Genomic DNA, 72,089 nt, shown 5'->3' with positions numbered 1-72,089 from the left:
ATAGAGCACAGGAGGGGGCGCTGCAGTTGTCTGCGGGCTCATGGGATCGTGCTGAGCACGATAGTACAATGTTCTCCCCCTCTCTTGTGGAGAACTATTCCATGTAATCTTCTTTTTGCGGTGTGTTTGTTGAGACCGATGAATTGTGGGTTTATGATCAAGTCTATCTATGAACAATATTTGAATCTTCTCTTAATTCTTTTATGTATGATTGGTTATCTTTGCAAGTCTCTTCGAATTTTAAGTTTGGTTTGGCCTACTAGATTGATCTTTCTTGCAATGGGAGAAGTGCTTAGCTTTGGGTTCAATCTTGCGGTGTCCTTTCCCAGTGACAGTAGGGGCAGCAAGGCACGTATTGTATTGTTGCCATCGAGGATAACCAGATGGGGTTTTCATCATATTGCATGAGTTTATCCCTCTACATCATGTCATCTTGCTTAAGGCATTACTCTGTTTTCATTAACTTAATACTCTAGATGCATGCTAGATAGCTGTCGATGAGTGGAGTAATAGTAGTAGATGCAGGTAGGAGTCGGTCTACTTGTCTCAGACGTGCTTCCTATATACATGATCATACCTAGATATTCTCATAACTAGCTCAATTCTGTCAATTGCTCAACAGTAATTCACTCACCCACCGTAAAATACTTATGCTCTTGAGAGAAGCCACTAGTGAAACCTATGCCCCCCGGGTCTATCTTCATCATATTAATCTTCCAATACTTAGTCATTTCCTTTTATTTTTTACTTTGCTTTACTTTGCATATTTATCATAAAAATACCAAAAATATTATCTTATTATATCTATCAGATCTCACTCTCGTAAGTGGCTGTGTAGAGATTGCCAACCCCTTATCGCGTTGGTTGCGACGATTTATTTGTTTTGTGCCGGTACGAGGGACTCGCGCATAGCCTCCTACTGGATTGATACCTTGGTTCTCAAAAACTGAGGGAAATACTTACTCTACTTTTCTGCATCATCCCTTCCTCTTCAGAGAAAAACCAACCCAATGCTCAAGAGGTAGCATAATGCAGCACTACGACCTGAAGGGGCGACGCAGCGACAGCATGCAGGTCGAGGCAACGGCAGGTAAGACCTCAGGGCGGCAGCAGGGACCGCATGCCATGCTCGCTATGGCCCGAAGGGGTGACGCAGTGGTGATGCGAGGACCGGTGCAACCACGGGGACGACCTCGGGGCGGCGATGTGGACTGTGTGTCGCAGCACTACGACCTGAAGGACGACGCAATGACAACACGTGAGTCGATACAGCCACAGGAAGAACCACGTGGTGACGGCGCTGCGGCCTGACGGGGCGATGCATCGACAGCCAGTTGCTCGATCAGTGTTAGGGTGTGCTATACTCGAGACGGTCTTCATGGGACATGCGGAGGTGCGCGCCATCGACAAGCCAAATCGGTCGCACGACATAGATGAGGTGGATTGTAGGCGGGCGGGTGAACAATCTGATCGTGCACGAGGTCTGGGACACCGTGATGGAAATATGCCCTAGAGGCAATAATAAAGTTGTTATTGTTATATTTCCTTATTCATGATAAAGGTTTATTATTCATGCTAGAATTGTATTGATAGGAAACTTAAATACATGTGTGGATACATAAACTAATACCGTGTCCTAGTGAACCTCTACTAGACTAGCTCATTGATCAAATATGGTTAAGGCTTCCTAAACATGGTAATGTGTTGTCACTTGATAACAGGATCACATGATTAGGAGAATGATGTGATGGACAAGACCCATCAGTTAGCTTAGCATATGATCGTTCAGTTTATTGCTACTGCTTTCTTAATGTCAAATACATATTCCTTCGACCATGAGATCATGCAACTCTCGGATACCAGAGGAATACCTTGTGTGCTATCAAACATCACAACATAACTGGGTGATCATAAAGATGATCTACAGGTATCTCTGAAAGTGTCTGTTGAGTTGGCACTGATCGATATTGGGATTTTTCACTCCGTGTATCAGAGACGTATCTCTAGACCCTCTCGGTAATACACATCACAAGAAGCTTGCAAGAAAAGTGACTAAGGAGTTATTTAGGAGATTATGTATTACAGAACGAGTAAAGAGACTTGCCGGTAATGAGATTGAACTAGGTATGAAGATACCGATGATGAAATCTCGGCCAAGTAACAAACTGACAGACAAATGGAATTACGTATATTGTCATAAAGGTTCGACCAATAAAGATCTTCGTAGAATATGTAGGAACCAATATGGGCATCCTGGTCCCGCTGTTGGTTATTGACCAGAGAGGTGTCTCGGTCCTGTCTACATCATTCTCGAACCCATAGGGTCCGCACGCTTAACGTTCGTTGACGATATAGTATTATATGAGTTGATGACTGAATGTTGTTCTGAGTCCATAATGAGATCACAGGCATGACAAGGAGCTCCGGAATGGTCCAGAGGTAAATATTGCTATATAGGACGATAGTATTTGGTCACCGCAAAGATTTCGGAATAACCGGCTATTTATCAGAGTGCCGAAAGGGGTTCTGGGATGCCACTGGTAAGCAGTGGGCCATATGGGCCAAGGGGGGAGGCACACCAGCCCGCAAGGGGGCTGGCGCACCCCTCCACCCCTGCCCACGCGCCAAGGAGGGAGGTAAAGGAAGGGGAGGCGCCCTAAGGCAGCCAAATATGGAAGGGGGGCGCGACTAGGCAGGACTCTAGGGCAGCCCCCAACCACTTGGGGGAGCCCTAGGGTTGCCTCCTCCCCTCTCCACCTATATATATGAGGGTAGTGACAGGGGCAACACACATGACGATTTCCTAGCCGTGTGCAATGCCCTCTCCCTCCAGTTAATCCTCGATCTGTTTTCGTAGTGCTCGGCGAAGCCCTGCGGAGATAGTTGCATCACCACCGTCACCACGCCGTCCCGCTGCCGAAACTCATCTACTACTTCGCCCATGTCTTGCTGGATCAAGAAGGCGAGGACGTCATTGAGCTGAACTTGTGCTGAACGCAGAGGTGTCATACTTTCGGTACTTCATCGGGCGGATCGTGAAGGTGTACGATTACATCAACCGCGTTGATAAATGCTTTCGCTTAACGGTCTATGAGGGTACATAGACACACTCTTCCCTCTCGTAGCTATGCATCTCCATGGATGGATCTTGCGTGTGCGTAGATTTTTTTTGTTTTCCATGCAACGTTCCCCAACAGTGACATCATGAGCTAGGTCTATGCGTAGATGATATGCATGACTAGAACACAAAGAAGTTGTGGGCGGTGATGGTCATACTGCTTACCACCAACGTCTTATTTTGATTCGACAATACTGTGGGATGAAGCGACCCGGACCAACCTTACATGTCCACGCACATGAGACCGGTTCCATCGACTGACATGCAACTTGTTTTGCATAAATGTGGCCGGCGGGTGTCTGTTTCTCCTACTTTAGTTGAACGAATTTGACTACGACCAGTCCTTGAAGAAGGCTAAAACAGCAAACTTGATAATCACCGTTGTGGTTTTGCGTAGTTAAGAACGGTTCTTAGTAGTTGCCTGTAGCAGCCATGTAAAACTTGCAACAACAAAGTAGAGAACGTCCAGTTTTTGCAGGGTATGTTGTGATGTGATATGGTCAAGACATGATGTGATATACGTTGTTGTATGAGATGATCATGTTTTGTAATATCGACAACCGGCAGGAGCCTTAGGGTTGTCTCTTAATTATTGTATGAAATACAGGCACCATGTAATTGTTTTACTTTATCGCTATGTGTTAGCAATAGTTGTATGAGTAATAGTTGGTGAGATGACCCCAACACAATGATGGAGATCAAGGTGTCGAGTTGGTGACGATGGAGATCAGGCCGATGCTTTGGAGATGGAGATCAAAAGCACAGGATGATGATGGGCACATCATGTCACATATTTTTGATTGCATGTGATGTTTATCCTTTTTGCATCATATTCTGCTTAGAACAATAGTAGAATTATAAGATAATCCCTTCACCAAATTTCAAGATAAAAGTGTTCTCCTTGAGTATGCACCATGGCTAAAGTTCGTCGTTTCGAAGCACCTCGTGATGATTGTTGGGAAACGTAGTAATTCAAAAAACATCCTACGTTCACGCAAGATCTATCTAGGAGATGCATAGCAACGAGAGGGGAAGAGCGTGTCCACATACCCTTGTAGACCGAAAGCGGAAGCGTTTAGTAACGCGGTTGATGTAGTCGAACATCTTCACGATCCAACCGATTCAAGTACAGAATGTACGGCACCTTCGTGTTCAGCACACGTTCAGCACGATGACGTCCCTCGAGCTCTTGATCCAGTTGAGGACGAGGGAGAGTTCCGTCGGCACGATGGCATGACGACGGTGATGATAAATTTACCGGCGTAGGGTTTCGCCTAAGCACTACGGCGATATGACCGAGGTGTTGAAGTGTGGAGGGGGGCACCACACACGGCTAAGAGATTGTTTGTTGTGCCTTTTGGGTACCCCCTGCCCACGTATATAAAGGAGGGGGAGAGAGGCTGGCGGCCACGAGGGGTGCGCCATGGGGGAGTCCTACTTGGACTACTAGTCCAAGTAGGATTCGGCCTCCCTCTTTTCCTTTCTTCCACCGGAGGGAATAGGAAGGAGAGGGAGAGGGAAAGGGAAGGGGGCGGCGCCCCCTCCTCCTTGTCCTATTCGGACTCCCAAGGAGGGGGGCATGCGGCCACCTCCCGCCGGCTTCCCTCTCCCCCCTTAGGCCCATGTTGGCCCAATACTTCCCCGGGGGGGTTCCAGTAACCCCTCGGTACTCCGGAAAAATACCTGAATGACTCGGAACCATTCCGATGTCCGAATATAACCTTCCAATATATGAATATTTACCTCTCGACCATTTCAGGACTCCTCATCATCTCATTCGGGACTCTGAACAAACTTCGGTCATCAAATCACATAATTCATAGTACAAATCGTCATCGAACGTTAAGCATGCGGACCTTACGGGTTCGAGAACTATGTAGACATGACCGAGACACATCTCCGGTCAATAACCAATAGCGGAACCTAGATGCTCATATTGGCTCCTACATATTCTTCGAAGATCTTTATTGGTCAAACCGCATAACAACATACGTTATTCCCTTTGTCATCAGTATGTTACTTGCCCGAGATTTGATCATCGGTATCATCATATCTAGTTCAATATCGTTACAGGAAAGTCTCTTTACTCGTTCCATAATGCATCATCCCGCAACAAACTCATTAGTCACATTGCTTGCAAGGCTTATAGTGATGTGCATTACCAAGAGGGCCAAGTGATACCTCTCCGATACACGGAGTGACAAATCCTAATCTTGATCTATGCCAACTCAACAAACACCTTTGGAGACACCTGTAGAGCATATTTATAATCACCCAGTTACGTTGTGATGTTTGATACCACACAAGGTGTTCCTCCGGTATTCGGGAGTGGCATAATCTCATAGTCATAGGAATATGTATAAGTCATGAAGAAAACAATAGAAATAAAACTAAACGATCATAATGCTAAACTAACGGATGGGTCTTGTCCATCACATCATTCTCTAATGTTGTGATCCCGTTCATCAAATGACAACACATGTCTATGGTCAGGAAACTTAACCATCTTTGATTAATGAGCTAGTCAAGTAGAGGCATACTAGGGACATTCTATTTGTCTATGTATTCACACATGTACTAAGTTTCCGGTTAATACAATTCTAGCATGAATAATAAACATTTATCATGATATAAGGAAATATAAATAACAACTTTATTATTGCCTCTAGGGCATATTATCTTCAGTCTCTCACTTGCACTAGAGTTAATAATCTAGATTACATAGTAATGATTCTAACACCCATGGAGTCTTGGTGCTGATCATGTTTTGCTCGTGAGAGAGGCTTAGTCAACGGGTCTGCAACATTCAGATCTGTATGTATTTTGCAAATCTCTATGTCTCCCTCCTTGACTTGATCATGGATGGAATTAAAGCATCTCTTCATATGTTTGGTTCTCTTGTGAAATCTGGATTCCTTCGCCAAGGCAATTGCTCCAGTATTGTCACAAAATATTTTCATTGGACCCAATGCACTAGGTATTACACCTAGATCGGATATGAACTCCTTCATCCAGACTCCTTCATTTGCTGCTTCCGAAACAGTTATGTACTCCGCTTCAGACGTAGATCCCGCCATGACGCTCTGCTTGGAACTGCACCAACTGACAGCTCCACCATTCAATATAAATATGTATCCGTTTTGTGACTTAGAGTCATCCAAATCAGTGTCAAAGCTTGCATCGATGTAACCATTTATGACAAGCTCTTTGTCACCTCCATAAACGAGAAACATATCCTTAGTCCTTTTCAGGTATTTTAGGACGTTCTTGACCGTTGTCTAGTGATCCACTCCTGGATTACTTTGGTACCTCCCTGCTAAACTAATAGCAAGGCACACATCAGGTCTGGAACACATCATTGCATACATGATAGAACCTATGGTTGAGGCATAGGGAATGACTTCCATTTTCTCTCTATCTTCTGTAGTGGTCGGGCATTGAGTTTGACTCAACTTCACACCTTGTAACACAGGCAAGAGCCCTTTCTTTGACTGATCCATTTTGAACTTCTTCAAAACTTTATCAAGGTATGTGCTTTGTGAAACTCCAACTAATCATCTTGATCTATCTCTATAGATCTTGATGCCCAATATATAAGAAGCTTCACCGAGGTCTTTCATTAAAAAATTCTTATTCAAGTATCCTTTTATGCTATCCATAAATTCTGTACTATTTCCAATCAACAATATGCCATCCACATATAATATTGGAAATTCTACAAGGCTCCCACTCACTTTCTTGTAAATACAGGCTTCTCCAAAAGTCTGTATAAAACCATATGCTTTGATCACACTATCAAAGCGTATATTCCAACTCCGAGAGGCTTGCACCAGTCCATAAATGGGTCGCTAGAGCTTGCACACTTTGTTAGAACCTTTAGGATCGACAAAACGTTCTGGTTGCATCATATACAACTCTTCTTTAAGATATCCATTAAGGAATGCAGTTTTGACATCCATTTGCCAAATTTCATAATCATAAAATGCGGCAATTGCTAACATGATTCGGACAGACTTAAGCATCGCTACGGGTGAGAAGGTCTCATTGTAGTCAACTCCTTGAACTTGTCGAAAACCTTTCGCAGCAAGTCGAGCTTTGTAGATAGTAACATTACCATCAGCGTCAGTCTTCTTCTTGAAGATCTATTTATTCTCTATTGCATGCCGATCATCGGGCAAGTCAACCAAAGTCCACACTTCATTCTCATACATGGATCCCATCTCAGATTTCATGGCCTCAAGCATTTTACGGAATCTGGGCTCATCATCTCTTCCTCATAGTTTGTAGGTTCGTAATGGTTAGGTAACATGTGTTGGGGGACGTAGTAATTTAAAAAAAAATCCTACGCACACGCAAGATCTATCATGGTGATGCATAGCAATGAGAGGGGAAGAGGGTTGTCCACGTACCCTCGTAGACCGTAAGCGGAATCGCTATGACAACGCGGGTGATGTAGTCGTACGTCTTCACTATCCAACCAATCCTAGCACCGAAGGTACGGCACCTCCGTGATCTGCACACGTTCAGCTCGGTGACGTCCTGCAAACTCTAGATCCAGCTGAGTGTCGAGGGAGAGTTTCGTCAGCACAATGGTGTGATGATGGTGATGATGAAGCTACCGACACATGGCTTCTCCGAAGCACTGCAATGATATGACCGAGGTGGATTATGGTGGAGGGGGGCACCGCACATGGCTAAACAATGTCAACTTGTCTGTTCTAGGGTGCCCCTGCCCCGTATATAAAGGAGCAAGGAGGGAGGCCGGCCGGCCCTAGGGCGCGCCAAGGAGGGGAGGAATCCTCCTCCTAGTAGGAGTAGGATTCCTCCTTTCCTAGTCCTACTAGGAGGGGGAATGAAGGAGTGGGAGAGGGGAAGGAAAGGGGGCACCACCACCCTCCTAGTCCAATTCAGACTCAAGGGGGAGGGGCACGCGGCCTGCCCTGGCAGCCCCTCTCTCTCCCTCCACTAAGGTCCATCTAGGCCCACTAGTTCCCCGGGGGGTTCCGATAACCCTCCGGCAGTCCGGTTCTATACGAAACCACCCGGAACACTTCCGGTGTCCGAATATAGTCGTCCAATATGTCAATCTTTATGTTTTGACCATTTCGAGACTCCTCGTCATGTCCGTGATCACATCCGGGACTCCGAACAACCTTCGGTACATCAAAACACATAAACTCATAATATCGATCGTCACCAAACGTTAAGCGCGCGGACCCTACGGGTTCGAGAACTATGTAGACATGACCGAGACTCATCTCCGGTCAATAACCAATAGCAGAACATGGATGCTCATATTGGTTCCTACATATTCTACGAAGATCTTTATCGGTCAAACCACATAACAACATACGAGGGGATCTATCATAGTCCTTTCGATAAGTAAGAGTGTCGAACCCAACGAGGAGCAGAAGAAAATGATAAGTAGTTTTCAGTACAGTATTCTCTGCAAGCACTGAAATTAGCAGTAATAGATAGTTTTTGTGGTAAGGTAATTTGTAACGGGTAACAAGTAATAAAGTAAATAAGGTGCAGCAAGATGGCCCAATCCTTTTTGTAGCAAAGGACAAGCCTGGACAAACTCTTATATAAAGGAAAGCGCTCTCGAGGACACATGGGAATTATCGTCAAGCTAGTTTTCATCACACTCATATGATTCGCATTCGTGACTTTGATAATTTGATATGTGGGTGGACTGGTGATTGGGTACTGCCCTTCCTTGGACAAGCATCCCACTTATGATTAACCCCTATTGCAAGCATCCGCAACTACAACAGAAGTATTAAGGTAAACCTAACCATAGCATGAAACATATGGGTCCAAATCAGGCCCTTACGAAGCAATGCATGAACAAGGGTTTAAGCTTCTGTCACTCTAGCAACCCATCATCTACTTATTACTTCCCAATGCCTTCCTCTAGGCCCAAGCAATGGTGAAGTGTCATGTAGTCGACGTTCACATGACACCACTAGAGGAGAGACAACATACATCTCATCAAAATATCGAATGAATACCAAATTCACATGACTACTTATAGCAAGACTTCTCCCATGTCCTCAGGAACAAACGTAACTACTCACAAATCATATTCATGTTCATAATCGGAGGGGTATTAATATGCATAAGGTATCTGAACATATGATCTTCCACCAAGTAAACCAACTAGCATCGACTACAAGGAGTAAACAACACTACTAGCAACCCACAGGTACCACTCTGAGGTTTGGAGACAAAGATAGGATACAAGAGACGAACTAGGGTTTGAGATGAGATGGTGCTGGTGAAGATGTTGATTGAGATTGACCCCCTCCTGATGAGAGGATCGACGGTGATGACGATGGTGATGATTTCCCCCTCCCGATGAGGGATGTTTCCCCGGCAGAACAGCTCCGCCAGAACCCTAGATTGGTGCCGCCAAGGTTCCGCCTCGTGGCGGCGGAGTTTCGTCCCGAGAGCTTGGTTATGATTTTTTGCAGGGCAAAAGACTTCATATAGCTAGAGATGGGCACCGGAGACCAGCCAGGGGCCCACGAGATAGGGGGCGCGCCTAGGGGGTAGGGCGCGCCCCACCCTCATGGATGGTGGGTGGCCCCCCTCCGGTGCTTTCTTCGCCCAATATTTTTTATATATTCTGAAACTGACTTCCGTGGAGTTTCAGGACTTTTGGAGTTGTGCAGAATAGGTCTTTAATATTTGCTCCTTTTCCAGCCCAGAATTCCAGCTGCCGGCATTCTCCCTCTTCATGTAAACCTAGTAAAATAAGAGAGAATAGGCATAAGTATTGTGACATAATGTGTAATAACAGCCCATAATGCAATAAATATCGATATAAAAGCATGATGCAAAATGGACGTATCAACTCCCCCAAGCTTAGACCTCGCTTGTCCTCAAGCGGAAGCTGATATCAAAAAATATGTCCACAAGTTTAGAGATAGAGGTGTCGATAAAATAAAATATGGACATGAGAGCATCATGATCATTCTTAGAACAACAATATATATATATTGTCATATGATTTCTTATGCTAAAGTAACAATTTATTTACAATTTCAAGTATGAATCAGAAACTTCATTGAAAACTAACAAACTATAATCTCAGTCGTTGAAGCAATTGCAATTTATCATAACATCGGAAAGAGTCAATATAAGAGCTTTTCAGCAAGTCCACATACTCAACTATCATTTAGTCGTTCACAATTGCTTAAAATCATGCAATATTTATGGGTATGAAGTTTTAATCGGACACACAGAAAGATAGGGGCTTATAGTTTTGCCTCCCAGTCGTTTACCTCAAGGGTAATGTCAACAATAATAGTTCATGAAAACTCACATCCAATTAGCTATATATATCAGGATCTTTCCAACACATTGTGCTTGCCAAAGGATAAAATGTAAAAATGAAAGGTGAAGGTTGTCGGATCACGAGTTCCGACAAACCCTTGAGGTTCGAACACTGGGGTGCGAGCGAAGGTTTTCTCCCTATCGATCCACGCCCTAGCTCTCTAAGATCTTGTGAATGAACTCAATGAACTCACAACACAGAAAGACACAAGATTTATACTGGTTCAGGCCACCGTTGTGGAGTAATACCCTACTCCGGTGTTGTCGTGGAATTGTCACGGCAGATGTCCTTAGTGTCAGGACTTAGTTGCGAGGCCAACGCATCTATGTGGTAGCTTGAGAGGGGTTGAGCGGGACGAGAGACGCGATGTTTTACCCAGGTTCGGCCCCTCATGGTGGAGGTAAAAGCCTACATCCTGCTTCATTGATATTGATGATGATGACCACGGTTACAAAAGTGCTCTTATCTCAAGAGCTATTGTCTAAACCTACTTGTCCAACTTGTGGAACTTGTGAATCTTGTCCCTCTTGGGGTGCCCTGCCCCTCCTTATATATGTTGAAGGGGCAGGTTACATGTGGATTCCTATTAGGATTAGGACTAGTCTACCTTCTAATACAACCCGGATACAAGTCCGGGTATTAACTCCTTGTAAGGTAAATATTCCTCACGCCTTTCCTCTTAAACCAGCCCACCATTAACATAAACCGGCCTTCTGGGCCTTGGGCCTTGTCATTCATCTGACCCGTCCGCCGGGTCACAAGTGTGTCATAATGTTCCGGCGGGTTGCTTGTAAACCGCCAGGTCAGGGCGGGTCTCCAGTGAATCGCCAAGTGTAAACCGGGTCTCAAGTAAACCACCAAGTCCAGCCGGGTTATACTTCCGGCCGGTTTACACTGTGAGGTATATCCCCGACATTAGCCCCCAGTTTAATTTGGATTTATCCATGTTAAACTGATCCTGTAAAACAAACACAAGAGCAAATTTGACAGATTATGCTCCGGGTTAAGAATTCTTGTAAACCGGCATCTGATGATCCTTAAGTCCTTGTCATTTCCTCCTTCTAGAAAATCCGGGTTAACAAGCCAGCTTCATACTCAATTTGTTGACATTGGTTTCTCACAGAGAAATATTGTGAAGAATAATCCACTTGAGTCGGCTTCCAAAGCGCCGGTTTAAGAAATATGGGTCTTGAAATACTTATCTGATATTCAGCCGGTTTGAAGATGTAAGACTTGCCGGTTTAATATTACCAAAATGGGCGGTTTATAAATATTGATGGCACCGGGTCATAATTGTTGTCAACACCGGGTCATGTAATTGATCTTCCTGATTTGCTCAAAACTGATAAAATGAAGATGTTCCTCCTTTATATGCATAATACCTGTAGCCCCCAAGTCTTAAGAGGAGAACATAGTGATAACTTAAAACTTGCTCCAATAAGTGTTTCAACCTTGAAGAAATCCGGTTTGTTCATCTCAATCATATAAACTGAATACTCCATATATGTAGCCCCCAAGTGCCGGGTTGTCATGCTTGCAGCAACCTGGGACTTGTAATTGCTTATAAAAACTTCAATCAGTCTAACCCCCAAGGGCTGGGTCATTATGCAATAATGAGCAGGGACTTTGTAAATATAATCATGTAGATTTTAGCAGTGATGTGTAGCCCCCAAGGGCCGGCTCATTATAATATGATGAGTCGGGTCTTCAATAAGACTAGTAAAAATGACTTTGCATTAGCCCCCAAGTTTCATGATGCATGCTTGCAGCGACATGAGACTTGCATGTAATCTCAATTTGAATAATGTAGCCCCCAAGTGCCGGGTTGTAAGCCTGCAGCGACTCGGGACTATTCCTTCCATTGTAGAATAAATCATATCCTTTGATAAAATAATAGCCGTTGCGCTAAAGCGACTTTGAAAACTCAATAATACCGGTTATTAATAGCCATAAAAATCCAGCCATGTTGGCTATTCAAGATAATATAATTCGGTGAAAACCTTATTCATTCAATATCATAATGAAAATTCAGCCAAGTTTGGTTATTTGAATAATATAACCCAATGATGTATAAGCGCATGATTCCAATGGTGCAATCCAAATATATATATACTGGCGACTTATAGTCCAAATCCAGGCCGGTTTTAACAAACCTGTTTCTGCATACAACAAGTTTAAAGTGTCCTGGCGATTTACCGCAGGACGGGTCATAATGCCCAACATATAACCCGGGTTTATAACCAAGGATGCACTTAAGAATAATCAAATATGAAATAGACCATACCTGTGACATTGAATCACATCGTTGGTTTACCAACTTTTTTTAGTAAGGGTGATAACCCAAATCTTGAGTATGATAACTCCCTTCATATTGTGTCGGTTTATGATAAAACCGTACCGGGTTGTGATAAACACCGGTTTAACCATATATAATACTGGCGACTCGTAGTCAAACCAGACCGGGCTGATAGTCTCCGGATTATAATTTGATCGTGTACTGACAACTTGTAGTTGAATGCCGAGCCGGGTTGATAAACACCGGTTTACTCCATAATAGGATGGTAACAGAAAATCAAACCGGGCAGATAGTCTCCGGATTAAGATTTGACCGTGTTCCATAAATTTGTAATTGACAGTCGAAACGGTTTAAGAATTTTTCGATTTTCAAAACACAACAAAAGAAATATATGTCTAAATGAAACAAAATTTCAAAGGCAATGATAAAACAATTGGCAAAAAAGAAGCAATTGAGGTCATCAAATGGCATTACCATGGTCGGACACGACCAAGCCCCCAATAGGCGTAGCTATGGTTCAAGTCAGCCAGGTCCCCAAATGATGTAGTGGCATTATGCCGATCAAGAGGCGTAGCGATGGTTCGGGTTCGACCAAAGCCCCCAAGTGATTCTGTGGCCTAGGCCGATCAAGAGGCGTGACTGGTTCAGACGTGACCAAGTCCCCAAGTGATCTGGCGGCTTTCGCCAATCAAAATGTGTTGCATTGGTTTAGACATGACCAGGCCCCCAAGTGATGTTGTGGCACTAGGCCGATCAAGAGGCGTGACTATGGTTCAGACGTGACCACAAGTCCCCAAGTGATCAATAACATGATAAGCCAATAAGGCATGATACCCATGTTTGAACCGCGCATCATGGTAGGAGGTCCTCTTTGGCACCTTTTAACTTTTTGCAAGAGATAAATCCTTCTTGAACCGGATGTTAAACCGGATATTGAGAGCTTCAAAGCTTTGTGGGAGACATCTTTCCCTTGAACTGAATTTTAAACCGGAATCTTCATTTTCAGCCGGAAATTTTCTGACGGCCTTTAAAATTTGCATCAGTATGATGGTTTAGGGTCCTGCATTTAGATAACTTTGCAAGCCGGAGTAATTCCTCTTTCAAAGAAAGCAATATATAATATAAAAATATATTGGATGGATTTCACCTGATATGTCAGTCCAATTCATATCCATCGCGGGGTTATACGCTAGTACGGACAAAGGAGTCGGCCGCGGCATTGCTGATGTAGTCCGGGCTGCGGGGGCGGCGGTCTGTGTTCCGGTTCACCAGTGTGATATGCACAAATGCCGGCGAAGAACAGCTATCGCGCGTCGTCCGTAGTAGGGCATCACTTTTATAGTGAGCACTTGTCCTATATAGAAAGATATAGGCCAGAGTAATCGTTCTTGGAAAAACAATATGTATAAAAAAGAAACAGATGGAAAAGATAGCACCTGGAAATTTAATTGGCCGTGCTACCAGCGAGTAGTAGCATGCTTTTTGTCTACACGTACCGACTGCTCCACAGTAAACCGGCCAGAACACATGCCATGGCCTGGTGACTGTTAGCACCAGGATTTGACCCTCAAGTCGCCGGTTCAACTCCCACGGCCTGCTGCTTTACCTTCAGGTACTACTTGCTGGATTGATGCTATGTGCTTTCCTGCTTAGGCTTCAGAGAGCCTGGCAGTGGCAGGATGAGCCCAAGGCAGCTCAAAAAACTAGGGGCGGCACTGACGCGGTGAACTAGAAGCCAAACCGGCGGGAGTAGCACGGGATCTTGCAGGGGCGGCCAAGGCGGCTCAGTGGCAACACAGGCCGAGTCAAGATGGGTCCTCGGCGAGACATGGCGACGAGGCCTTGGCTGGTTCAACGCGGGAGTGCTTGTAACAGGGGTTTGACCCGGTGGCGGTTCCGCAACTGTGAGGCGACGGTTTGAGATAAAGCTGCGATGTCAGACGCAGCTCGGGGCCGCGGCAGCGATTCGGGTTAGGTGTAATACGCCAGAGGTGTCCCGGCAGGGCTATGGTTTAAAGCGAGACAACCGGCTCAAGGTGAGGCCGGCTTGGCCCGGTTCAAAGCAGATGTCACGACGGCGACCCAAGGGTGTGATTGTGGACTTTGGTAGCATCCAACAGTTCAACACGAGGCCGAGGGGACGCGATTATGGATGCCTCAAGGCCAGTTCAGTAGAAGCAGATTGCAGCGGCGGCAGCGGAACTGGAGCGGAGGTTCGCAGGTGTAGCCTCGTGCAGCGGTGAACCAGACCGGGTCGGCTGCTGGGGTAGACGGAGCCGGCAAGGGCGCTCGTGGCTGAGCGGAGCTAGCGATGCGATCAAGGTGAGGCGCGGTAGTTTGCAGCAGAGGCAAGGCCGGCTCAACGCATGGACGGGCCGAGGCCATGACGGCGGCACAGGCAGAACCCCAACATGGGCGAAGATGATCCTTTGATACTTGGTGGCTCGACGGTAGTGGAGTTGAGGAGGCTTGAGGTGGATCAAGGCGAGGCCATCTTGGCACAGTGGCCGCCGCGGGTCGACGTAGCAGCTTGGAGGTGAAGGCGAGGCTGGCTCGGTGTAGCTGTTATCGCCAGCAGCTTGCCGCAAAGGCATAGGCGAGCCAACGGCGGAACCCGAGTCAACGGAGACGTCCGCTTCCGGGTCGTGGCTGGATCCATTGTCTCACGTCCGTGTTCCCTTTAGGGTGGTGGCCCTTTTTCTTACTTTGACTTTTCTTCCATCTAAATCTTTCAAGCCCAACGAATCGTGGCTCTGGCCATTGAGAAATAATAAACCATCCTAGTCTTTTGCTTGATATGACCAGTAGTACTTGTTTGATTAATACGTGTGCCTGCAGCGGCGGTGGCTCAAAGCGAGGTGGATGCGGTCGCGGTCTGGTAGCCAGGCATGGCGCAGAGGCAGCTGCTCGAAGCGAGTTCGCCCGAGTCGTTCTTTGTTTGACTTGTCCTCCACGCCCAAAGTAGCAGTAGGAGCTACTACAATTGATTCCATCGGGGCTTGTAGCCTGGGACATCTCTTCATGGAACGGAAATAGCTGGGCCGATTGGATCACTGCTTGTGGATGTACTAGTAAACATTGGATTCAATCACCAAACCTACAGTGGAAATTGCTGACAGATTCGGTTGATTGCCGCATTACGTTTGGCTTCGTCTCGATCTCGGCGAGTTGTACTGCCAACTCGTGGCTATGAACAAATCATAACCCTAATTTATTTTGTATCTGAATTTTGTATATGCCACCGCTGAAAACTTCTTTTGATCTTGATGGATGAACTTGTAGTTGATGCGATTTTTTTTCATGCCGGCTCTTGCTGATCCGGCAGGTCGTAGCTTCTCGGTCCCTGACAGAGATCCCTTCAAGAACTCAATACCACTGTGCGCAGGCCCCACGGTGGGCGCCAACTGTCGTGGAATTGTCACAGCAGATGTCCTTAGTGTCAGGACTTAGTCGCGAGGCCAATGCATCTATGTGGTAGCTTGAGAGGGGCCGAACCTGGGTAAAACATCGCATCTCTCGTCCCGCTCAACCCCTCTCAAGCTACCACATAGATGCGTTGGCCACGCGACTAAGTCCTGACACTAAGGACATCTGCCGTGACAATTCCACGACAAGTGTGGTGGTGGTGGATTGCCTCTTGGGCTGATGATGAACAGTACAAGGGGAAGGACAGCCTCCGGAGGTTGAGGTGTTCTTGTGCTTGGTGAACATGTGTGGGCGAGTTGATCTTGGATCCGCTCTCGACTTGTGATGAGGTCGATCCCCTCTCACTGTGGTGGTTAGTTCTACGTATATAGGACCTGGTACTCTCCCCAAATATTGAGGGGGAAGGGAGCCAACAATGGCCATTTCGAAAGGGGACAGCTAGTACAAGTTATCCTGACAAAAGGTGGTTTTTGCCTGCCAAAGGTTCTGGTGATGACGCCGTCTTGGGCTCCATGGTGACCTCCGTCCTGCTGTCCTTCTAGTTTTGGTCTCGTTGCACCAATATGGAAACCTTTGCTAAATGCCTCGGTACTCCGCGCCTGTGCTTGCCCCCTTGGCACCAAAGAGGAAACGAGGACACTATGGTCTCGATCATCATGGCTTACGTCACGAGGACCTCGCAAGGTTTGCCCAGCCTTGATCTCTCCGCCCCTCGCGAGCCTGCCTAGCGAGGCCGCTCCTGAGGAGGTCTTGCGTCATCCACCTCGCGAGGCTTGGCCCCTCGCGAGGGTCTTGAATGACTTGTCGATGAAGATGGGCCGTACAGACCTGCCAGCCCAGCCACGCCGTGGGCCGCAGGCAGGCAAGTCTGGGGACCCCCGTTCCTAGGATGCCACCAGTAGAGCCCGGGCCCAAGGCGCGCTCGGGCTTGGCTTCGAGGCGAAGCCAAAGGATGAAGCACGGAGCGCTGTGGGCACTAAAAGCCTGCAGCCTCGATTGACGCGTGGCGGTTGATTGGACGTGGGCGTCTCCGCTTCCCCATGCTGCCTTGGCAACTGCCCGACTTGCAAGTCCCTGCGCAAGGAAAACCATCATTACTTGTGATCGTGGGGGTGCTGGTTGGCCTTCTCCTGCTATAAATGGGGAGGGGGCAGAGCCCTCGTCGCTCATCTCTTGCCATTCCACTTGCTTCTTCTTCCTCTGCCCCACTGCTAGCAGCAACTTCAATGGCGCCAATCCGTAGGTTTTCAGCTGACGAGAAGGGAAAGGTTCCCCTCGACGTGCCGGCGTTGCTTCCGCCGAAGAAGAGGTCGGCCCACCGCCGTGACTCCATGGAGATATAGGTGGTGACGAGGCCTTGCTGTGAGCGGCCTCCTCCTGGGTATCCATTGCCCTTGTACGCCCAAGCCGGGGGCTCGGGAGGAAGGAACGACGAGCATCGACGTGTGCACCACGGCCAAGGTCGACGCGCCGCGACGACGAGTGCCGTCGCTCCTAGAGTCCATGCCTCAGACTCCTCACGTGAGTTCGTGATGTGGGCGGCGATGCCCCCAAGCTCCTGGATCCGCTTCTCGCGCTTCTTCTCTAACGTGATGCCACCGAGGGGGCCTCTCGAGCTCTGGTTGCAGCATGCTGACTACGACGCTCCGGCGACCGGAGCAGAGGTTGAAACAGTCTCGACCGACAAGATCTTCATGACCTACGGCTGGGGCGAGGTCGCGCGGGTTTGCCGTGCGGAGGGCGCCCTCGCCGATCCACTTCGAGTACGATGGCGCCTCGACATTGTTCTTCAAGGTCTTCGACGTGGAGGGTCACCACTTGGGGTGTTGCCCCGAAGGGGAGCGCCAGGATGAGGCGCGCCCCACGCACGGCTGCTCCAGCAGCAGTGACTCTTGGGAGTCCAGCAGCTCTCCTGAGCTCTGCGAGACTCCGGAGACGAGCGACGACAGCTACGTGCCCTCGAGCTCTCGCCGCGCTCGGAGCAAGGCAGCAACGTCCGGCCACCGCCATTGCTGATCTGGTTGGGGTTGGCGCCGGCCTCCCGTGGCCCACTGTTGATGATGGCGTCGGCCGCGGGGGTGTGTAGATAGGATTCTCCTAGGTTCTCGTCTTTTGTTCCCTGCGAGGAATCAAGAAGTACCCCGTCACTACAAAAAAAATACACTTCCGTGATGATACGTGTTTGTCACAGTAGGTCGCTTTTTTGTCATGCATGTACATCCATGACAAATTTATGACAGAATCAAGATAGTCATACCTGTGCTGTCGTAGAAGTGTTCCATGACATTACCAAAATTATCATCACGGAAGTGTCCACTTCCATGACGATAAATCGCGCGTCACAGAAGTGCTTTCGTCAAGGGTGACTGACACATGGCATCCACCATAACGGAACGCCGTTAAGCTATCGGGTCGGGTTTTGGATCTGATAACCCGTTAACAGCCCCGAACATGGGAAATTTCCACGTGTAAAATTCTTATTGGCCGGACGAAACATGTGTCAGCTCGTCAGTGGGTCAGATAGGCGCCTATGATACGTCGACACGTGGCACAGCCCAACAGAGGCCCATTCCTGTGTAAAGGCCGGCCCGTTTGACTTGGTCAAAAGCTGGCGGGCCGACCCATGGAAAGCCTGTTAACGGCCTGTTCGAATATAGCCCATTTACAGCCCGCTAACCCAAGGCCCGTTACGCCCTATCCGAATTAGGCCCAGTAGCGTCATCTGGGCCATCCAATATGATTCTAGCCCATTTTCACTTCTGGCCCATGTATGGCCCATGACGTCTTTCGGCCCATATGAGGCCCTATGTAACTCTTGGCCTACTAACGGCCCATGGTGAAACTGGCCCGTAATGAACAGTGTATCACTTTACACCCATTAACGGCCCGTGGTGAAACTGGCCCGTGATGAACAGTGTATCACTTTATACCCATTAACGGCCCGTTATTCCGTTGGGCCGTTTCCAGCCCATGTTATCTTTCGGCCTTCTCAGAGCCCATTTATTCTTGGGCTCATTTCCAGCATTCGTTTACTTACGGCCCATTACTGTCATTTTCTGCTTGTGGGCCAAATTCAGCCCATGGTTACAACCGGCCCGTTTGTGGTTCGTTAATACGTTGGGCCATTTTCATAGCGTCATCAAATACGGCCTAGTAACGATGGCCCGTTATGGTCGGCCCATGAACGGATGATTCCAACTCTAGCCCGTTTACGGCCATAATGCGGCCTGTTATTGGCCCATGTTTGGTCATCGATCATACTGCCCGTATAAGGCCCATTGATGATACGGCCCATAGACGGCCCATTGTTTCTACGGCCCGTAGAAGGCTCATTGTTTCTACGGCCCGTAGAGGGCCCACTGTTTCTACGGCCCGTAGGAGGCCCAGTGTCAGTACAGTAAATATTAGCTCATGGTTATTGTGGCCTAGTTTTAAAAAATAGGTTAATGCAGCCACTAGCAAACCGCGGAAAAAGAACTGCAATGACTAGAAGCAAACAAATAAACAAGACAACAAGGAAATAAATAAGCAAGCAACTTACGCTAGGCTATCACGGCTATCACACATATTAAATCCACTGGGCATCAAAGTTCACCACCAGTGCAAATAAACGCGCCGACAAAAGAATATACAAAACTGAGAGCACTTCAGAAGGCACAAGGCCTGGCCAGGTCGGGCCCCCCCAAACAGCTGAAGAAGCTGAGTAGACCTCAGTTGTGTCAACGATAGATGCATCAACACTAGATTTAAGGAATGATGGTGCGCACAGCAGTCCTCTGACATCTTCATTGCATCTTTGACTTCAAGTCGGAGCTGAGCTGAAGCAAGCCTTTCCGCTTTAAGTTGAGACTGAAGAAGTCGAACTGATTGAGGCAGCGACTGCACAGAGGTTGTCTCACACCTGCTGGTGAGTAGCTTCAACTCACTGTCTTCATTAAGACAGGACCTTGGGGTCATCTCGCTATCCTCAAAATGGTTTGGCTCACTATCTTCCCTAAAGTTCTGCCTGGCGTAAGAGATACGAGTCTGAAAGAGAAACAAGGAGACACGTAACAGGTTTCACAATTATATTGTAGCGACCAGACCTCAAACAGTCTGATCTCTGTGCTCCGGTGTCATCCCTGGATCAGTAATGCTAACACCACACAGTACTCGGAGGATTTATAACAGAGTAGCAATCACACACTTATTACATCGAGTGTCTCAAAAGAGAACTTATTACAATAAATATGGCTTAAGGCCATCTAATAACGATAACAGCGGAAGGCTTGGAAGATAAGTGAGTCCATCAACTCCAACGGCATCACTGAGTATAGAACCACGACCTAAAAACTCCTTAGTCGTCATCTGAAAAGTCTGCAACATTAACGTTGCATCCCGAAACGGGTCAGCACATGGAATATGCTGGCAAGGTAACACATAGAGAGTAATGGAATGAATCAGCTATACTATATGCATATTTGGCTGGTGGAAAGCTCTATGGTTACAGTTTTGCGTAAAGCCAATTTTTCCCTACTTCAAAGGAATAAAATTTACTTACTATCATGGTGGTTGTTAAACATTGAGAATGGTTGACAGCATTCTCAATCCCAATTAAGCATCATCATTAAACATAACCCAACAAAAATTAATTTAGAGTAAGATGTTGAGATTCACATGAAAATCCAAGTACTAGATACTCAAGATTGTCCATAACCGGGGACACGGCTAACCATGATTAGTTTATTACACTCTGCAGAGGTTTGCGCACTTTTCCCCACAAGACTCGATCGCCTCCGTTTGGTTTCTCGCACTACATCGTGTTTGAGAAGACGGATGACCGAGACATAGTCTTTCAGAAGCGCTAGCACCTTACGATCGGGTAGACCGTACCACCTACATCCCCTACATCTGCTAGTCTACCACTGTAAGAGTTCGCACGACTTAGTCAACTATGCTAGAGCCCATAATAGCTTGTGGCTGCACACGAAAGTTTCTAGTATGAATAGTCTCATGATCCCTTTGAGCTTGGGTGGCGGTCCAAAAGAAAACAGGCAAGTCTTGGAATACCCCGGTGCCTCAATCCACCCAGATGTGTGTTTAAGTTGCCACCTTAGATAAGCCATTAATTAACAATCTCACATTTGTCATGGATATAACTCACCATATCCACGTCTACTAGCATAGCATGGCATAATAAGCAAACGTAGAAGTAACTCCCAAAGGTTTGATAATAAACAGGTAATAGGTACTACCTCATCTACTTCCCATCCCACAATTTAATTAGATCCTAATCATGCAATGTATGAGGATTGATCTAATGCAATAAAACTGGGTAGTAGAAAAGGTATGATCAAAGTGTTACTTGTCTTGCTGATGATCCGCAAAACCTAACGATTCGAAGTAACAGGCGGCGCACTCCGTGTATTCTATCGCAAACAAACAAACAAGCATACAATAAGTACTCATCTGATGCACAGGTAAAACTCAAATAAGAGATCTAACCAGAAAGTTCAACTTAAGAACTCCGGTTGGCAAAAAGAATCAAATCGAACGAAGCAACGCAAATCAAACTGCGAAAAAAAACAACTTCATTCTAGTAATCTAGATCTAGGGCAAATTTTACAGTAGCAAAATCTTGTTTATGTTGGTTAAACGGATAGAGGGTTTCGAGACGAAACTCTAGGCGCTTGAATCGCCTGATTCTGATAAACGAGTGAAAAGTTAAACTAAAACGAAAATCGGATCAGGAATCGCGATCAGAAAATTCGCGGATTTAATCCGAGAAAAAGAAAAACGACGAACGCCAATTTTTTTCTTTTTTCTTTTTTTTTCGGCACGGAAAACGAGGCGAGACAAACCTCGGCGGTGAAATCATCGGTGGCGGCGGCTCAGGCGGTGCGCGCGGATCGAGGCGGGGCTGATGGGCTGGGGCGGCTCGGGGCGGCGCTATTTAAAGGCTGCCCCCGGGCGGTGTCCCGCTCGGGTACGGCCCGAAGTCGGTTCATTTTTTTTTGAATTATTCCGCTCGGAAGAAAAATAAAAAGAAATACTAAACGGACTCCAAAAATTCCGAAATAAATTTTCACGGGCTTCTAAAATCAAGCTGCACAAGGTGAACATTTATTTGGGCCCTAAATGCAATTTTGAAAAACACACTTTTTTCCTAAATTCAAAAAAACACCGAAAAACTCCGAAATAAAATCTTATTTGATTTTATTATTAAATCCTAATATTTCTTTATTTTGGGAAAGTCATTTTATTCCCTCTCTCATATTTTTGTAATAGAAATAATTGATGATAAAATAAATAAAATCAAATGATCCTATTCTCAAAATTTGAGAAAACTCAAATATGAAAATAACGAAATCCCCAACTCTCTCCGTGGGTCATTGAGTTGCGTAGAATTTCTAGGATCAACCAAAATGCAAAATAAAATATGATAAGCATGATGATCTAATGTATAACATTCCAAATTGAAAATTTGGGATGTTACATATATAAGCAAATAAATGGATTTGTTCTGCATAAGGAACATGTTTTTACAACTACAATTTGAAACTGGTAGTTGTTGCAAACATCCAATCAGATGTAAACAGCAAAGCAAACAGCAGTGGAGGAAATGATGCCTATCCTAAGCAATAATAGAACAAAGTTTGAAGGCTTGAGAAGGATGAACTTACATTACATGTTAACACGGGATGGACAAAGCCCTTCTCCCTGTTGATGGAAGGATAATTCAATAAATTCCCCAAAGAAAATTCTTTATAAGCGTTGCCATTATTCTACATTTTGCAAAGAGTAAATATAGATCAAATAATATTGGAAGAAACAGAGGATAATGAAGCTCAGGTGCAGACTGATGATACATAATTAAATAGCAATTAATTAAGTACAGCGTCACAAGGCAAAAGGGAGAGAGGTACTGACAAGAGCAATGCAGAGCCCATTATTGTTTTGAGATCGTATGATCCTTTGAGCAAGGAGATTCATCTGAAATTAGTTTTCATACAAGAGAGAAGGTAAGGCACAAGCAGAAATTTAGGAGTTCAAATTTTGAATTGATATCATAGACAGTACCTGACGCTAGGCTCCCAGCAGTTCTAATAGGGGTTTGGCCACTGGAGTAGGGGTAAATTGTGGTACAGTTGGGCCTGTGTTTTATGTAGCTACTGATCTATCTGATTTAACATGTATCACTACCTTTTCCAAATACCTAGTTTGTACTCCTTGACAACCTGCACTCACCCTCTTCCTTTTGGACACCTATTATGAAAGAACAACATCTGGCTGGGAAAACATAGTGTGACGACACATGGAATAGGTATAGAAAATGGATAGGTATGGCATATACTCATATATGATGCTTAAACTAACCAGATGGTGTAACAAAGTAGAAGTAATGCAAGAGGTCAGATGCAAAATATGTACGACCAATACAACTTTGCAAAGTTAGAGCAAGCACCTTGATGGGTGAATAAGATAGGCCATCCTCCACCATGCCAAGTTTGATAGCCAGTGGATCATTCCGCAATATTCCTCTCGTGCGCCCATTCTCGTATTCATTTTGATAATGTTCAATATCTGACATGCATGAAAACATAAAAACAAGTGAGATTTTCTTTGTAATGCAGAAGTGATTCTAATCCAATACTGCCTCCCTGTAAAACCCTTTGTGCTATCTCTGCAATTCTTTTAAAAGATGCCATGCATGCTGTAATTTGTTGTGTGCATTAATATAATGTGGCCTACTACTCAAAATATGAGAGCTCCAAAAGTGATGACACTTCGCAGATGATAGCTTCAACATATAGTAAAGAAGAACAAGTCGACCTGACCTGACAGATTCAAAATATACTAAGGGAGAACAACTCGACCTGACCAGTCGACCGCAAGAGAAGAGTATCATCTTAAAGAAGAGCAGAAGAGCAAGCAGATTGAAGATATTACAAATCTTTTAATACAATGTTGGTTTGCCACCCATGATGAACCAGAGCGCACAGAGAAATACTATTCTTTTCAATCTCTCCATATGTGGCTCACATGCATTTCGAAACTAAAGTAGGAACATTTAGCTAACCAATTAAACATCTCTCAGTTTTACTAATATCAGCAATAATATCATATATGAATTTGTACAACTAAGCTTGTTTAGCTCGATGGGTGGAGCAGTGCTATTACGACACGAACCATGTAGGCTGATTGTGGTCATCATAAAATGGGGAAAACATAAGCATGATGAGTACAATGTTGACCATGGCAGTGGGATGGCAGATCTGAAGCTGCAAACCGCGCAAAGGGTAGTTAGCAACTGATGTTTGCTTTGAAATAACAACTAAGATTTGGTATGGACAAGAAAGTACGGTCAGCAAGTGACAAAGAAATGCAATTATGCTGTCTCTCTATATGTCGCGACATGCATTTGGAAACTCAAGTGGGACCTTTAGCTAACCAATTAAATGTGCCGGTTAACTAATATTAGTATCATATCACAATCATATTTGAACAACTAAGCTTTCGAATTCTGAGTGTTGTGTTGTTTAGCTTCAAGGGTGGAGTAATGCTAGTACGACAGAAAGCACCTACGCAGATCATAGTAGAGTATATAAAAGGGGAAAACCCTAAGCATCAAGAGAAAAATCAGGAAAGTGTAACTAGCTGGACCAGTGGGTGGCGCACATGCTTTTCGAAACGAATATTGGAACATTAGGTGACAAATTAAACATTCTCTGTTTTAGTGATATTAGCATCATATCATATTCGTATTTCAACGCGTAAGCTTTGGGTTGAGGTCTTGAGGAGTAGTGCTAGCACGACACGAAGCACCTACGATGATGGTAGTGAATATGAAGGGGGGGAAACCATAAGCTTTATGAGTATAGTGCCCATGCCATGGCGGATCTGAAGGTGCAAACCGGACAAAGCTACTTCGCAACCAATGTTTGCTTTCAACTAGCCACTACGATTTGGTACGGACAAGAAAAGTACGGTAAACAAATTACGATCTATTTTTCGGGTGAGATCAATAACTTAAGCACATATGGAAGAGTACTAGCTCTCTTGCGACGCCGTGTAGGCCTATGCTGATACGTTGAGGGTGTTGCGGGTGCGATGGCTATCGGCGGCGGGGAAGAAGACTTTAGACGGCAGACAGCCGGGTCAGGGGATATATCCTGTTGCCGTGGACGAGGCGGTCGTAGGAGCGGCAACGGCAAGGTGGACGATGGCGCTGATGAAGCGAGAGGAGGCGATGAAAGGATCCTGGTCCAGAGCCGTGGATTTGAGACATCCATCTCTTGCAGTGGACGACGGTGTAGGGGTAGCGGCTCCGGCAAGGTGGAGGATGGGGTGGCGGACGGAGGAGGCTGGCCGCATTGCGGAGGTTGTCGTGCCACCGACGGTGTATGAATGGGGAAATGGAGGGGAGGGAGGGATCTCAAAATTTGGGATGCGCTTCTCTGAAATGGGGGAAAGTTACGAACTTATCCCCCATTTAAAATTTCGGACATCGCGTCGGTTGGGGATAGGACGGTAATCTCGCATCACCCAAATATTTGCCGGTAACTATTTCGGGCAAGGAGAGGGTGTTTTGTCGCCCACGGTTGGCGCCCATGGTGTATGAATGGGGCTGACAGGTAGGGCGGTTGTGTCACGTCTGATGGAAGTTACACATCTGCCCCTATTTAAAATATAAGCCTACATCAACGAGGAGAGTTTGTTTTGCCGCCCACCGTGTATGAATGGGGAAATGGAGGAAGAGACACATGTCTTTCGGACGAGCTTGAATCAAATGTGTTTTGCCGCCCACGTTTGGCACCCACCATGTCTGAATGGGCTCAGAGGCCGTCGTGTCCCGTCTGATTGAAGTTACTAGTCTACCCCTATCGACAGTAGTGTAAATCCAATCGATAAGGATGTCAAGTGTCAGGGGTAGACAGTAATTTCCATCTTGCAAACACTTGCTTCGGGTAGACCACAAATTATAGTGGGTGTTTAGCCGCTTCGTTCAAAACTTGGGAGAATTAGCATTCACGTTTGCCCTGGGACCTGGCAAACTAAATTCAAATCCAATTTGTATTCGATTACGAATATCCACAGATAATTATACGTTTTGTTATTTATTTCTTCAAAACCACAACAAAGATTTATTCCACTCTGAGTCAAACAGTTATTTCATCCAATACAATATGCTCACACGAAAAATAGTTCACCTTATGTCAATCATACAAGTACTGAGGATTACCTCGCCTAAAAAATTCGGATCATTACAGCACATGGACAACATAGGGGGTCTTGCAACATAATCCATTCAGAGACATGACACAACATGCAAGTACAATAATCTAATGAAAATTTCAACTGGTATCTAAAGAAGAACCGGGATTATCTTGGGCTTCAGATAGCAGAAACAGCAGGACCTCCTCCGTCTTCAAATGCAACATTCCACTTCCTCCAATTCTTGGGTTGCTTGCATAATGCGTGCCGCTAATTCCGTAATTTCCAGCCTCAAGATAAAGATTACCTCATTCATGGCAGTCACACCATCTCTTTCTGCCTCTAGTAGAGCCTCAAGCACTATAATATCTGTGCTCAGACTGCTCTCCGACGGTGTTGCCTCTGAATTGCTCCCATCTGGTAACATGGATGGCGCACTGCTTCCACAAATAGATTCTAGGATTGTACATTGTGTCCTAGTGTGAACGGCATCCTGAAAGTCCGCTGGACATCAGTAAGAGATAGTTATCGTATGATCCAGGCAGTAAGCTTACATGGTAAACGATGGACGAATTATTGCCGAGCATGGCAAACTATATTTAAATGGTTTGAAGCAGCATCATCCGAAAAGAAATTAAAATGGTAAGATGAAACTAGGGATGTAAGTGGCAAATAAACAAAATCCGCCAGTCCCATCTAGTTAGTTTTTTCTACCTCTCTAGTTCATTTTCCTCAAAAAAACAAAAACTCTTTTGAACTATCATACCACTAGTGGACTTTAATCGGGATTAAACCGGACCGAGTTGACATCCCTAGTTGAAAGGGAGTGTACAGCCGCTATATTTAAGTTGCCAAGGTATCTAAGTAGTTGAAATAATTTGAGAAAGCACTTAACAGTGTGGCCTCATATAAACTACGAAGACAGCCTTGTGATGAAGTTGAGAGGAAAAGTTAAGGACTCAAATGAAATAGGCATGCATTTCTTTACGATAGTACAGCAGGCACTGCTGACATATTGGCCAACTCAGGTATAGCATAATAACAAATAAGCATTCGAATCAAGCAATATAGCAAAGCAGACAACTGAACTGTTTGTAATTCGGTAGGATTACACGTTGAGGGCACAAGCCAAGAAAGCAGCCCACTCGCATTACATTTCACATGTACTAAAACACACTGGCTTACCATATGTTGCTGTGAAGCCTAGCTGCTGTTGCAATGTTCTTTGAAGATATCGTCAGCATCCCGTGGTTGCAAATCTAGTTGTTGTAGTTTATTCTGCACCATCTATTTAGGTATAATTAATTTTAATCGCACGCACTGGTCCGAATTGATCATCAATGGTTCATCTAAACTAATGAAAGAAGGGTGTGTGCATACACGACAATACTCCCTCTGATTCTTTTTACTTTGCGTATAACTTTTTCTCAGTTTTATCGTATTAGTCTGTGCGTTGCCGATTCCTAGCGCTGGTTTCCTTTTGTGCCCCGCCCCATCCGCCTCAGCCCTAATTAATTGGCAAATTAGTCCAGAAAAATTAAACCAGTGCCCTCCTTGGTATGCGGGTCAAGAGTTATGCACAGAGTAAATAGAATCGGAGGGAGTATATCTGCTTCCCTATATTTTTATGCTTGTTCGAGGTGCCAGCCCCAAAAGAACAAATATTTTGCTTGATGGGGTTGGCAGCTCCATAATTAACAGAAGCATCAAATTAGTCATGCAACTTGGGAAGATCAAGAACACACAAACAAGTAATGAACAGAGGCTCGGAGAAGTGATGTAATAGCTAGCATCAGAAAATGTAGGGTAAAACAAACAAAAAGCAGTGGAACCACATGTTAGTTTGCTGATGTGTAATTAAGCATAGAGAACATTAAGCAGTCTGATGGAACCAACAGGTGGCATCAGAACAAAACTAAAGCATATTAACTATATGTGCACTGGTATGTAATTTAGCACATGTAACATGTTCACTGCTAGAAGTATGGCCCTACAGGTGCAAGCAGAATAACGCGTCTCATGAAAAACTGAATGATTCCCTAAAGAAATTCAAAGGTGCGATGCTTATGCTAGAAAAGTGAATGTAGGCGCCGGCCGTTGGATAATAGTACCTGATTCTCGGTGGCGTATGGGTATCGTTGTCATACTTGATAGCTAAGGATCGTCGATGGTGCTCGTGTTGCGGTTGAGTTTGGGCCGGCTGTCGCCATCGCTGAAGTGGCTCTGGTGCTACGGTTGCGGCGCCTGTCGACATACAAGAAAGCTCATCTGTGTTAAGTGAACAGTTGCACGATAAAGAGAAAAACCGAAAGTAGTACAAATCGAAATAACCTGATGAGGCTGCGGCGTCGGTAAAGCAGGGCCGGTGGAGTTGAATACGGCGTCCGTGGAGCAGGTCCGGTGCAGTGGACGAAGGCTTCAGCGGGCACGTTGTACAGTGCTTTCTGTGAGGCGGATCTGTTGCGCGGATGAGGGCTTGTATGAAGGGTCAACGAAGGGGCGGACGAGGGAGTCAGTGACGGGCCTACGCTATGGTGGACGAGGGCGCCGGTTAAGCAGATCCGGTGCGGTGGACCATGATGGCGGTCAAGGAGATCTGGAGCGGTGGACAAGCCAGTCGCTGAAGTGGCTCCGGTGAAGTGGTGAGTTGGCAGTTGGCGGTTCCAAGGTGCGGAAGGTAGATCCGGCGGGGTGTGAGGTCCACCGCTGCGGCGGAGGACTAGATTCGGCGGCTTACCGTGGTTGGGGGGGTCGGGGAGGGGAGGGGGGGGGGCTCTGGGGAAGAATGTTGGGGGCAAAGAGGGGAAAACAATGGAGTTACCAAAGTAGCCCTTTTCCGTTCATGTGGCAGGGGTAAAACAGGAATATCGCAGGGCTAAACTTTCGGGCGCGTGATATTTCGATGTGAGCAGGAAGTTTGAAAGCTTTTGGCGCCTAAAATTATAAGTATTCTGCTCTCGTACGGCTGACTATGATATCATGGCCGACAATTTGTTTGTTTTGCACGCAAGAAAATGTGCAAGTTTTGAAAATCAATGTCTCCAACTCGAAACTTAGATTGTCCATTCAATTCAAATATGGATCATTGAGCTAGTACAAGCAAATACCATCATACGATCCAATTCAAATGAAATTCCAAATGTGTTTATCCTAAATATGATGACAAAAGCAAAAATGTGTATGTGTATGAATAAAGTGGATGATTATAAAGTTTGAACATGCCCGTATGTGTATATCTCTAGGTTTGATATATGAATTTGAAATCACGAAATCCCGGCTTAAAAAATGTACCTCCGTTTAAATGAATTACAAAAGCTAATGATGGAGTCGAATTCCAGAATTCCAATCTTAGGTTTGTAATTCTGGTACATCAAGGTATATCACGCATGTTCAAAAGTATCTTTATCTCATAGTACAAACTGTGAAACAAATTGACCAACCATGAGTGCACAATATCTCAATTACGCTAAAGTCCCTCAAATATAGACACCTCACTCTTTATCTGAAGTCAACCCCCCCCACCACACACACACACACACACACACACACACACAGAAGTCGTTCTCTCCCCCAAACACCAACTCATGAGCACATTAACACCCCTCTCTCTTGTAAAGTCCGGACCCCAACATAGGTCTCTATCACTTTGTCTCTCGGGCATGCACACATCTCTTCCCTCACTCTCTAGGTCTCCCGCTATCTCTCTTACCCAAGCACACGCACTATGTAGAGTGTATATTTCCCATACACACAAAATTTCACCCCCAAACGTCTATCTCCCTAGTTATGTGGTTCTCGCGCACTCACCTCACACACCACCCCCATGGCAAACAAGCACACTTTATCTCCTTGTGCACCACTCTCCTCTTTCTATCTCTCCCACATGCGGACCCACCCCAGATCTTTCCCGTATACATATATGTCGTGACTCTTTGCATAGCTCCCTAATGTATAATCGTTCTCGATTTCGCACATTGTTCTCTACACCATCTATTCTAGATCTCTCATGAAGTCCCTATCACACACACGATGACTTGCTTCCCTTGCGTCTCCGTTCATAGGCCAATTTCGGACAGCATCAACATTGTCTCCCTATCTATACGCCATTTATGGACAAAAACGACCCCTCTCGCCCCCTCTCTTCCTCTCACTCTCTCTCTCTCCGTCGCTAGCTCTCTCTTTCTCTTGCTCTCACACCCCTCTCCGACACACACACTCGATGTCTCTTCCAAATAGTCTGCTCCCCCCGCCCGCACCCGTGCTATCTCGCTACTACACATGTCACACCATCCCCCTTCCCTTATACTAGGTTTACATCATCAGTGGTCTCTCTACTCCACATACACTCTCTGCCTCTCACACACAAACGCGTGCACAAACACACACAGACACGCACAAACACCCATTTACCTGGATCCTCATCTCTCCTCATGTCCACATGTGTATCTCATACACTCACTCTCTAATTATGTATATGTGTCTCCATGTTACACAACACAAATCCCCATGTACATGTCTCTCTCTATCCTCCACACACATAGACACAAAGAATCTATTATCATTGCCTCAGTCTCTAACATATCACACACGCACACACACACTCTCTCTCTCTCTCTCTCTCTCGCAAACACGCTCAACAAGGGTTTCCCCGTGAATAACTTACCATCTATTCATGAATAGTCGTGGCAGTACGGCGAACACGAGACGTGAAAAAGAATAAATCTACATGTGCTTAGACCACCTAGTATGACTACTAGGACTAGAGCAAGCCAAAAAGCGTGCCGCCGTCACCCCCTCCTTGTCGGCGACGGGAAAATCTTCGTTTTACACAGTCGAGAAGTCATTGTGCTAAGGCCCCACATGTCGAGGCGTTGAATAGAATGTAGATGCTAGTTTACGGAAGCAAGTATCGATAATACGTTTGTATCTCCATACTTATATTTCTTCTCTTATAAAAAACCGAGTTGGTGATGATGGTACGTGTGCCATCTTGCAATATAGACCGTCCGATCTAATCTGATGGATGGAAATTAAACTAAAAGATACCCGCACCCCTCTCCACATTTGCAGACAAGGCCGTTCCTCGTTCATCCTTATCTCCAACAAACCTCATTGTTGAGCAATTAATAAAGGAAGCCTCTGGAACAAACTGGCCTGGTGGCCGCTGCCGGCGTCATCAATCCCCATGCCTCCGCTCAGTCCAACCACCAACCACCACCACACCCACTCCTCTTCACCTTATCTCATATTTCTCAAGATATCATTAGTTTTTACACATGGGATTACTCCTGCAAGGGTCAATCACAACAAGTGTTTTATAAAAAATGCATCTTGATGTTCCGTGCAATGCACGGATCTTGCTAGTGCTCCTACACAAGACTAAGTTGGTGATGCTGGTGTGTCTGCCATCCGTCGTTTCTGACCATTAGATCTACATCTAACGATTGTGAGGTAAGTTGTTGCCTTTTCTCACCAACATCCCACTTGTCTACCAATTTGCAAAAAACCCCATAATTAGTATCTTAAAACCAACCACATCCCTCCCTGACCTCACCAAAACAGCCCAAGGAATATATTCTAATTGAAACATAATATATCTCTAGTGACATAGGTATATCAAAATTAGAGTGTTTTGTACCAAGTTTGTGAATAAGTATTATTCTAATTGTGATTCGTTGCAACGGACATGAACATTGCTAGTATTTCCAACCATGCATTTCTTTTCCTAGTATTCCATAGTTTCGAGTTTTCCATCAAGATATTAGTCACTCATGGTTGATATTTACTTTCAATCATGTACACATATGCACTATGTAACTAGCCTTGCTTATTGGCTTCCAAATATTAACTTTCACTCCCACTTACAATATGTAGAGTATTTAACAAAAAACTACCACTTTCAACCAGCCCTAGGAGGAATCTACTATACAAAAAATAGCAAAAATATACCCAAAATTTCTTGATCCATGCCAAAAACTACCTAGTACTCCTACCGATTAGGTTCGTTTTAACCCATTTATGACAGGGTTGGCCCACATGTCCGTGCTGACGAGGCAGCTTAAACCAACACATTTTGTTTGACCATTGACATGAGGGACCCACATCTGACCTTCTATTCTGTTATTCCCTCTCAAATCATTATTTTTCCTGAACATTACTTCAAACAGTACTGATGCGTGTTCGTCGGTGGCGTTGGTGATGAGCGAGTTGGCCGCCGCTCCGCCGGACGGGCCGGACGCCGCGCTGGCCTCCGCACGGGTTGGAAGGCTAGCCCGAGCGTGACTCACGAGCGAGCAAGCCGCCGCGCTGGCCTTCGCTCGAGCCAGATGGCTGGCCTTAGCGCGGCGCGCGCGAGCAAGACGCCGCGCTGCCGTGACAATCTAGCTAGCAAACCTTGCAGACAAGCAGCTGGACGGAGCTATCTTGGCTAGCTAGCGGCGCGAGCGCCGGACGGAGCTAACATCCGGGCTGCCGCAACATGAGCTCCGCACCGCTGGCGGTTTTGACCTCGCCTTCTGCCGGCGGCGGTAGCTGTGTCCCATGGCCGAGGATGACTAGGTGGACGGGTCGGAGGTAGGAGGTCACTCGAGGATTTTTGTTGGTAAGAGGAGTACAATGGTTGATAAGGTAGTCTTATCTTAAGTCTGCAACGTATGCAAGTGGTAGTAGTTTCTTGGCATTTTAGTGGTTTCTTGCATTATTAGAGCAAGTACAATAGAGCTGAGTCAGCGGGCTATAAGAAATAAACTACTACTACATGTTGGCTATAAGATGGGCTGTAGATGACATGGCACTGTCTTATAGCCAGCAGCTGGCTATACTATTAACCATGCTCTTAGGGGTTTCTTGTAAGGAACAATGTACGTACTACTAGCAACAAAAGGCGATTCTAGGTTGCGTTGTACTCCAACGAGTACTACTAGTGGTCGCGGGAGTGTATACCTCGTTTCGTGGGTTCGATCCCGGCCGAATGCACGGCGCCCTTTTTTTTAAATAGTCTACTATCTAGATACATCGCAGAAATGGATGTATCTAGAACTAAAATACATCTAGATACATCCATACCTGCAACAAGTAATTTGGAACGGAGGGAGTACTACACTTCGCTGCGAGCCAATATTTTACACGGGTAGTTTGAGTTTTGAAGTCAAACAGACGTGCGGCCCCATAATCTGGGTGCACTGGAGTCTGGACAGCCTAGCCACATGAACGGGTTTTCCTTCCCAGCATCCCGTGGCTCGCGTGCTCGCCCTAGCCGCACCTCGCTTGCAGCTTCCAGCTAGTAGCATATTTAAACTAGCGCCTCCAAATTAAGCCCGAGGAGTCGTAAAATCCTGGCGGAGCATTGGGAACTGTGCAATATGGCTCTGTATGTAAAGTGCTCTACTACTACTCTGTAGCTTGTGGCGTTGCATGCATGGACTTCACTCCATTATCGGCTCTACTATAAAAGAAATTCCTCTTGATGTGTTTTTTTGAAACGGAGGCAAAAGCTTTGCTTCATCTCATTCATAAAGAAGGAACTACTAACAAAGTTCGACGAGATCCATTACACCTCCACAAATGGAAGCGAAAAGCCTAGTCTTGTTGTATCAAATAACTCAAATGTTCTTCCCCCGCAGTAACCATCGCTGATAAGCAGGCTGCTAGTGTGTGCGTGAGAGGAGCGGCTGAGTAGGCCAGCTATGTGAGAGGAGCGGCTAAATAGAGCACCGAGAGTACCCACTAGGACACTATGTAGGTGTACTTCCCCTGCATTGATAGTACAGCGATGGTTCTAGAGAACAGTAGTACCCTCCACTTCCAACTGTAGCCCCTTGGCCCTGAGATTCAAGAGTTCAAAACTGGTTCACTATACAAGACTAGACTAGAAGTACAGTACCCTCTCCTTTCCGGTTTATATGGCTCATCTCAAAATTTTAGTTTTTCCATTTTATAAGGCTCAATTTGGTTGTTTCCCATCACATGTTCAGATTCCAAGGTGCATTAAATCATTGCATGCAAGTATTAAGAGAAAATTGACCAATGAATGTAATTTATGCATGCATGCTATACAATTAATGCATTGGTAAACATACTTTTTTGAGGAAAACAAGAGCATTAATTGAGTGCTTTTTTGTGGAGTAGTTGAGAAAAGTAGTACTAGTACTGCTACAGTATGAGTACGTACTCCTCCGTCACATAATGTACGACGTTTTTTGACACTAGTTGGCGTGTACAAAAAATGGCAAAAACATACCCAAAATTTCTTAATCCACGCCAAAAACTACTACCTAATGCCAAAAATTTCTTACTAGTGCTATTATTTACTGTATAATGCAATCCCATAACGTTCCATAATGCTAGTACTAGTACTCCATGGTACCAAAAACTACTACCTAGTGCCAAAAATTTCTTACTAGTGCTATTATTTAGAGCAGTAAATAATAGCCTCACCCCTTCGCTGAGGAACGATCTACAGTTGGAAGGGACGAGGCCCTGCGGTTACTACGCTCTTATCTCCTCCTCGCCAGTTCTCCTCCCCCCGAAGAGAAGGCAGTTCTGTCGGCGTTCTGGGAACGGGGGTCCCCAGACTTGCCTGCCTGCGGCCTGCGGCGTGGCTCAAAGGAGGGCCCAGCACGGCCCATCTTCACCAACACAAATCCAAGACCCTCGCGAGGGGCCAAGCCTCAAGGGGCGGACGACGCGGAGCTTCCTCAGGCACGGCCTCGTCAGGCTGGCTCACGAGGAGGCGGAGAGATCAAGGCGGGGTACCTCACGAGGTGCCCGTGATGCAAGCCATGACGACTCAGGGCGCCAGGCGGGTGCCAGCCCGCGCAACGTCCTCCTTTCCTCTTTGGTGCAAAGGGGGCAACTGCAGCCGCGGAGTACCGAGGCATCAGGCAAAGGTGCCATTTCGGTGCAACGAGACCAAGACCAGGAGGACTACGAGACGGAGGTCACCGTGGAGCCCAAGACGGCGTCATCACCAGAGCTTTGCGCAGGCGAAGACTACTTTTGTCAGGATAGCTGATACTTGCTATCCCCCTTCAAATTAGCCCGCCAATGTTGGCTCCCTTCCCGCTCGATATTTGGGAAGAGGACCAGGGCCTCTATAAATAGGACCAGCCACCCATAGAGCAAAGGGAGCGGAGGGGGTCGGCTCGGCCGGTTGGAGGAAGCAGAGAAAGAGAAAGAGAGAGAGAGAGAGGAAGGTGACTGAACTCCTCCGAGCAGTTCATCGCCCTAGCCAAGAAATGACCCTCGCAAGGCTGTTCTTCCTTGTATTGTTCATCATCATCAGCCCAAGAGGCAATCCACCACACCACACACTGGAGTAGGGTATTACACCACAACGGTGGACCGAACCAGTATAAACCATGTGTCTCTTGTGTTGTTCTTTCCGTAGTTTTAGATCCTAGCATGGCGGAGGGGTGCAGGTAGGTAGGAGGCGAAATCTCCACGCGCACCCCAGTGTTCGAACCTCAAGCGTCTGCCGGAACCTGAAATCCGACATTTGGCGTGCCAGGTAGGGGTGCGCCAGAATTCGTCTTCCACCACCCCGTTCTCCTCCGACCATCTCGCCCATGTCTGACGCTCGTCGGGCCCGCACTGAGCGCCAGGCCGCACTCGCTTCCTGCGTCGCCCAGACGGCCCCTGTCGGCGGACATCCATGCCATTCCCCGTCACCTGCTGTCAACGCCGCCACCGGCCCGGCGGGGGACGAGCGGCAAGCATCCTCCCAGCATCCGTCCGTGCGGCAAGACGGCCGCACCGCAACTCCCTCGCTCACCCCAGCTGGTTCTTCGTCCCGCGCGCTTCGCGCGCCCATGGAGGCTCGGGCTGCACTCATCGCGGCAAACGAGCTCCTGCGCTACCATCCCGTCGACAACGTCTACGAAGAATGGCTCGACCGCGTCGCCGAGCTTGTCCGCGCCGCAGGGGGCTCTCCTGTGCCGTCCGTTCCGCTGCACCGCACCTCGCCCCGTGCGGGCGATGAGGCTCCGGCGGCGCCCCGGCCGCCTCCTCCTCCAGAAGACGCCATGGATCCAAGGCGCGTGGCCCCTGGGCGGAACCCGCTCCGCCAGGTGCCAGCGCGGCAAGAACAGAGCTGCCAAGAAGTCCCTCGCCCGCAAGAAGCTGCCCGGGCGCTCCCTGCTCCAGCACGTCGCGACCATGCTCCTGCTCCCATGCGTCAAGACCCCGCGCTGCTCCCAGCTGCTGCGCGTGGGGACATGCAAGACCAGGCTCTCCATCACCCAAGGCCTCCCGTGGCCACAGCAAGCTGTCGCACCTACACCACCGAACGACGCAGCATCGCGTGGCCCGGCAAGTTCAAGCCAGACTTGCTCCTCGCTACGACGGCACGGCTGACCCTGCAGAGTTCCTCCAGCTCTACGAGCTGGGCATCGAAGCTGCCAACGGAGATGATAAGGTCATGGCGAACTGGTTCCCCATGGCACTCAAGGACGGGGCCCACACCTGGCTCCTGAACCTGGCTCCAGGCACAATCTCCTCCTGGGACGTGATGCGCACCCGCTTCATCGCCAACTTCCAAGGCACTCGCGACCGGCCACCCGCCGTGAGCGACATGCGCTGCATCAAGCAACAACCCAGGGAGACCCTGCAGAAGTACATCCAGCGCTTCAACAACGCACGCCTCAAGATTCCCAAGGTGACTGAGGAGGACATCATCTCGGCCTTCTCCGACAGCGTGCGCGACATCAAGATGAAGGAGGAGCTGGCGATGCATGAAGACCTGTGCACTTCCTTGGAGCTGTTCAACTTGGCAAACAAGTGCGCCAGGGCCAAGGAAGGGCGTCTCTCCCTCCTCGAGCTGCCCGCCGCAGACCCAGAAGAGAAGAAACCCAAGGCCAAGGATGTGAAGCGCAAGGGGGCTGCCGTGCTCGCGGCAGAACCAGACACCAAGCGGGGCAGAGATCAGCCCGAACCTTCCAAGGGCAGCCGGTACTGTGTGTACCACGACCTCCGCACCCACAACACCAACGAATGTCAAGAACTCCGAGCCGTGCGAGAAGGAAGGATCGGCCATCGCCCCGACCGCGGTGACCGGGGCTACGGTCTAGGAGGAGGAAGGAACGTAGGACGCTGGGAAGACTGTGGCCCGTGCCAAGGGTGGCGCGACCAACCTCGCGAGGATCGCTGGCAAGACCCGCCTCGCGAGAGAGGATGGAGGGATCAACCTCGCGAGGGAGACTGGAGGGACCAGCCTCGCGAGGATCGCCCGCAAGGAAACGCTGGCCTCCCACCGCTGCCGCCGCAGCGAAGGAGAAACGAGGACCGCCACCAGGACGAGGAGGCTGGGGGCTTCCAGGAGCCGCGCGCAATCGCCTGCATCTTGGGCGGAGCACAAGCCCCCGCCTCTCAGCACATCTTCAAGCAGTTCGCCTGCGAAGTGAATGCAGTCCTCCCCAGGCTCGAAGCCACGCGCCCTCTGAGGTGGTCGGCGTGCTCCATCACGTTCAGCTCAGCAGATCAGCTCAAGTGTGCGGCTACAGCCGGAGTCCTCCCGATGCTTTGTTCCCCAATCATCAGCAACGTGGTGGTCACCAAGACCCTCATCGATGGAGGGGCAGGGCTCAACGTCCTGTCCGTGGAGACATTCAACAACCTCCAAGTGCCCTACAGCCAGCTTCAGCCAACCAAGCCTTTCTCCGGTATCACCGACGGCTCCACGGTCCCGATTGGGCAGGTCCGCCTCTCTTTCACCTTCGGGGCACGCGACAACTACCGCACCGAGCTCATCGACTTTGACGTCGCCCACATTCGCCTATCGTACAACGCCATCCTTGGGTACCCAGCGCTGGCCAAGTTCATGGCTGTAACTCACCACGGCTACAACGTCCTCAAGATGCCAGGAAGCGGCGGAGTCATCACAGTGCCATGTGAAGAGAAGGACGCGGTGTGTTCCCTGGAACGAGCCTTTCAGGCCGCATCACTAGAAGACCCGGATCACGGAAGGAGGAGGCATCCCGGGGCCGCCCCCAAGAAGAAGAGGACATCGTCCGGCCCGGCCCCTCAGGAGGCAGGCCCCTCTGGGCCCGTGCCTGCCCAGGGGGAACCTCCCTCCATCGCATAGGAAAGTGCGCCCGGCGCCCTCCTCAGGCAGGGCTCGGGGGCTCTCCCCTGGAGGGCCACCGACCTGGCTAGGGTCACGAGGGAGGCGCTTGGGCACCACCTGGAGGCGTGTTTTGAAGCACGTTTCCCTCGAGAAGGAGCAAGGCGAGGAGATCCAGACCCTCAGGAGATCGTCAGCAAGGCCATTCAGGAGCTACAAGAGTTAAGAGTCATGAGAGGCGGCCGTCGCCTACCTGCAGTGGCCCGCCATCCAGGCGAGGATGGCGGGCTGCGCGTCTGCATCGACGTACTAGGGCTCAACCAAGTCGCCTCCCTGGAGCGCCTCTGGCCCTCGCGAGTGGGCCGCTGCGGAGGTCCACCCCACAGCTACGTTCGCATGCCTTACGGCTTGCCGAGCGCGGCTGACATGTACCAGTGCCTCATGAGGGGCATCGCGGAGGCACGAGAGGCCAGGCGTTCCGCTGCCCTGGCAGGGGTGGAGATGGCCCGCGAGGAGCCGCCAGCGCCTCCGGAGCCTCCCGAGGCTCCTGGGCCTGGGGGCTCATGAGGATCGGCTTCCGCAGCCCACCGAGTCTGCTACACCAACACCCCTTCATCTTCAGCATCATCAGGTGACATCTTTCGAGTTTTACTTCTAACTAGGAGCGCCCCCAGGGCTGCATTATTCCCAGGCCGCGTGGGTCCGTCCCTGCAGCGTGTATCCCTTTTATTCCATGTTGTTAGCTTACCTTTTGGGGGCGCCCCTCAGGCCGCATGATCCCCAAGCCGCTCGGGCCAGGCCCAGTGGCATGTATCCCATTTGCATTTATTTCTGATTATGCGTTAAACCCACCATGCATGATTATTCGATGCCGGTCCACGGCACCTCTTCTTCTCCATGCCGACCACTTGCACGTTAAAGGGGGGGGTACCTGAGCATCACGACTCAGGGCTCTTACTGGCTCTCCAGCCCTCACCCTCTGGCCTTGTCCATGGCATCGCGACATGGCATACCAGCGATGGTTGAGACCAGCTCGAGGGCCGGGACCCGAGGATGTAGAGTGCAGGCATCTAACCAAATTTGCAGGGACAAACCATAAGATAAGGCCCAGTGCCAGGTGCAACCCGCCTAGAGGTAGGGCCCTGCGAGTCCCGCGCTGGCTCACGGGTGCCCAGATACACCTCGCCAGGCCCTACCGTGCCAGCCACGTGTCAGGGCGGGGCTGTATACGCCCCGGGGGCTCCTCCCGGAGGGAGCCCCCTCCCACGTACCAGTGGAAGCACCGTGCTCCGTGCTGGCTGATGACACTGCCAAGGAGCGGATATGCCCGTACACATACGGTAGCACTATGCTCCGCGCTGGTGATAAACAACTGAGGGTGGCCCCCGGGCCGCATCAACCTCAGGGAGCCCAGAGCTCAGTGTCTAGCCTCATCGTAATGCCTCCCCTCGGGAGTGCCGCATGAGGGGGCTGGGCATGGGGGCTGCGCCTGGGTTACACCCAGACGTATGCCGCCCAGCCAGGTCCCCCTGGGCCTGGTTCGTCGCGCGTCTCTCCCCGAGCGGAGCCAAGGTACGAAGGCCGTTTGAGCGTCAAGGGGGACTCCTGAGCATCGTGACTCAGGGGCCTAACTGGTCACGTAGCCCCTCACTCCGTGGCCCCGTCCTGGTTTCCGGTCGGGACCATCGCTGGGTGAGGCACGCGCGCGGCCGGGCTCTGCAGACGTAGAATGGTAGATCAACCCACATCACACCTCCCTACTTGCTGTTCGTGCGCCAAGGGGGACTCCTGAGCATCGCGACTCAGGAGCCTAACTTGTCACGTAGCCCCTCACTCCTTGCTAGGTGAGGTACGCGCGGGGCCGGGCTCTGCCGGCGTAGAACATAAGCAAGTAGGAAGGAAAAGCGCAAATTTCAAGGAATTCAAAAGAAAATATTACAGTCCACACTGTTATCCCAGTACCAAACGCAAGTTTAAACGCCTCCCCGAGGCATGATACATGTGCAGGAATTAAAAGCAGGACAGGAGCCATGACGGAGTCACTTGGCGGCGGGGGAGCAGCGTGGAGTGGGTTCGCCTCACGGAGCAGCGGGGCCGGCAGCGCCTTGCTCCGGCTTGGTGCTGAAGGCCCAGAACTTCCCCAGCAGAGCTTCTGCGCGACCCTTCACGGCCTCAGCAGCGGCAGCGGCACGCTCGCTACTCACTGGCTCCAGCAGGCTGTCGAGGTCAACGCTGGGATCGCGAAGGTAGATGTGGGTGAGGACCCGCGTCAGCGCTGCAGAAGACAGGACACGCGCCTCAGCCTCGGCCGTGGGGCCAAGGCCAAGGGCGACATCTTCAAGAGCATGAAACAGGAAGGGAAGCAGCTTGGCGGGGCCGTCCTCGGCGCCAGCCAGCGAGCTCTCCAGGCCGCTGTCGTAAAGCGTCCTCAGCGAGGAGCGAGCCTTCGCCTCCAACTCCATGAAGGCTGCGCGGTCCTCAGCAAGAACCAGGGCCTTGCCGTCCAGCTCGGCCTTCCTCGCCCCCAACTCCTGCTCCAGCGCGCCTAGGCGGTCGCGGCGCTTCCTGAGCGTGGCCTCCCGGCCCTCGACGGCCGCCTCGCGAGCCTTCACGCCTTCTTCCTGCTCTTGGCGAAGGCGGACCTCTTTCGTGAGCTGATCCCGCAGGCCTTGCAGCTCGTCCTCCAGCGCCTTGCAGCGACCACGGACGTTGACCACCTCCCCCAGGGCTGCATCACGAGCAGCCTTCGCCTCTAGGATGGCCTGCTTCTCCTCGTCGCATGCCGTCGAGGCCTGGACCAGCGCCGCCCGAATCGAGGCATCGGAGCGAAACCATCCTGAAGCCAGCTCCAAGCGCCCGGCCACCAAGCGGGGGTCGGCGCCAAGAAGATCCTGACGCAGTCGGTCCAGCTCAGCAACAACACGATCCAGAACGGCAGAAGGAGTCGGAGAGACAGCGGCCGGTGGGGTAGGAGGAGAAGGCGGCAGCGCAGCCGCGGCATCCTGAGGCGGAGTCTGTCGCACCCCGACAGCTGTAGTGGCGGCGGCATGCAAGAGCACCTCGGGAGCCACTTGGGCCATGGGGGCTGAGCTCGCCCCAGCCAGCTCAGCCAGGCCTCGCAAGGACGACCGGGCAGGAGAAGCCTGTGCGTCGCGGTCACCCTCCTTCACGGGCAGAAGCGCCGCCACGGATGGAACCACGGGAGCCCCCTTCGGCTTCTTTGCTGCGGGCGCCAGCCTATCCAAAAGAATGCAGACGTCAAGCCTCAGAAGCAGAGCAAGAGATAAAGACAAGAATCGAATGCTTACGGGTCGTCGCTAGTGAGCTCAAGCGGCCTCCGGCCAAATTTGAAGCCTGAAAGCCGGCTGGAAGGGTCAACCTCGGGAAGCTTGGAGGCGGAAGGTGCGTATGCGGTTCGCCACGGAGCCGGGGGAGACCCGCGGGAGATCAGCCCGGTCCTGTCCTTCTTCGGGATCGGGGGCGAGCTCCCGCCGCCCTGCCCGTCGTTGTCCTTGTCGTCGTCTTCGTCGTCATCCTCATCGTCATCGCTCGGAGAGAGGCGGAGAGCGCGGGACCTGCGCCGGGGGAGGGGAGCCCTCGACTCTCCGTCAATCGCCTCGGAGCCAGGCCCTTTTCCCGGCTCGCCTCCTTCCTCCTCTTCACTGGAGTCGCCGGAGGGCACGTCCACCAGTCCCTCGGGAGCTTCCAGGGGCACGGGCCCCTCCCCGTTGAAGACGGGCATGGACTTCACCACCCGCTCCCAGTCGTCACGGGGGAACAAGGGCGTAGGAGCGCCCTCCAACCTCGCCACATTGCCCCCGACCAGAGATTGGAGAACCGCAGCCAGTTCTCCGTCGGCCACGGCCGCGGGGCTCGGACGGGGCCTCCACATTGGAAGTGAGTACTGCCGAAGCGGAGCCAGCCGGTGCTCCAGGAACTCCCTCAGCAGCGACGCGCCGGTCAGCTTCGCCGCCGCCATGTCGGTCGGCCTCAGATCCGCGTCCATCTTCTCCAACACCATCTTCACACGGGGATCCGCGAGCTCCTCTTGACCCCAGTCGCTGGAGCTCGTGGGCTGCTCCGTGGGCAGGATCAGCCGAGGGTGGATGCGCCCAGCATCCACCAAGATCCACTTGCTCCTGAAGCCCTCAATCCTCTTCCCAGAGTTCGAGATGGCAATGGCGCTGCCGTACGCGACGAAGCTCGCGCACGCGGAAGCAGTCCCACGAGAGGTCCGGAGGTAGAAGTAGTGGCGCAGTAAGGACACTGAGGGCTGCACCCCAACGTGAGCCTCGCAATAATAAGCAAAGATTGCCAGGAGAAGGACGGAGTTGGGATGGAGATGCAGAGCCTGTAGCTTGTAATGGCGGAGCACAGAGAAGAAGAACTCGGAGAAGGGAGGCACCAGGCCAGCAACAATGGCACTTACGAAGAGCGGATAGAAGGTGCTCCTTTGACCCTCAGGTGTGGCGGAGCCGGCCTTGAACACCTTCGCCCCGTCGATGCCCCACGCCGTCGCCATCCGGCGCAACCGGGCAAGGCTCGCCTCCGACACATTCGGCGAGTCCAGGGCAGACGAGTACCAAGCTGCGGCCGGGGGCTGATGAGGTGCCATGGCTCCCTAGGTCGCACGGTCAGAGCAGATCTGGAAATTTCGGAGGAAGGAAGGAGAGCTGCAAGAAAGGGGATCTGAGCAGCAACCGGGGAAAGCAAGAAGCAGGGCCTAGGCGGATGCCACTCCTTTATCAACTCGCGCGGTTGCTAAGGCGCCCACGTCCAGTCAACCGCCAGACGGCGCCCAAGGCCGCAGGCTGTTAGGGCCCGCGGCGCTTTGCTCTTGCCCTTCCGCCACCCTGCACGGCCAAGTCCGGGCGCGCCTTCAGCCCGGGGGCTACTGTCGCTATTCTAGCAACGGGGGTCCCCAGACTTGCCTGCCTGCGGCCTGCGGCGTGGCTCAAAGGGGGGCCCAGCACGGCCCATCTTCACCAACACAAACCCAAGACCCTCGCGAGGGGCCAAGCCTAGCGGGGCGGATGACGCGGAGCTTCCTCAGGCACGGCCTCGTTAGGCTGGCTCACGAGGAGGCGGAGAGATCAAGGCGGGGTACCTCGCGAGGTGCCCGTGACGCAAGCCATGACGACTCAGGGCGCCAGGCGGGTGCCAGCCCGTGCAGCGTCCTCCTTTCCTCTTTGGTGCAAATGGGGCAAGCGCCACCGCGGAGTACTGAGGCATCAGGCAAAGGTTGCCATTTTGGTGCAATGAGACCAAGACCTGGAGGACTACGAGACGGAGGTCACCGTGGAGCCCAAGACGGCGTCATCACCAGAGCTTTGCGCAGGCGAAGACTACTTTTGTCAGGATAGCTAATACTTGCTGTCCCCCTTCAAATTAGCCCGCCAATGTTGGCTCCCTTCCCGCTCGATGTTTGGGAAGAGGACCAGGGCCTCTATAAATAGGACCAGCCACCCACAGAGCAAAGGGAGCGGAGGGGGTCGCTCGGCCGGTTGGAGGAAGCAAAGAAAGAGAAAGAGAGAGAGAGGAAGGTGGTTGAACTCCTCCGAGCAGTTCATCGCCCTAGCCAAGAACAGACCCTCGCAAGGCTGTTCTTCCTTGTATTGTTCATCATCATCAGCCCAAGAGGCAATCCACCACACCACACACTGGAGTAGGGTATTACACCACAACGGTGGCCCGAACCAGTATAAAACCTTTGTCTCTTGTGTTGTTCTTTCCGTAGTTTTAGATCCCAGCATGGCGGAGGGGTGCAGGTAGGTAGGAGGCGAAATCTCCGCGCGCACCCCAGTGTTCGAACCTCAAGGGTCTGCCAGAACCCGAAATCCGATAAGTTCGTCGCTGCTCCCATTGATTCGCCAGGCGGTTCTCCTCCTCGTCGGGGCTGGGAGACCATGGACGACGATTCTCTAGGAGAAATCGCACGCCGCTCCGACGTCCTCACCGCCGCAAGACTCGGTGCTTCCTGCACCAACTTTTTCAAGACGCTGCTTAAACAGGCTTGGGAAAAGGCCATGCTTGTTAGTTTTCCATGCGTCCTCGAGGAGAAGTTTCTTCTATGGGACAATTCTTCGAACAGTCCACCGCTCCCTGGCCATGGTTGCACGTTGACTCCGCTAGAGTTGACAACGTTGAGAGGTAGTCGGATTTTGTCCGATGAGCAGGTCAGTAATGGAATTTGATCATGTAGTAGTTAGTTATTCCATTTCCATCCCGTAATTTCTCCGCTGCCCACCGTCTTATATATAGGTCTGGGTCGGTGCCAATGAAGATTGGCTTGCATACCTCCGGCCGAATACCACCATGATTTTGCACAACATCCACAGCAGTGCGGCCGTTTCGGTAGACCCCTTCCGGACTGGCTGGGCAAGAATACGTACGATGATGCCTACATGAGATTGAAGAAGATAGCAATTGCGGACCCACCGACAAAGTGACGCGGCTACGACGATTACTATCTCATCGCGGTGTTCGACATAAGGATTGCCATCAATGCAGGAGGTAGTAACGGCAAAGGCTGGCGCATGTTGGCGGCGACAGATTTGTACCCCTACACGTTCGAAGACGCCGTGCGCCATCTAGGCCGCATCTTCGCGGTGACAAGCCAGGACTTGTTTCATCTGATTGACATCCTACGGTACGGGAGATTACAAACGGAATGCACAAACCATCATTTGCATCCCTAACGGTACTCCATTATTTTGCAGGGACCAGTCATCCCCCGATCAAAATAAGATCGTCGATCCTGGATGTGCATTTGCATCCGAGATTTGGTCTAACTTGGAACCTTGTAGATGACTTTGGCATATTGGGATCAACTATCTTAGCAGTCGTTACCCATGGTACCACTGATGTGCAACATGGTCACATAATCTACCACAATCGGACCATCACCATCTACCCAGGTATTCCATTTTTTAACCCTCTCGCCTTCTCTTTCATTGTTGTACTAGTAGTATACTTTGTAGTACTAGTAGGAGTAATTTTTACCTTGGAGGACGCGTATAGCTAGCTAGGCCCTTGAAGACTTGAACCCACTAGCTGCCACCATTTTTGTTTTTCCATGTCTTACTATCTCATCCATGTAGCCAAGAGTGGCTATATATAATAAGCCGATTATTTTACTTCCTCTATACCGGAGTAGTACTATTTGCTGCACAGTATTACTAACCGCCACATTTGAGCACAACATTATTATGCATGGACCTTGACTATGTACGTCACTATGTGTCCAGATCTGGGATGCCGCGTGTACCAGATGAACGGCGCAGAGTTCGACCCCCGTGATGCTACGTGGGTGCCGAGGAACTCTCTTGGAGAGTACTCGCTTTTCATTGGGGACAGCTACCCCATTGTGAAGCGGATGCCACCTTCCATGCACGACACGGAAGGCCTGTTGTTCATGAAGCATGGTTGTGTCTTCAGTGCGCACCGCCGGATGGACGACATGCTGGGACAAGCTATCCCTGATTTATGCCGCTTCAGCTTGGATGAGTCTCCATCGTGTGGAACCGGACTAGAAAGCTGCGACAATGATTCCCATTGCCCACCGCTATCGATCTTGCCATCCATGAAGAACACCTGGGACTGGAACCTGGAGGAGGACATGTAGCCCATCTATAACGTGTAAGTGGAGTACGGTAATTGTGAACGGCAGCGCTATGAATATATGTAGACTAGTCGTGCACAAATTTATCACATGAATTGGAGATGAACTTGTGTGGCATACTTGCATTTGTCCTTTAGAATTTATTACTAGTAAATGTGTTATGTCTACATGCAACTTGTGTGGTTGTTCTACGGGCTCCAACACACTCTTTGAGAAAAAAGGTGGCACAGCTTTGGATATACGTGACGTGGCGGCATCATACAGTAGCAACATTCGCTATAGTTGTACTAGTACACTCCTACTAGGACGACAACTCCTATAAAACCTTGCGCTTGGCTCTTTGCCTCTTCGGGAGGTTCAACAGTTCGTGCTCGTGTGAACCTTGCACTTGGCTCTTCGCCTCTTCGTAAGGTCCAACAATGATGATACTACAGTACAATATGCTTCTGGCAATCTGACATCGATTGAACTACTACACGTCCACCGTGAGGGCGAGGGCGAGCGAGAGGGAGAGGGCGCTGTTGTCAAAACCCTCTCCTCGTCCTGTGAACCACCGCGCGCGTGGGCGAGGGAGAGGCGTAGTAAGCAAGCTTCTCCTCGTTCGGCGAGTTGATGGGACACATCAAAGCAGTACTAGTACTAGTAGTAGTAGTCCATACTGCGTCCTTTTCGATTAATATGGCTTAATTTGAAACGAGAAAAATACACTGGCAGTCAACGTATGTAACAGTACGCTCTTTACGGTCACTATATATAGTTTTGCGGCGATTATGCGATCACTAGCTTATCGTAGAGCACCGTATTGCACCCTACTGACTGGCCACATAGTCGACGTGGCACTTTGTTGACTGGTTAAATTGTCACCTGGTTTCTGGGTCCCACCTGTCAGTTGGCAGAGCAAAGAAATCAGTTAAACAAAACTTTACGCAGGCGCGACACGAGTCTAACCCTTGCGCGCAAACCGCCCTGGCTATGTATGTGAGTGCATGCACGTGTCCTCCCTCGGTCTTCCAACAAAGAGTGTACTACATGATGTACATCTACACTTCCAATGCATTTAGCCTTTAATCTACTAAATCGATATTGATTGACTAATGCACCAACTTGTGTTGTAGGTATAGGCTACATGTCTATCCTTAATTACAGCATGCAACGGCCTTCATTTAATATTGTTATCTCAATGGTAGCATGCACACATAAGTCTGCTACTTTTGGGCGTTAATTATGCCCTGGTCAATGTGTAAATCTCTAAATGTACAGTCTTTCACGGAAGTAGGGAGTAGGTTGAGCAGTTGAGCGTGAGTGTGTGTGTTGCGTCGTGTGCTGTGTGCCGCATGGGTGCGTGAGTGTTGCATGTTGCATGCATGCATGCATGCATGGGGCTTACTCCCTCCGATTGACATGTTCATATTTCAAGCTTCCTCTGTTCCCTCCATATGGTGATACTCCCTCTGTTCCCAAATATAGTACAAAGTTGAGTCATCTATTTTGGAATGGAGGGGGTAGTATGGAGTATTTGTCTTTCTACAGATTTCAACAAGTGACTAGGTACGGAGCAAAATGAGTGAAGTGAGCATAGAGGCATAGGGACATTGTAGAAAGGAAGTCCTCGCGATCCATTTATTCCCCATCTCGGTCAGAGAGAACTATTCAACTAGTCTTCGAAGTGAAGTGACAATACACGCTGCAGTAGATGGGACACGTAATTAATAAGCTGAACCAGCGTGTTGGTGTTACTAAATCAGCCTTACCCAGTACTGCCATCATGTTTGCCAGTAGAGCACGCTTCCGCAAATACGCTTACGCACCTCTGTCCTCCATTAACTGACATATGGGCCCTGTTGTGGTAGACCCACATGTCATCGGTGTAACTATTTACACTCCGAAGGATGGTATATCCTGGTAGTAGTACTAGTAGAATTGAGATTGAATGCACTTTCTTCCCCATCTTCCACTCTTCTTCCTCCTCTCTTCTTCTTCCTCCTCTCTTCCACATCGTCGGCCGCACACCATTTACCCCCGCTCACTGCTCACTCGCCCGCGCCATCTTCCTTGGTAGCTCGCGCGTACCATATCCCCCCGCTCACTGCTCGGCCACACGAGGAGAAGCTTCTTCGCTCGCCCACCCGAATCCACTTCCCCGCTGGCTCGCAGGCACCAAAAACCCCAATGGCAAAACCGACTGACACGCAGAGCCGCGATTGGAATTCCGTCCCCGATGTTCTCTTGGAGCAGATCTGTAGTCGTATGGACCTACTCAGCACCGTCCATCTGGCCGCATGCTCGGTGTCTTTGTACCGTCTACTCGTTTGCAACCGGCCGACTCTTTTCAAGACACCCTGCTTGCTGATGCCCAATCCTCGCAGGTGGCCCAGACACCGACTTGACGATCCTATGGAGGTTGCCGTGGTGCCCCTCGACATGCTACCACTACCCGTCCACCTGCCCTTCATGCGCGGCCACTACTGGGCGGGCATGAAGGCCAACTGGGTCATCCTCATCCACCAATCTGGTAGTCCATGGCGTCTCGCGGATATCTACACCCAGCGAGAGATCACCCTTCCATCTTTGGATACCGCCGCCATCGAGCCTCGCGGCCCGCTGGACACTCCTGCCTACTACGCGCGAGACGCGTCAAGCTTTTGGCTCGACCTCTATTTGCAGAAAGTTGTAATCTGCGAAGTGCCCACACCATCAGAAGAGTACATGGATTACAAGCTCATTGCCTTGTTCAACAAGAGAGTAGTCTATCTGGAATCCGGTTGCCATACATGGTTATGGCTCATCATCAACCTTGTTGAGGAAACATTTCTGTCTGATGCTATAGTGCACGATGGCATCGTTTACGCGGTTGACGCACAGATTGGCTACCTATACTGGTGGAATCTATCGTAATGTAATTGTTGCATCTCATCTCATCTGTACCTTATGAATACGACTGCCTATTCATTTGTTACAAATTTAGAATGCATAGCATGTCTATAACCACATCATTGCTATATGTTACTCTCATTTCCTAGATTTTTATGACCACACATGTTATTGTTAGAGTTGATATGAGAACAATTGGCATCTAATGATTGTTAGAATACATATTATGAGCATAACATCATGATTGCTATATGTTACTCTTGTTTACAAGATTTTTATAACAACGCATGTTGTTGCTTAGAGTTGATATGAGAACAGTAGTAGTAAGTTCTATGGTAGAATATGAGTAGGCGCTGTCATAGCTGTTTTCCTCTCATTGTTACATGATGTTTGAACCATAACATATTGTTAGAATATGAAAGCCATTGGCTTATTTTTTTAACTTGGGGTATGATTATGACCACGACATTGCAATTCTCTCTCTATGATATGTGTCACTGTTATAATAATCTTAATTCCACACATACTTTGAACATGATTGTTTATTTTTGTCCTTTTGGTCTCCAATTTGAATTGTTGCAGCAGACGCAAATGCGCTGGCCTTCATGATTCCAGGACCTGGAATCATACCAGCCGATGGGTGGTGGTTTATTGCTCGTTCAGCTAACGGCGGTCATTTGATGCTCATTCGCACGTACCAAATTGACCAAACCATTACATCAAACCACATGCAGTACAATGCGTGGGGCATTCGTGACATTGATGGCTATGGCTGCTTCGTGTTCGAGAAAGATCCCAGCTCCGTTAGGCCAGGCGTATTCAACTGGAGGCGGGTTTACAGCCTCGGCAACCACTCCTTGTTCCTCGGGCTCAATTATCCGATCATCCAACCAATCATCGATCATATCACCGGTGATGATTACTGTGCTATGCAACTTCCATTCGCGAGGGGGGCTGTGTTTACACATCATACCATGGGTTTCATGAATCACCATATCCAGATAATCTTCAGTGTGTGAAAGGCATCAAGCTTCCATGCGATGGATGGCTTTTGCAAACCCGACATGTGGCGATGTGGTTCATGCCAACAGCAAATATGCACAACTTGATTCGTACTGATATGTAGACTGAGCCATGTATTCTGCTGCTGTAGCACGACCCTCTTTTGTTGGATATTATGTACTGTTGTTAGTTTGAAGCACTCATCTGGTTTGAAGGGTAGATACCTTCCTGGGATCAAGTGCATCCTAACTCACCTGCGTAGGATGTACTAATAATGATGATGGAGATGCTATGCAGAAGCCACATATATAATACATATATCAGTTAGGCTTCAAGTGCGTACTTGTTAGTTAAACCTATGTATAAATTGTGACACTAAATACGACTAGTAAGTAGTACAGTAGTAGTACTAGTATACGTCGGTCAAATTATTCATCATGTCCACACATTTAATTGACGTGACAACACGCTGCGCGTGAGGTGACACAAGAATCCTGGCGGCGTGTTCGGGTATTCTGGAATTTCCGATGCAAGTTGAAGAAGGATTGGCCCAACCTGAGAAACTTGAGGCCAAAGTGAGTGCTGACAGCGCGAGATTTCAGTCTCTCATCGATTTGTTCATACCAACCATCGACAGTGAGCACGACATATGTTACACCCAATCTGAGAAACTTCTAGGTAAGACACCAATCGGCCGTATACTTGCAAAAACATATTCCTTTGTTTATAGCTCTATTTTTCTTTTTACACACAGACCTAGTGAAGCAATTACAATTTGACAGTTAATAAAAAGTGAAACAAGTGACTGCAACATGCCAAAGATGTTATGAAAATGCCAACTAGGTACACTAAAACCTGTATTCCACAATACTGCAGGTATCACACTGAGTGCCCTAAGGAAGCATTTCTTCCAGCACAATTCCAGGGCATTCAAAAGGGGCGCGTGGACACGTCGCAAGATACAGTCGGAGTGCGGCATGCACGCGATGTGGCACAAGACTGGCAATACCTTGCCGGTGATGGTCAACGGCCGGCAGACGGGCAGCAAAAAAGGTTCTGCTGCTGCACACCAACAAGAACTTCGACCAGCAGAGGACCAACTAGGTGATGCACCAGTACCACCTCGGGGACCTGGAGCAAGAGAAGGAGCTGGAGTTGGTCCTCTGCAAGATTTCCTACCAGACAAACACTAGGGCCAGGAGTAAAAAATTATAAGTTAGTTTGGTATTGGTAGTTGTACTACCTTGTCGTCCGCAAGTTGGTATTGTTGTTAACGATCTTTTGGTATGAACTTGCATTTGCTTCCAACCATCATGCCGAGGGTCGACGTGGATATAAAGCTGAATCATTTTTTGCGAAACGAATTTTCAGGCACCTGATTTTTATTTGATGGGTAGCATAAGCACCAGCCGTTCGAATTCCCAGTTCTCCAATTTTTTCGAAACAAGTGCATGCACTTATTATCACGATAAAAAAACAATATCCGTGCTGCATCCCAGTTATCAGTCTGTACTTGTAGAATTCTCTCGTTTATTGAGCATGTATATTGTTTTTTCAGGTCGAGCAAGTTTCAACTGGGCTGTAGATTGCCAGGGTTGTTTTTTTTTTAACAGGCCCAGCCCATGATGACAACGGGGCACAAAGATCCAGCAGGTATCTACTGGCCTCTGGCCCGCCAGCGTTAGTTATATTTTGTCTTACAACATCCGTAGGCAGTTTTTTTACTGAATCAAACACACAGCCCAGTTCTATTTTCCTCTTGAAACGCATGTCCTACATCCGTTTTCTAAGATCTACCTATAGTTTTACTAGTTCGTATACATGTATCATTATATTGAAAACACATAAAATTCCCTTTTCATATTTACATCCTTATTTTTGTTGTTTTTTCCCACCCAGCGCTGAATTTTTTACCACTGGTTTTCCCTTAAACCAACTAAATTTGTCCCACATCTTATTTGCTTACAGAAACAAAACGATTTTTTGGCAAATCAATAAGTTCTTAAAAAAATGTTTATCATTTCGGGATTACAACAGTTCGGACTCCACCGAAATATGCAAAATAAGGTTGGACTTTTTGACCGTGGTCCTAGGCAGAAAATGGGCTGTAATAAATTACTTAAGAATTAGCAAATGGGCTGCAAATTATAAAAATAGCAAATGGGCTTTGTGTTGTCTGCCATAGATTTGGAGGCTGACTTGTGGGCCTACTAAGTTCATGCGTACACAAGGTTTCTCAAAAAAGAAACTTAGTCAACAATTGAGTCTACCAGCGTCAGACCGTTAGATGTCAATCTAACGGCAATCGTGCTTCTTCAGTCTCTGATCCTCCTGCCCCAGCCGCCCAAACCAGCGCTGTCGGAACCGCCTGCTCCCGCCTCCCGTGGCCGGCAGTGCTACCAGGAAGGCCTCACGGCCCCATCATACTCGCATCCCTGGCCTTTCTATCCCTCTACTCACCCACACCTCCTGTTATTTTCCGGGGATGGCAGCCGAACCAGTCAACCCTCGTACTCTCCACCGCGTGGGCAGCCACTGCCATGCCTTCCCCGGCTCTGTGTCGTTCCCTTCATATGCCTCGCCGTCGTCCACCGCCCTGGTGCTCTCGGCGCGGTGTGGTCAACGGTGTCCATCCAACGGCCGTAGTGCTTCTTCAACCTCTGGTCTTCTTGCCCCAGCCGCCCAAAGCAGCACCGGTCGTGCCGCATGCTCATGCCTCCTGTGGCCAGCTGTGCTGCCGCGGAGGCCTCACCGTCCCCTACTATTCCCACCGCTGGCCAGGCCCTGCGGCGATGGCAACCTCACACCGCAGCCGAACCAGTGAACCCTCGTACTCCTCTCCGCGTGGGCTTCCACTGCCGCGTCGTCCCCTTCCTAGGCCTCACCGTCGTCCACCGCCGTGGTGCTCTCCGCCCGGCATGGTCAACGTGGTCAAGGAACGACTTCCATCGGAAGAGTACTGTACGTGGAGAGGCTGACAGCTGGGTCCACGGCCACACCCCAGTTTTTTTTTGCGATTTTCCAAGCAAGTCGCTTTGTCAGGCCTGTTGGGCTGCAAATCTTTCAAGACAAGGAGAGCTTTCATTCGGCTGGCCGAGAAAATGGCCCATCAGTAATGAGAAATGGGATGTACATTTTTAAAACACATAAAACCGGCAATTAGTTTCAAATATCTTTTTTTCATTTCGAGATTTTAAATTACATTAATTTTTATGCGTGGAGAATTTGTTGGATTTTATATTGATATACATTTATTTTTAAAATCAGTTTGAATGTGATTCGAAATTTCGGGATTAAAAATAGTTCGGGCTGCACCGAAATATGCAAAATTTCGTATAATTTTTTAACCGTGGCCACAATATGGGCTGTAATGCTAACAAAAAGAATACGGGCTCCAAAAAAACCTTAATAATTAGCAAATTGGCTGTAAATTATTAGAAATAATGGCAGATGGGTTGTATGCTGTTTCCTACAGATTTAAGGCTTTCCTAAAAAAAGGTTGACACACACAAGCAGTGACTATTGGATGGCCATCCAACGGCCGTCGTGCTTCTTCAATCTCTGCTCTTCCTGCTCCAGCCGCTCAAACAGGCGCCCGCGGGACTGCCTGCTCCCTCCTCCCCGCGGCCGGCTCTGCTGCCACGCAGGCCTCACCGCCCCACTGTACTCCCATCGCTGGCCTAGCCATCCCTCTACTCACCCACACATGCTGTTATTCTCCGGCGATGGCAGACGAACCAGTAAACCCTCATACAGTCGTACTCCCCTCCGTGTGGGAAACAACTGTCGAGTCTTCCCTGCCTCCGTGTCGTTCCCTTCCTAGGCCTCGCCATCGTCCACCGCCCTGGTGCTCTCGGCATGGCCTGGTCAACGTGGTCAACGACCGACATGCATCTGAAGTGGACTTTAGGTGGAGAGGCCGACAGCTGGGTCCACAGCTGCACGCAAGGAAATGCCTCCTTATTATGCGCAAAATAATGATTCCTCCACCTGACATCTGGCACACACCGAAAGGGCCTCTGTATTTCACGAAAAAAACATTACCGCCGCTGACAGCTCGGACCCACCAGCTATATCTTCGCACGCAAGGAAGTGCCTCCTTATTACGCACAAAAAAATGAATACTCCCCCTGTTAGCTGGGACCCAGTATAGTGGCAGGCTGACTTGTGGGCCTACTAAGTTGACGGGAACGGAGGGCTTTGTCAACTTAGTCAATATGCATGATTCTAGCTCCAGTGACCGTATGATGTCCATCCAACGGCCGTAGTGCTTCTTCAACCTCTGGTCTTCTTGCTCCAGCCGCCCAAACCAGCGCCGGTCATGCCTCGTGCTCCTGCCTCCCGTGGTCGGCTGCGATGCGGCGGAGGCCTCACCGCCCCCTACTACTCCCACCGCTGGCCAGGCCATCCCTCTACTCACCCACACCCCCTGTTATTCTGCGGCGATGGCAGCCTCACACCGCAGCCGAACCAGTGAACCCTCGTACTCCTCTCCGCACGGGCTTCCACTGCTGCATCTTCCCCGGCTCCGTGTCGTCCCCTTCCTAGGCCTCGCCGTCGTCCAGACCACCGCCCTGGTGCTCTCGGCGCGGCGTGGTCAACGTGGTCAACGACCGACTTTCATCGGAAGAGTACTGTACGTGGAGAGGCTGACAGCTGGGTCCAGGCGGCCGCAAGGAAGAGCCTCCTTATTACGCGCAAAATAATTATCCCTCCACCTTACAGCAGGGACCCACCGGACGGGCCACCTTATTTCGTGAAAAAAATGTTTCCCCCCTGACTGCTCGGACCCACCGGACGGGCCAACATATTTCGCAAAAAAACGTTCCCCCCGCTGTCAGCTCAGACCCACCGGAAGTGCCTCCTTATTACGCACAAAAAATGAGTACTTCCCCTGCTAGCCAGGACCAACCATGGTGGGAGGCTGACTTGTGGGCCTACTAAGTTGACTGGGATGGGGGCCTTTGTCAGCTTTAGTCAATATGAACCATTCTAGCTCCACTGACCATACGATGTCCATCCAACAGCTGTAGTGCTTCTTCAACCTCTGGTCTTCTTGCTCCAGCCGCCCAAAGCAGCGCCGGTCGTGCCGCATGCTCCTGCCTCCCGTGGCCGGCTGGGCTGCCGCGGAGGCCTCACCGCCCCTACTATTCCCACCGCTGGCCAGGCCCTGCGGTGACGGCAGCCTCACACCGCAGCCGAACCAGTGAACCCTCGTACTCCTCTCTGCGCGCGCGGGGGCTTCAACTGCCGCGTCTTCCCCGGCTCCCCGTCGTCCCCTTCCTGGGCCTCGCCGTCGTCCACCGCCCTGGTGCTCTCAGTGCGGCGTGGTCAACGTGGTCAAGGAACGACTTCCATCGGACGTGGACTGTACGTGGAGAGGCTGACAGCTGGGTCCACGGCGGCAGCAAGGAAGTGCCTCCTTATTATGCGGAAAATAATGATTCCTCCACCTGACAGCAGGGACCCACCGGACGGGCCACTGTATTTCGTGAAAAAACATTCCCCCCCCCCTCACTGCTAGGACCCACCAGCTACACCTTCACATGCAAGGAAGTGCCTGACAGTCGGGACCCACCTGGTCGAAGCATACGTAGCGTTGTCATTCTGGTCGCGAACGTGTACGTACATATATACTGGTGGATGTAGAGGCGCGCACATGTCGTAGTTGAGGCACGCACGTGTCATAGTAGAGGCGTGCACGTCGCATGTACACATACGTACAGCGGTCAGGGTGCAAGAAAGAAAATACGTCCACGTATGTGTACATACGGGCGGGGTCTCGAATGCCTACTCGCGCATACGTACGGCGAGGGCTCGTGTACATGGCTGGGTCGGAACAGAGAAACAACGTCGTCGTCGTATTCATGCGTCGGAACGGAATGCATGGTCGTGTTCATGGGGAGGGCTTGGACGGAAGAGGCGATGGAAACGAGGCCTGGCGTACCGCACAACGGAGGAAACAGACCTCCTATGGTCGAAACGGGGGTCCTGTTGATCAGGAGGGGTGTGGTGTACCACAAAACGGAGGAAACGGACCTCCTACAGTCGAAACGGTGGTCCTGTTGATCGAGAGGGGTGTGGCGTACCGCAAAACGGAGGAAACGGACCTCCTACGGTCGAAACAGGGGTCCTGTTGATCGGGAGGGGTGTGGCGTACCGCAAAACGGAGGAAACGGACTTGTGTTGGAGTGCTACAGTCGAAACGAGGGTCCTGTTCATCGGGAGGGGTGTGGCGTACCGCAAAACGGGACTCCACGGGATACTGTTCATCTCCACCGTCGACCCCCTCCAGCCTCCACGAGCTACTGTTCATCCACCGTCGACCTCCTCCAGCCTCCATGGGCTCCTGTTCATCCAGCCTCCACCGCGCGCTACTCCACCGGCTACTGTTCAACCACCCATCCACCGTCTATTGTTCATCCAGCCCTCCACACCACGGGGTCCTGTTTAACCACCCCTCCACGGGCACCCCTCCATCGTCTACTATTCATCCTGCCCTCCACACCACGGGGTCCTGTTCATCCACCCCTCCACGGGCACCCGTCCACTGTCTACTGTTCATCCAGCCCTCCACCACACCACGGGTTCCTGTTCATCTAGAGGCAACGCCACCGCTCACTGTTCATCCAACCCCCCCTGCAACCCCGCAACGCTCACTGTTCATCCCATCGATCGGCTTCAGTTAGCAGAAGTAGCCAAGGAATCGCTCGATCGGGTTCAGTTAACAGCCATCGATCGATCGCTCGGGTTCAGTAACGCGTAGCCTACATTGCAATCGCTCGGGTTCAGTTAGAGCCCAACACCTCGCTCGGGTTCAGTTAGAGCCAACGCCTCGCACACATGCGTGTACGTGTACGAGAGAAACGCGCGTCGCTCGGCCCCCGACCTCCCACCATAACCGGGAACTCCCCGAAATTTTCCTCCCCCTCGCTTATACCACGGTTTTTTCCATCATGGACGGCCCAAAGAATGTCATGCAGCTGCGTGTCCGGCCCGCCTAGGACGAAAAGCCCATTTTTGTCAGAGAAGTAGGAGCCCACCACATCTATGATGATACCGGGTTTTGTCACAATTATCGTCATAGAAGTGTCATATGTATGACAGAAAAAAAATTCATTCGGCCCAAAATGTCACGGATGTGTCTTTTTTTTGTAGTGCGTGGGGGTGTGTAAAGAATCTGCAATGTCTTTTGCTGATATTATCTTGATTGTGGAAGCCTTGTGAGCGCAAGTCCTGTTTAGGCTCAGTCTTCCCTTTCCAACCTCGTGACAACTTGTGCTGACAGGTCCCGGTCCCCAGGCAGGCTTCAGCCGTCGCTGGTATGCCAGGTCGTGTGCCGTGGTCAAGGCCAGGAGGTGAGCGGCCCAAGGTCCAGTAAGAGCCCCTGAGGCGCGATGCTCAGGGGGTCCCCTTTAGCGCCCAAGCAGCCGTGGTAAGATAAGAAAGGGAGGTGACGTTGCCGCAACAGGGCCGCGGCGAGCGTGTCCGATTAGGTTCCAACGATTAGTTGATCTAAGCTCGTGACTTATCTTGGCGGTACGAGATCAATTCTTCGTGATGCGTTAGGCCTGTGCGCGAACACCCGTAGCGTAGCTAGGTTAGGCCCATATGAGTCCTCCCCTTCCTATGCTCTCCTTTTTGCTCTAAGTCCTCAGGCCCCGGCCCACGAGCGAGCTCAGCCGCTGTTGGTATGCCAGGTTGCATGTCGTGGTCAAGGCCAGGGGGTGAGGGCTGGAGAGCCAGTAAGAGCTCCTGAGTCGCAATGCTCAGGAGCCCCCCTTTAACATGTGGATTACTTGGAAGAGGTGGGAGCTCGCGGTGCCGCCTAGTGTTATCCTCGTGAGATTCCTGCGAGCCAGCACAAGGAAGAACACGATCTGCCATTATGGTTGCCAGCCTACCGCTGGTTGCTCCGCGAGGGGGTGAAGGCACTGAGGGCCTGGTGAGGTGACGTGTGCGAGGCGTGCCGCGAGCCAGAGCTCGACCGCTCAGGTTTTTGTACATGGCAGGGACTGATAACCCACAAGTATGGGGGATCGCAACAGTTTTCGAGGGTAAAGTATTCAACCCAAATTTATTGATTCGACACAAGGGGAGCCAAAGAATATTCTCAAGTATTAGCAGATGAGTTGTCAATTCAACCACACCTGGAAACTTAATATCCGCAGCAAAGTGTTTAGTAGCAAAGTAATATGATAGTAGTGAAAACGGTAACAAAAGGTAACGGTAGTAAAAGTAATGTTTTTGGTATTTTGTAGTGATGATAGCAATAGCAACGGAAAAGTAAATAAGCGGAGAACAATATATGGAAAGCTCGTAGGCAATGGATTGGTGATGGAGAATTATGCCGGATGCAGTTCATCATCTAATAGTCATAACCTAGGGTGACACATAACTAGCTCCATTTCATTGATATAATGTAGGCATGTATTCCGAATATAGTCATACGTGCTTATGAAAAAGAACTTGCATGACATATTTTGTCCTACCCTCCCGTGGCAGTGGGGTCCTTACAAAAACTAAGGGATATTAAGGCCTCCTTATAATAGAGAACCGGAACAAAGCATTAACACATAGTGAATACATGAACTCCTCAAACTACGGTCATCACCGGTAAGTATCCCGATTATTGTCACTTCGGGGTTAACGGATCATAACACATAATAGGTGACTATAGACTTTCAAGATAGGATCAAGAACTCTCATATATTGATGAAAACATAATAGGTTCAGACCTGAAAACATGGCACTCGGGCCCTAGTGACAAGCATTAAGCATAGCAAAGTCATAGCAACATCAATCTCAGAACATAGTGGATACTAGGGATCAAACCCTAACAAAACTAACTCGATTACGTGATAGATCCCATCCAACCCATCACCGTCCAGCAAGCCTACGATGGAATTACTCACACACGGCGGTGAGCATCATGAAATTGGTGATGGAGGATGGTTGATGATGATGATGGCGACGGATTCCCCTCTCCGGAGCCCCGAACGGACTCCAGATCAGCCCTCCCGAGAGGTTTTAGGGCTTGGTGGCGGCTTTGTATCGTAAAATGCGATGATTTCTTCTCTCTAATTTTTTTCTCCCCGAAACACAATATATGGAGTTGGAGTTGGAGTCAGAGAGGCAACAAGGGGCCCACGAGGTAGGGGGGCGCGCCCCCACCCTCGTGGAGAGGTGGTGGCCCCCCTGGCCTTCATCTTTTGCAGGTATTTTTCATATTTTCTGAAAAGTTGCTCCGTGAAGTTTTAGGTCATTCCGAGAACGTTTGTTTCTGCACATAAATAACACCATGGTAATTCTGCTGAAAAAAGCGTCAGTCCGGGTTAGTTCCATTCAAATCATGCAAGTTAGAGTCCAAAACAAGGGCAAAAGTGTTTGGAAAAGTAGATATGACGGAGACGTATCAACTCCCCCAAGCTTAAACCTTTGCTTGTCCTCACGCAATTCAGTTGATAAACTGAAAGTGATAAAGAAAAACTTTTACAAACTCTGTTTGCTCTTGTTGTTGTAAATATGTAAAGCCAGCATTCTAGTTTTCAGCAAAGATTATAACTAACCACATTCACAATAATGCATAGGTCTCAAGTTTACTCATATCAATGGCATAATCAACTAGCGAGCAATAATAATAAATCTCGGATGACAACACTTTCTCAAAACAATCATAATATGATATAACAAGGTGGTATCTCGCTAGCCCTTTCTGAGACCGCAAAACATAAATGCAGAGCACCTTCAAAGACCAAGGACCGACTAGACATTGTAATTCATGGTAAAAGAGATCCAGTCAAGTCATACTCAATATAAACTAACAGTAATGAATGCAAATGATAGCGGTGCTCTCCAACTGGTGCCTTTTAATAAGGGGATGATGACTTAGCATAAAACTAAATAGATAGGCCGTTCGCAGAGGGAAGCAAGGATTTGTAGAGGTGCTAGAGCTCGGTTTTGAAATAGAGGTGAATAATATTTTGAGCGGTATACTTTCACTGTCAACATAACAACAAAAAGATGGCAATATCTTCCATGCTACACACATTATAGGCGGTTCCCAAACAGAATGGTAAAGTTTATACTCCCCCTTCCACCAACAAGCATCAATCCATGGCTTGCTCAAAACAACGAGTGCCTCCAACTAACAAGAGTCCCAGAGGCAGTTTTGTTTGCAATTATTTTGATTTAGTTTGCATAAAGCATGGGACTGGGCATCCCGGTGACCAGCCATTTATATCGTGAGTGAGGAGCGGAGTCCACTCCTCTTGAGAATAACCCGCCTAACATGGAAGATACAGACAGCCCTAGTTGATACATGAGCTATTCGAGCATACAAAATAGGATATTTATTTCAAGGTTTAGAGTTTGGCACATACAAATTTACTTGGAACGGTAGGTAGATACCGTATATAGGTAGGCATGGTGGACTCATATGGAATAACTTTGGGGTTTAAGGAGTTTGGATGCATAAGCAGTATTCCCGCTTAGTACAGGTGAAGGCTAGCAAAAGACTTGGAAGCGACCAGCTAGAGAGCGACAACAGTCATGAACATGCATTAAAATTAATCAACACCGAATGCAAGCATTAGTAGGATATAATCCACCATGAACATAAATATCGTGAAGGCTATGTCCATTTTGTTTCAACTACATGCATGAACATGCGCCAAGTCAAGTCACTTAAATCATTCAAAGGAGGATACCACCCTATCATACCACATCATAACCATTTCAATAGCATGTTGGCACGCAAGGTAAACCATTATAACTCATAACTAATCAAGCATGGGACAAGAACCTATGATATCTAGTTGCCATTGCAAACATGTTTATTCATAATAGGCTGAATCAGGAACAATGAACTAATCATATTTACAAAAACAAAAGAGGTCAAGTTCATACCAGCTTTTCTCATGTCAGTCAGTCTATCATATATCGTCATAATTGCCTTTCACTTGCACGACCGAACAATGTGAATAATAATAATAGTGCTCGTGCATTGGACTAAGCTGGAATCTGCAAGCATTCAATAAACAGGAGAAGACAAGGCAATATGGGCTCTTTTGTCAGATAAACAATAATGCATATAAGAGCCACTTCAACAATTTAATTTTTGTCTTCTCCTATCAACCCCCAAAGAAAAGAAATAAAACTATTTACACGGGAAAGCTCCCAACAAGAAAAAGAAGAACAGGAAATCTTTTTGGGTTTTCTTTTTTAATTACTACTACAAGCATGGAAATTAAATTGATTAAAAGTTACAACTAATTTTTTTGGTTTTCTTAAGGTTTATCAAACACACAAGAAGAAAGCATAAAAAGGGAATAAAGTAGCATGGATGATACAATGAAAAAGTATGAGCACCGACATCTAGCAATGAGTGTGTGAACATGAATGTAATGTCGGTGGGAAATACGTACTCCCCTAAGCTTAGGCTTTTGGCCTAAGTTGGTCTATGGCCACGGCTGGCCTGGCGGATATCCATAATAATAGTTGGGGTCGTACAGAGATGAAGAAGAGGAAGACTCCGGTTGCCACTGGCTGACAATCATCTCCGGATCCCACTGATAATTAGACAGTCATGGAGGATCAACTTGTGGTTCCGGCTCTGGCTCCATGGATGGTGCAGGGTTCCGACAGGCGTGAATAGCCTTTAATGGAACAAGGTACTGGCCTACAGATAAATCAAACAAAGAAGGAGCAGGCAGGGTAATAGTCTCAGGATGATGTTTATTAAAGAACAATTGGTATTTAAGGTCTCCTTCCCTATTCTTAACAATAAAATCATGTGCCACCATACTTCTATAATCTAGATAAACATGAGGCAACACTTTTTCTTCCTTCTCATAATGCCTAATAGGTATATTAAAATGTGTAGTTAGGCGTGAAGCATAGATGCCTCCAAAGATGGGTCCCTTGGTACGGTTCAGACTTAACCGTTTAGCAATAATGTTGCCCATACTAACAGAGTTATCACCGTATAAACCGTGGAGCAAAATAATAATATCAGGGATACTAAGGTTTCCACAGTTTCCGCGACCAATTAAACAATGACTAGCAAATAACGCAAAGTAACGTAAAACAGGAAAATGTATGCTAGTGATTCATGCATCGGAAACCTTCCTTGTTTCCCCTACAGTGATAGTATCAATAAACCCCTCCACATCATCGTGATGTGGTTCTTCTGTCTTGCCCTCAAAAGGGACTAAACAAACCCGAAAAAAATCATAAAGTGACATATCCTTATGCTCATCATATAAATGAAACTCCACCGTAGGTGGTGAGCTCCTAGAATGGAAATGAAAGTTTTGCACAAAGGTATTTGTGAGTAAGAGATACTGATCGCATTGGTCGTGGAGGAAAGCTATGAGGCCTGCATTCTTAGCCAATTCATGAAAATCTTCATAAATACCGGCTGCTCTCAAGAAATCATCGGAAGGCCATTCACACGCTCGAACCTCCGCGGTGCGAGGCAGATTATACTTAGGCTTTGGTGCGTTTTCCTTCAAGCTTTAGCTCGATGAGCCCCTCAAAAGTCTCCTCATCATTTTCTGAAAAATTCTGAAATTTTTAGTAACTTCAAAATAAAAGTAAACCACACTCAATAATATTGATAGCAACTACTCCTACAAGTGCCTAGGGCCTATATCATGCATCAAAACTACTTGGAACCATATAAATTTGACATGCAAGCTCAAGAACAGGGTCACCTAAGCAGCAAAAATTTGCAATGAATAAAGCACTAGAATAAAAACTAATTGGACGAATGGAGGAGTCACATACCAAGGAACAATCTCCCCAAGCAGTTTTGTGAGAGGTGCTTTGAGCAAAGAGATCGAAAATGGCAGCAAGATGACCTAGAACTCGTGCTTGAGCTGGATATTCGTGTTTGTGGGAGGAAGAAGAAGTGCGTGGGTGCAGAAATAAGTGGAGGAGGGCCACCGTGGGCCCACGAGGCAGGGGGCACGCCTAGGGGGGTAGGACGCGCCCTCCACCCTCGTGGGCAGGTGGTTGACCCCCCCTGTTGTGTTCTTAGTGCCAAATATTCTCAAATATTCTGGAAAAAAAATCATATTTAAATTTCAGGGCATTTGGAGAACTTTTATTTCCGAGGTATTTTAATATTGCACGGATAATCAGATAATAGAGAGAAAAATATTTATTTTCATTTTATTTAATATAAGTAACAGAAAGTAAAAGTGGGGTACAGAAGGTTGTGCCTTCTAGTTTCATCCATCTCATGATCATCAAAAGGAATCCACTAACAAGGTTGATCTAGTCTTGTTAACGAACTCATTCCGAATAACATGGTACCGGAGAAATATCAAATAACACTATGTTACCTCAACGGGGATATGGACATCCCCAATAATAATAATATCATATTTCTTCTTGACAGTAGGAGGAGGAAATTCAAAACCTCAAAATATAATCGATGGAATTTTTCCAATAAAGTTTAATATGAACTTGAGGTTGTTTCCTCGGAAAGTGTACCATGTGCTCATTACCATTAACATGAAAACTGACATTGCCTTAAGTGCAATCAATAACAGCCCCTGCAGTATTCAAAAAGGGTCTTCCAAGAATAATAGACATACTATCGTCCTCGGGAATATCAAGAATAACGAAGTCCGTTAAAATAGTAACGTTCGTAACTACAACAGGCACATCCTCACAAATACCGACAGGTATAGCAGTTGATTTATCAGCCATTTGCAAAGATATTTCAGTAGGTGTCAACTTATTCAAATCAAGTCTACGATATAAAGAGAGAGGCATAACACTAACACCGGCTCCAAGATCACATAAAGCAATTTTAACACAATTTCTTTTAATGGAGCATGGTATAGTTGGTACGCCGGGATCTCCATGTTTCTTTGGTATTCCACCCTTAAAAGTATAATTAGCAAGCATGGTGGAAATTTCAGCTTCCAGTATCTTTCTTTTATTTTTAATAATATCTTTCATGTACTTAGCATAAGGATTGGGTTTGAGCATATCTGTTAATTGCATACGCAAAAAGATAGGTCTAATCATTTTAGCAAAGCGCTCAAAATCCTCATCATCCTTTTTCTTGGATGGTTTGGGAGGAAAAGGCATGGGTTTCTGAACCCAAGGCTCTCTTTCTTTACCATGTTTCCTAGCAACAAAGTCCTTTTTATCATAACGTTGATTCTTTGATTGTGGGTTATCAAGATCAACAGCAGGTTCAATTTGTATATCACTATCATTACTAGGTTGAGCATCATCATGAATATTATCATTAACATTATCACTAGTTTCAGGTTCATTACCAGATTGTGTTTCAGCATCAGAAATAGAAATATCATTTGGATTCTCAGGTGGTTTAATAACAGGTTCACTAGAAGCATGCAAAGTCCTATCATTTTTCTTTTTCTTCCCTTTAGCAGGACTAGGTGCATCTATATTATTTCTCTGAGAATCTTGCTCAATTCTTTTAGGATGGCCTTCATGATACAAAGGTTCCTGAGTCATTTTACCAGTTCTAGTAGCCACTCTAACAGCATTATCATTATCTTTACTATTCAATTCTTTGAGCAAGTCATTTTGAGCTTTAAGTACTTGTTCTACTTGAGTGGTAACCATAAAAGCATGTTTACTAATAAGTTTGACTTCACCTTTGACACTAGCCGTATAATCACCCAAGTGTTCAAGCATATTTGAATTGTATTTCAATTGTCTACCAAAATAAGCATTAAAATCTTCTTGCTTAGCCATAAATTTATCAAACTCATCTAAGCATGGGCTAGAAAATTTAGTAAATGGGATTTTAGCTTTATCATATCTATAGAGAGAATTTACCATTACTACCTGTGTCGGGTTATCAAGACCATGAGTTTGTTCAATAGGAGGAGGATTAGAATTATATGTTTCTTCAACAGGCGGTAAATTAAGACCATGTATTTCTTCAATAGGAGGTAAATTCTTAACATCTTCAGCTTTAATACCTTTTTCTTTCATAGATTTATTTGCCTCTTGCATATCTTCAGGACTGAGAAATAGAATACCCCTCCTCTTCGGAGTTGGTTTAGGAATAGGCTCAGGAATTGGCTCCCGAGGTGTCCAATTATTTTCATTTGTCAACATATTCACTACTGGAATCAGCTACTTTGCCATCTGCTAGCTCTTTGCCATCAGCTACCCAAAAGCAGACGACAAAGAACTGGCTGATGGCAAAGACCTTCTTTGCCATCAGCCAGTTCTTTGTCGTCCGCTAGTAGACGGCAAAGAGCAAATAAGCGGACGGCAAAGGGGGGAGGGCGGCAAATAATTAACATATCTAACGTTAACGGCCGCGCCCCACCCCGCCCCTCTCTCTCTGTTTCTCTCCCTTCTCTTCACACGCGCCGCCGCCCCCACCGCTCGCCGGCGCCCCATCGCCCCACCACCCCACCGGCCCCCCGCCCCGTCGCCACTACCGCCCGGCGTCGTCGCCCCACCACCCGGCGCCCCACCGGTCCCCCGCCCCATTGCCCCCGTCGCCGCCGCCCCAGGCCGCCCCGCCCCCCTCCTCCACCGGCCACCTCCTCCACCGGCCCTGCCCCAGGTGAGCTCTCCTCCTCTTTTTTTCCTCTTTTTTTCTTCTGTTTTTTAGTTTTAGGTTTATGTTTAGTTTAGATTTAGTTTTAGGTTTAGTTTTAGTTTAGTTTTAGGTTTAGATTTAGTTTTTTTCCTTTTTTTTATTTTTTTTATTTTTAGGTTTATGTTTAGTTTAGATTTAGTTTTAGTTTTAGTTTTAGTTTTAGATTTAGGTTTAGGTTTAGTTTAGTTTTAGGAAAGAAGAAGAAGAAGAAAAAAAAGAGGAGAGGAGGAGAAGAAGAAGAGGAAAAAGGAAAGGAATAAGAAGAAGAGGAGGAGGAGAAGAAAAAAGAAGAAGAGGAAGAAGAAGAAGAAGAAGAAGAAGAAGAAGAAGAAGAAGAAGAAGAAGAAGAAGAAGAAGAAGAAGAAGAAGAAGAAGAAGAAGAAAGAGGAGAGGAGGAGAAGAAGAGGAGGAAAAAGGAAAGGAGGAGGAAGAAGAAGAAGAAGAAGAAGAAGAAGAAGAAGAAGAAGAAGAAGAAGAAGAAGAAGAAGAAGAAGAAGAAGAAGAAGAAGAAGATGAAGAAGAAGAAGAAGAAGAAGAAGAAGAAGAAAGAGGAGAGGAGGAGAAGAAGAAGAGGAAAAAGGAAAGGAGGAGGAAGAAGAAGAAGAAGAAGAAGAAGAAGAAGAAGGAAAAAAAGGAAGAAAAGGAAGAAAAGGAAGAAGAGGAAGAAGAAGAAAAGGAAAAAAAGAGGAAAAAACCCCGACCCCGACCCGGCACCCCGACACGACACCCCGACCCCGAGACCCCGACACCCCGACCCCGACCCTGACACCCCGAGCCTGACCCGACACCCCGACCCCGGACCCCGACACCGACACGGCACCCCGACCCCGACCCGGCACCCCGACCCCGACCCGGCACCCCGACCCCGAGACCCCAACCCCAACACCCCGACCCCAAGCCTGACCCGACACCCCAACCCCGACAACCGACCCCCTGACCCCGACACCCCGACCCCGACACGACACCCCGACCCCGAAATAGCACCCCGACCCCAACACGGCACCCCGACACCGACACGACACCCCGACCCCCCGACCCCGAAACAGCACCCCGACCCCGACACGGCACCCCGACACCGACACGACACCCCGACCCCCGACACCTCCCGAAAAGGTGTTCTTTGGCCTTCCAGAGGCTGACGGGGTCATATATTTGTGAATTATTAGTTAGGTCATATATTTTTCGATTTTGTTATGAAAAACATCATATATAATTGTGTTGATCGGGTAGTTTTAAATGTGCAGTTGTTTCATCGCTGCGAGGTTTGGTGTTCGACGACGTCGTCGTGCGTTTGACGAGCTCTGCCCGTTCATTCGTGGGTGAGCACAAATGACATGGCCTCCTCCCCCATTAATTATTTGATCTATTTCGATGAAACTTGATAGCTAGCTATATATGTGTCTTGAATCATCAGTATGCGTAACCAATATGTGTCTCCCATACGAAAGCGTCATAGTTATAAATATGCATGCATTTGCATATTTATAACCTTGATTCTTTTGAATTGTCCAACGCTATCCATGGACAGCCCGAGTATGTGTAGATTGGGTTCGTTTTCCCACATGCTTTGCTCCGGATCCGACGCATAAATTTCGTAAGTGCCTCCCCTGTTGTTCTCCGGGTACACATCCTCTTTGTTTATTGCAGAGACGTGTATCAGGAGAACAGCAGGGAGGTGCTGCCAAAATTTTGCGTCGGATCCGGAGCATAGCATGGGAAAATGAACCCAATCTACACATACACGGGTGGGATTAGGACCTATCATTACCTATTAGAGTGTAGGTTGCATGGACGTAATGAAATTGACAACGTAGATCAACTGATGAATATATACATGGTGAATTACATATATAATTGTTGTGTGTTCAGTAGCTCTGAAAGTCAAGATGAGTGATCGTGCGTGGATGTATACCGGTCACACTGGTCAGAACAAATGGAGCGCTGAATGGTTCACAAAAACCAAGGGGTTTGTGCATGCATTTGCCAATGGCCAGAAGAAAACCTGGTGCCCCTGTTTCCGGGGCGGCAATTGGGAAAAGAGGACAGAGGCTGAAATGGGCAAACACCTGCAGAAGAGTGGTTTTACGCCCGATTATATGGTATGGACATTTCATGGTGAGTCTGCCCAACGTGACCGAGCTGAGGTGGATCGTCGTCGCACCGACGAGCATGGTACCGAGATGGAAAACATGGTGCAAGACTATGATGATGCTCGGGATTCGGACGAGGAGATGGAGGAATCTGCAAAGGCCTTCAATGAAATGTTGGAGTCTTCAAAACGTCCGCTCCACGAGCACACTGAGCTTTGTCAGTTGGATGCCATCTCACAAGTAATGGCTCTGAAGGCTTAGTTCAACTTGGGTAGAGAATGCTATGACGCAATTATGACAGTATTTGGACGCTTTCTACCCAAAGGCCATGTAATGCCTGCAAACCTGTACCAGTCGGACAAAATCCTCTGTGCACTGAAGATGCCCTATGAGAAGATACATGCCTGTGAGAAAGGATGTGCCTTATTTAGGCTTGACTATGTGGACTTGAACTATTGTCCCATTTGCAAGTCTTCCAGGTATATTGTGGTAGACAACGGTATGGATGAGAAGACACAGACCAAAATCCCCGTTAGTGTTCTTCGGTATATGCCAATCGAACCAAGACTTCAACGTCTTTTCATGGTCAAAGAGACGGCCAGACAGATGACATGGCACAAAACAGGCAAAAGAACCAAACTAGATGCAAATGGGAATCTGATGATGGTACACACATCGGATGGTGTTGCGTGGAAAAAGTTTGATGAATTACATGCTGACAAAGCGGCAGATCCGAGGCATCCTCAAGTCGGCATCATCACAGATGGGTTCAGTGTGTTTGGTATGACGGCAGCCCAATACAGTTGTTGGCCCATATTTGTCTTTCCACTCAATCTCCCCCCCGGACAGATTATGCAAAGAAAGAACATTTTCCTGACGTTGATAATTCCAGGGCCCAACTATTCGGGGAAAAATATGAATGTGTACATGCAGCCGCTTAAGGATGAATTGCAAGAAGCCTGGGATAGTGGGTTCAAGACATACGACGCCTATAGCAAATGGAACTTCATAATGCGTGTCTGGTACATGTACTCGACACATGACTTGCCGGCGTATGCGCTATTCGTTGGCTGGTGTGTGCATGGAAGGTTCCCGTGCCCCACATGGAAGGGAGCTCTTGAGTTTCGTTGGCTTCAGGCCGGTCGCAAGTTTTCTTGCTTCGACATGCATAGACAGTTCCTGGATCCTCACCATAAGTTCAGGAAAGACAAGAAGAACTTCATCAGAGGTAGAGTTGTCAAAAACTCTGCACCACCTGCATTGATAGGCCAACAGACCTTGGATCAGTTAAACGCTCTCGAGCCAGATCCACAACGTCCATGGTACTTCAAGGGGTATAATACTAAGCACGCGTGGACTCACAAAACATGCTTATGGGATCTGCCTTACTTCAAAGACCTCCTTTGCCCACACAACATCGATGTGATGCACACTAAGAAGAATATCACCGAGGCACTTTTTGGTACATTGTTCGGCATAGATGGGAAGTCAAAGGATAATACTAAGGCTAGAGTCGATCTGGAGGCGCTATGTGATAGGCCATTACAAAACATGAAAGAACCGAAAGGAAAGCAGAACTGGACGAAGCCAAAGGCATGGTTCAATCTTGGAAGGCCAGCTATGAGGGAAATTATCTTGTGGGTGCAACAGCAGTTGATGTTCCCCGATGGGTATGCAGCGAATCTAAAGAGGGGAGCGAATCTTGATAAACTGAAGATATTTGGTCTCAACAGTCATGATTGACACATATGGATTGAGCGGGTAATGCCGGTGATGTTGCGTGGCTTCATCCCTGAGGATGAATGGCTAGTACTGGCAGAACTCAGCTATTTCTTCTGTGTTCTTTGTGCGAAAGAACTATCGCCTGGCGTGCTAGAAGAAATGGAAGAGTTGGCGCCGGAGTTGATCTACAAGTTAGAGTAGATCTTTCCACCGGGCTTCTTTAATCCAATGCAGCATTTCATTTTGCATCTCCCGACCAAGGCAAGATTGGGGGGGCCCGTGCAAAATCGTTGGTGCTACCCAACTGAGAGGATGCAGAAGACGCTTCGAGAAAAATGTAAAAATAAACGTAGAATTGAAGCATCGATGGCTGAGGCATTCATCACAGAGGAGGCGACAAACTTCGTAACAGCACACTACGAAGCCAAAAAACGTCATTTGCATAATCCGAAGCCTCGGTACAATGCTAACGACCCTAAAAAGGGTGGATCAAACCTCAGCCTATTCAAAGGGAATCTCGCACCAGCTAGTGTTTCACATCCAGTATCTTTGGATAACAAAGAATGGCGGACCATTTCGTTGTATATCTTCAACAACCTGATAGAAGTGCGGCCGTACATCGAGTAAGTTCTTGGTACATTGTTTCGAAACTTCTATTTCCTTTGAACTGCTCTTATTCCTGGATATGTCATACAGTCGGTACGTCGCCATATTCTTGTTTGGAGCGGAGATCCAAAAGGATTCCGTCGAAGAGTATGAGCTTCTCGCAAAGCAAGGAGGAGGCTATCCCGGTTTCATCTCTTGGTTCAAACAAACGGTAATTTCTATTACACAATTTCATTTCATTCTCTAATCTGTGCATAATGCAACAATCCTTTCATATTAAACTTGTAGGCTAATTCAGAGTCTATGGACGCCGAATTGAGACAAGTCGCTAATGGTTTTGACTATAAGGTCCGTTCATTTGACAAGTACGACATCAACGGGTATCGCTTTCGTACCTATGGCAAAGAGCTATCTATGGCCGAGCGAAAGTCTACAAATTGTTGTGTATCTGCTATCGGCGAAGGAGGTACCGAGTATTATGGGAGAGTTGAAGCAATTTATGAACTTCTGTTCTATGGTGAAAACCCACTGAATGTCGTAGTCTTCAAATGTTATTGGTTTCAGCCGAAGGAGGCTAGAAGGACTCATGAACATATAGGGCTAGTTGAAATCAACCAAAGCACCCATTTAGATGTTCCTGATGTCTATATTACGGCTCAACAGGTGACCCAAGTATTCTATCTACTGTGGGCCTGCCAAACTAGTCCAAATCTGAAAGGTTGGGATGTCGTTTATGAAGTGCCGCCACGTGCTAGACTATCTCCCCCAAAGGAAGAGGATTATGAACCTCACATTAACCCAGACACATATGAAGGAGAATTCTTCCAAGAGACACGTCTTTCCAAAAAGCGTTTCAAGAACCGCTATACTTCACCCCAAAACATTGAAGTAGACAGCGACAATGAATCCTACATCACCCCAGAGGAGGAACAAGAAGAGGTTACTGCTGCGGATGACCTGTCAATGCTTGACCGATTACGTCAAGGTGGCCTTGCACATGTTGATGCCAATGAACCCTATGAGCCCATCATTGATTATAGTGATGATGATGATGATTATGCATTTATTGATGATACTGATCGAGATTATTAGTAGTGTCAGGTATTCAATTTTTTTATGTTGTACTTGATGATGATACACTTAAGTGATATACATATTATTATTCATGTCGGTACTTTTTTTATGTTGTACTAATTTCGTTTATTCTTTGTCATGGCAGGTGTTGAAAGATGGTGGGCGCTGGTCGGGAGTGCGCCGAGGCCCCTTCTTCGTCGGAGCGTGGTGCGAGGTCTTCCATTCCACACGCACCTCTCTGCCGAGCGTTGCTGGACAGTATGGTGACACCGCCGGGCCCTTCTTCGTCGACCGCGGTGCCCAGCAGGGGACGAGGTAAGAAGAAGAGAGGAGGTGGAGCACGTGGTCGCGAGAGAGGAGGTTGGGTGACTCTTACGGCACCTTCCTCGCCGCTGCCCCAAGCTGTTTCACCCGAGCACGTGACTGCTAGGGTGGACTCGTCTGAGGAGGAGGCTGCACGGACTCCCATCCATGAGCCTCCGATCCACGGGTCTTCGGCCCACGAGCCTCGGGTCGACAGGCCTTTGACCCACGAGAGTTGGGCCCACGAGACCCCGGAGGAGCACACGTCTGGATGGGGTACCTGGTCAGGTCAGCCTGAGGAGCCGAGTGGCCATGCTGATGATGGCGGGGAGCCAACTGATTTTGAGGAGGAGGGGGAGGAGGGGGCAACGTCTACCAGCATGGTGCTACATGGCTCCCGTCCGTGCCGGCGACCCGCGAGCAGAGGTGGTTGATTTTCCCTGATGGGGAGAGGTAAGTGCATTTAATCTTTTTGTACCTTCTGCATTCACGTTTCTTCAAATAACTGATGTGTTGGCCTTGTCACGCTGCAGGGGTTGGGACCACCATGAAAGTGTCCGCCGGCCCAATTCCGTCCTTGGAGTTCTAATTCGGCAAAACTTCCCGGGGTTTGTCACGTTGCCTGGTGAGGGTCGGCTTCGAGAGGTTGGATTGAGTTGGGAGCACTACTTGGCTGCCCCGGCCCCGCCGGGTGAGATTATCGACGGTGTCTTGTGCAAGACGAGGGAAGACGTGTTGATCAGAAAGTTCTGGGTA

This window comes from Triticum urartu, chromosome 2 (genome assembly GCF_003073215.2).
Source record: "Triticum urartu cultivar G1812 chromosome 2, Tu2.1, whole genome shotgun sequence".
In the NCBI taxonomy this organism is placed as follows: Eukaryota; Viridiplantae; Streptophyta; class Magnoliopsida; order Poales; family Poaceae; genus Triticum; species Triticum urartu.
Note: the sequence above shows the minus strand (reverse complement) of the source record.